We start from the raw sequence: 66,453 nt of genomic DNA, 5'->3' as shown, positions 1-66,453 counted from the left end.
CTATCTTTCTACAGAAACGTTCTGGACATGTCACTCCCCTCCTCAAAAATCACCAGTGGTTGCCTATCGACCTCCTTATCAAAGCAAAAACTCCTCACTATTGGCTTCAAAGCTCTCCATCACCTTGCTCCGTAATAATAATAATAATAATGATGGCATTTGTTACGGACTTACTATGCGCAAAGCGCTGTTTTAAGCGCTGGGGAGGTTACAAGGTGATCAGGTTGTCCCACGGGGGGGCTCACAGTTTTCATCCCCATTTTCCAGATGAGGTCACTGAGGCCCAGAGAAGTGAAGTGACTTGCCCAAAGTCACACAGCTGACAATTGGCGGAGCCGGGATTTGAACCCATGACCTCTGACTCCAAAGCCCGGGCTCTTTCCACTGAGCCATGCTGCTTCTCGTCTGTTCCCCGAGCCGGCCACTGGGCCTTCACGCCTCATTCATTCATTCAGTCGTATTTATTGAGCGCTTACTGTGTGCAGAGCACTGTACTAAGCGCTCGGGAAAGTACAGCAACAGAGAGAGACAATCCCTACCCGACGACGGGCTCGCAATCTAGAAGGGGGAGACTGATGACAAAACCAAACATTAACTCATCAACTACTGTGTGGATGGAATTGGTCTCTGGTTAATGGAGAGGTCCCCTCCATCTTACCTCACCTCCCTTCTCTCCTTCTACATCCCAGCCCACACACTCCGCCCCTCTGGTACTAACCTCACTGCCCCTCCTTCTCGCCTGTCCCGCCGTCAACCCACCTCCTACCTCTGGCCTGGAACGCCCTCCCTCCTCAAATCCGCCCAACAATCACACTTTCAGAGCCCTACTGAAAGCTCGCTTCCTCCAGGAGGCCTTCCCAGACTAAGCCCCCCTTTTCCTCAGTTCCCCCTCTCCTCCCCATTGCCCTGACTCCCTCCGTCTGCTCTACCCCCCTCCGCCCAACAGCACTTGTGTGTATATATACATATTTATAATTATAATTCAATTTATCTTTATTAATGATGCGTATATATCTATAATTCTGTTTATTTATAATGATGCTACTGATGCCTGTTTACTTGTTTTGATGTCTGCCTCCCCCCTTCTAGACTGTGAGCCCATTGTGGGTAGGGATTGTCTCTATTTGTCCTTCCCAAGCACTTAGTATAGTGCTCTGCACACAGAAAGCGCTCATTACATATGAATGAATGAATGAGAGCGTGAGCTCGTTGTGGGCAGGGAATGTGTCTGTCTGTTGTTAGATTTTCCTCTCCCAAGCACTTAGTACAGTGCTCTGCACACAGTAAGTGCTCAATAAATAGGATTGAATGAACAATCCTCTCTATTCCCCCATCTTACCTCCTTCCCTTCCCCACAGCACCTGTATATATATATGTTTGTACATATTTATTACTCTATTTATTTATTTACTTTAGTTGTACATATCTATTCTATTTATTTTATTTTGTTAGTATGTTTGGTTTTGTTCTCTGTCTCCCCCTTCTAGCCCGTGAGCCTGCTGTTGGGTAGGGACCATCTGTATATGTTGCCAATTTGTACTTCCCAAGCGCTTAGTACAGTGCTCTGCACATAGTAAGCGCTCAATAAATACGATTGATGATGATGATGATGATGATAGACAAGATGGAGGTTCATTCATTCATTCAGTCGTATTTATTGAGCGCTTACTGTGTGCAGAGCACTGTACTAAGCGCTTGGGAAGTACAAGTCGGTAGCATATATGGTATGACGAGTAGATGGGCAACCGAGGGGCGGAGTGTGCGGGCTGGGTGGAAGCGGATCCAGTGGAAAGAGCCCGGCTTTGGGAATCAGTAAGCTTGAGTCCTAGAGCGTTCTGCCCTCCGGGGCTGTGCCATCGGGGCTGATATTTTTTGACCAGAGAATTATGTTCGGGATCTGGCGAGGCGGACAGAACCACTGGAAATCCTGAAAACAGCTGGCTCACGGGGCAGCCGAGACCGAGACCGGGTCGTGATGCTTGAAGGCACCTCATCGGCCCCATGCGGAGGTCACTCTGGCCATAAATAGGCCTCGCCCCTGCCCGTCTTCTTGCCAGTGGCACCCTGGACTCCAGAGGCAACCGTGACCGGCAGGGAGGAGAGTGCGAATACCGCTTTTCCAGTCCCTAATGGTAGAATAGATCGCTTCCCCCCGGGCTCCCAGTCCCGAAGGCTCCCTCGTCCTCATAGGATGAGGCTGCTCCGGACTTCACAGGGACCCAACCCATTAGCCCAGTGTGGCCCCACTTCAGCTGTGAGAGGTCATACAGCAGACGAGTGGCGGGGCAGGATTAGAACCCAGGACCCCTGACTCCTAGGCCCTGCTCTTTCCGGCTTATTTAATGTCCTTCGCATTCAAAAGAGGCACCACTGGCTACAAGAGAAGCAGCGTGGCTCAGTGGAAAGAGCCCCAGCTTTGGAGTCAGAGGTCAAGGGTTCAAATCCCGGCTCCGCCAATTGTCAGCTGTGTGACTTTGGGCAAGTCACTTCACTTGCCCAAATGGGGATTAAAACTTTGAGCCCCCCGTGGGACAACCTGATCACCTTGTAACCTCCCCAGCGCTTAGAACAGTGCTTTGCACATAGTAAGAGCTTAATAAATGCCATCATTATTATTAGTGTAATTATCATTATTATTACAAGCACGTGTGTAACAGAAAAGGCCCACGGAGCCAGCCACTTTGGGCCCACAATTGCTGTGTTGTTATACTTCAAATTTTATAGCACCTGCTGCTGTTTTTTCTAATTGATGGATTGATTGATTGATCATGCTGATTGATTGTACCACAGAAGCTTGAGACACACTCCCTGCCCACAGGGAGCTTCCATTCTAACGGGGAGATGGAAATATTTGCAGGTTTGTGAAGCTCCTTTTTAATATCAAGGACTCTAAAAATATTGACTAAGACTTTACTCAGGACTGAGGCCCCTGGAAAGGGCCAGCTTGGGAGTCAGGGATGATGAGGGGTAAGAGGGGCAGGAAAGGGGGGCTTGGGGGAGGGCAGACAGAAAAGAGGGGCAGGGATTGTGGCTCTGGGGGAGATAGCGCGGGAGCAACGGGGCCTAATGGAGAGAGCACTGGGCCGGAAGTCTGAGGACCTCAGTTCTGATTCCCGCTCTGCTGATGGCTTGCTGTGTGACCTTGGGTGGGCCACTTAACTTCTCTAAGCCTCAGTTTTCTCCACTGTAAAATTTGGATTGTAAATAATGATGGTATTTGTCAAGCACTTACTATGTGCCAAGCACTGTTTAGACTACGAACCTCATGTAGGACAGGGACTGTGTTCAACCTGATTATCTCGTACCTACCCCAGTCCTTAGAACAGTGCTTGACACATAGTAAGCGCTGAACAAACACCATTCCAAAAAAAGAAATAGGGGCTCTGGGGGAAGGTGGGAGGGCTGACGGGGATTCCTAAGAAGAAGCCGCCCGGGGCTGGGGGGTTCTGTGTAATCTTGGGAATTTCCTCACCTGTGACTCAGAGGCAAGAAAACCAGCTTTTCCGCCCCACATCCCCTGGTTTCAGAGGCAGGAAACTCAACACCTGAAGGTTTTCCAGTGCCATTGGAATTGCCTAACTTCCGTCCTGGAAACTCCAAGCTCTGAGGGAGGGAGCACAATTCACCTCCGGCGGCGGGGCCCTGGCTCCAACTGTGTGGGAATCTTGGGCCTCTTCTAGGAGGCGTCTGAGGGGAGAGGAGACCTGGAAGGGAGCAGGGGATGGGAGGCAAGGAGGGAACGGGAGGGGAGAGCGAGGCTGGGAGGGGAGCGGGGGACATGGAGGGGAGTGGGGGTGATGGGAGGAGAACGGAGTGGGGGAAGGGAGGGGAGCAAGGAACAGGAAGGAGCTGCTGCGGTCACATTTCTGGGGCCCTGATGGTGGAGGTTTCATGGTGGGTGGTGAGGTCAGGGCAGAGCCCCGGGAGAAAAATCTACACTTCTTTTTTCAAACAACGTTTTTATTTCATCGCCCGGACAAACGGGCTTCTTCTATAATGATCTCCCCTGGGGAGCGGAGGTCTGCAAATGCCAAGCTGGCAGGATGAATCCAAAATCAGCACTATTCGAAACAAGCGGAGACAGGTTAGGGGGTGCGGGGGGAGTCTGAGGCTCTTCTGTTGGGGAACATTTTCACAGAAAATACCCACGAGCCCCAGAGGCGGGGTTGGGTGCGGTGGCGGGAGGTTCTCCCCGGCACCTCCATTCCCCCCTGCCCCGATCCTTTCCCCCAACCGCCTCCAGAATAAATATATTAGATATTAAATAAATAAATAAATAAATAGGTAATAAATAACATTATCAAATCATAAATAGCAGAGGTTGCCAGCGTGGGGAGGATGGGATGGTGTGAGGTGTGTTTGTGGGGAGTGGCGATCCTCCAAAAGATCCATAAATAAAACATCCAGGTGGGTGGGGAGAGGGGGTGTGAGTCCACCTCCCCTTAAATCTCAATCTGCGCCCGAAGTTCCCCTGTATCCCGGCCTTCAGTGGGGAGGGTCGGGGTCTTCGTGTGTTGGGGAGCGTCCTCTGGGCTCGTGTTCCGGATTCGTGTTTCAGTCCAAGCGGATGGTCTGGTGGTGGGGCGCCGTCTCCGGCCCTCGGAGGGTTTCTCCGGATGCCGTCCGGTCTGGGCTTCGAAGCCGGCCCAGACCCGTCCCTCCAGGCTTGGGCCGGGGGACGGTGGGGTGGGGGAGACGGAGAGGCCGGGGGGGTGGGTCCCTCCGACTGCCTCACAGGGCAATGATGCCAAAATATACTTGTCCTTCCATGGAAAAGTCCAGATATTCGGGGCTGTTGGTCTGGGAGCTGAGCCTGTCTCCCTGGTTCAGCCTGAAGATGCCCCCCTGGTAGATGGGCTCGTACCAGGTGCCCTTGGCCCCGCCCTGGCAGGGGGTCTTGATGGCCGAGAGGATGGAGACTTCGTGCTCGTAGGACTCGGAGAAGCGGGAGACGTTGTGAGTCAGGATGGGGGAGTCGTCGGGGTTGGCGGGGCAGCTGCTGTCCTTGAACAGGATCTGAGAGTAGACGAGGTAGAGGCCGGAGGCAGGAACCACCAGCTGGTTGTTGTTCAGGATCACACTGCCTTCCAGCAGGGCGTTGGCACGGCCGCCCACCCAGACCAGCTTCTTGTCTTCCTGGGAATTGGCTGATGGGGGAGAAGGAGGGGCAGAGAGGGGTGAGTTGGTGGATTCCTTCGGTCTCCCTGCTCCCCCGGACCGACGCTCGCCACCCCCCACAACGTCTGCCCTCAGCCATTTTTTCTGTCCCTCAGCTCCCGCCCCTGAGGGCTCTGTCCACCCCTCAGCCTGTCTTCCATGGGCTCTGCCCTCCCTGAACTCTGCCTCCCATTAGCTCTGACCTCCCCCGTCCTGTAATGATAATAATTGTGGTATTTGTTAAGCGCTTACTATGCACCAGGCACTGTATTAAACGCTGGGATGGATACAAGGAAACTGGGTTGGACACAATCTCTGTCCCACAAGGGGCTCACAGTCTTCATCCCCATTTTACAGATGAGGTCATTGAGGCCCAGAGAAATGAAGCGATTTGTCCAAGGTCCCACAACAGACAAGTGGCAGAGCCAGGATTAGAACCCGGGTCCTTCTCACTCCCAGGCCCGTATTCTATCCACTAGGCCGTGCCGCTTCTCATCTTGTCCCTCATGGGCCCTGTCCATCCTTCCATCCAGTCTCTTGCGGACCCAGCATCCTTCACATATTCAGTCCCCGGCCTGGTTCTTACCTACAACGTGGGCAGCGGGCTTCTCTGCTGAAGGCTGATAGGATTCTGAGAGAAGGAAAGAAGGGAAGTAGGTGAGACCCCCAGATCAGCCCAGGGCACCCGAGTCCCCAAGATCAGCTGGCCCAGCAGGGAGCCCCCCCCAGCGGTGCCCCCATGGCCACTCCTTGCCTCATCCCAACATCCCTGGCCCCGAGCTACCCTGAACTTAGGTACTTACTTAGCATCTGCGTGAGCGGGAGGAGGGGGCTGTCCTGCTGAGAGAGAAGGAGAGACACGGTCAGGGATGCGGGTTCACAGAGACAGATCCAGACACCCAGGAGCCCCTAACCCTCCCTGTTTCCCCCCTAAATCTAGCCCTATTCCCTGTCCCCTTCTGGCTTTAACCTCCACTCCTTCCTGCCGGTTGGTCTCCCTCGCTTTCCCTCCTCCTCCCTCATCCTCCTATCTCTTCCTGGGCCCATCCCCACCAATTCCCTCCCCCCATCTCCCTGGACCCAAACCGAGTGAGTGACTGAGTGAGTAAGAGAGAGAGAGAGAGTGTGTGTGTGTGTGTAAGCTAGAGAGAGAGAGAGAGAGAGAGAACTCCCTCACTTCTCAGTCCTGGGGTGGTGAGGCGAATCGGGGAGAGTGTGTGTGTGTGTGTGTGTGTGTGTGTGTGTGTGTGTGTGTGTGTGTGTGTGTGTCTGTGAGAGCTCCCTCACCCATGGGTCCAGGGGTTGTAGAGTCAATTAGGGTGTGTGGGGGGTATCTATTTGAGGTCCCTCACCTCTGTCCTGGGGTTGTAGGGTGAATAACGGGATGTGTGTGTGTCTGCGAGAGCTCCCTCACCTCTCAGTCCTGGAGGTGTGGGGTGATCGGGTTGTGTGTGAGTGTGTGTGTGTGCGTGTGTGTGTCTGCAAAAGCTCCCTTACCTCTCGGTCCTGAGGGCCAATGACCCCAAAATGAATCAGGCAGAAGAGCGTGGTGGCACCGGCCACGAGGAAGAAGGAAATGAGGCTGAGGCAGAGGCAGTGCCCGAACCTCCGGGCCCCAGCGGTCTTCCCCGCCGGCTCCCCGGCCAGTTCGATGTCCCTCAGCATGTTCTCCATGCTCATGGCTTGGGCGGTAGAGGGGTGGCGGACAGTCCCCCCGGCTGGGTCCGTGGAGGACGGCGGCGGTGGCGGGAGGGTCTGGTCGGCGCTGGGTCCCGTCCTGCAGGGAGCGGACAGGGTGTGGACCGGCTCCTCGGGGTTCCCGGAGGCTGGGCGGTGCTGAGTGGAGGGAGAGTTTGGTGGTGGTGGTCCTGGGATGATGGGTTGGGGCTGGTGGGGAGAGCAGTTTCTGAGTGCTGTTGGGGAGTTCCTGCTCTGACAGCTTCTGCTGCCTTTCTGGCTGAGCGAGGTGAATTTATACGCCTGGGGCCAGAGGAGGCGGAGGGCGGGTGGTGGGGACAAGGCTCTTGCACCCAGCCACGGAAAACTTCCCTGGTGGAGAAACCCATGACGTGCCCTTAGAGATGAGGAAGAGAGAGGAGGCTGCGGGTGCCTTCCTCTCTCGGTTTCTTGTGCCCATACGCTGAGAGCACGGGGAGCCGAGTGTGGGTTCAGGGATGGAAAATCAGGCTGCCCTGGACCTACCTCCGCATTTCCGGGGCTCCCCCGGCCACACAGCTCCAGGCCGCCTTCCCCGGGATCCGGGGATTCCTCCTCCCAGCTCTGTGGTATTTCCCATCCGTTCCCCTCCTGGACCCATGCTTTTTGGATCTCCTTCGGCCCGCCCACCCCCAAGGTCCTCTCATCCCTCTGGACCCAGGAGTTCTCTCGACCCCAGCCTCTTCCTCCGTCCTCCTTCTCCCACCGGCCTCCTCCCTGACTCATTAGCTCCATTTTCTCGTTTTCTTTTCTCCCGCTCTAGACTATGAGCCCACTGTTGGGTAGGGACTGTCTCTATATGTTGCCAACTTGTACCTCCCAAGCGCTTAGTATGGTGCTCTGCACACAGTAAGCGCTCAATAAATACGATTGAATGAATGAATGAATGAATGAATAGACTGTAAGTTCCCGGTGGGCAGGAGATGTATCTTCCAACAGTGTTGTATTGTCTCCTCCCAAGGGTTCAGTAAAGTGCTCTGCACGCAGTAAGCGCTCAATAAATGACATTGATTTTGTACATATCTATAATCTATGCTAATGTATGTCTCCTCCTGTAGACTGTCAGCTCCTTATAGGCAGGAAACATGTCTACCAACAGAAGCAGCATGGCTTAGTGGAAAGAACACGGGCTTGGGAGTCAGAGGTCATGGGTTCTAATCCCACCTCTGTCACTTGTCAGCTGGGTGACCTTGGGCAAGTCACTTCACTTCTCTGGGCCTCAGCTACCTCATCTGTAAAATGGGGATGAAGAAGACTGTTAACCCCACATGGGACAACCTGATTACCTTGTATCTACCCCAGCGCTTAGAACAGTGCTTGGCCCATAGTAAGCGCTTAACAAATATCAACATCATTATTATTATTACCAACGCTGCTGTATTGGACTTTCAGTACAGAGCTCTGCACGCAGTAATCGCTCGATACCATCGATGGATTGATTTTTGTGCATATTCATTCATTCATTCAATTGTATTTATTGAGCACTTACTGGGTGCCCTACTGAGAGCTCACCTCCTCCAGGAGGCCTTCCCAGACTGAGCCCCTTCCTTCCTCTCCCCCTCGTCCCCCTCTCCATCCCCCCATCTTACCTCCTTCCCTTCCCCACAGCACCTGTATATATGTATATATGTCTGTACATATTTATTACTCTATTTATCTATTTTACTTGTACATATCTATTCTATTTATTTTATTTTGTTATTATGTTTGGTTTTGTTCTCTGTCTCCCCCTTTTAGACTGTGAGCCCACTGTTGGGTAGGGACCGTCTCTATATGTTGCCAATTTTGTACTTCCCAAGCGCTTAGTACAGTGCTCTGCACACAGTAAGCGCTCAATAAATACGATTGATGATGATGATGATGATGTGCAGAGCACTGTATTAAGCGCTTGGGAAGTACAAGTTGGCAACATATAGAGACGGTCCCTACCCAACAGCGGGTTCACAGTCTAGAATGGGAGACAGACAACAAAACAAAACATATTAACAAAATAAAATAAATGGAATAAATATGTACAAATAAAATAAATAGAGTAATAAATACATACAAACATATATACATATATACAGGTGCTGTGGGGAGGGGAAGGAGGTAAGGCGGGGGGATGAGGAGGGGGAGAGGAAGGAGGGGACTCTCTCCCTGTAGACTCTGTGCTCCTTGTGGGTAGGGAAGGTGTCTACCAACTCTGTTGTATTGTACTCTCCCAAGTACTTAGTATAGTGCTCTGCTCACAGTAAGTGCTCAATAGATACCACCCTTTGATTGGTTGATTGTGGGAGAGGCGGGCACCGCTGAGTCTGATTTGGCTCCATCCACCCCAGTCTCAGACCTCAGGCTAGCTGGAAGCCAGGGACCGGGGCGCTGGGAAAGGGACGGATCTGGGAAGTCATGGGGGAAGGTTGGGAGCTTCAGCAGGGGAGGGCGCGTAGCCTTCTGTCCAGGACAGAGAATGTGCTTGAGAATGAAGGGGAGACAGGCCGTCTGGGTGCCGGGACTCCTGGCTTACTGGGAGGCGGGGGAGGCGGGTTCTAATCCTTAATCGGCCACTTGCCCGCTGTGTGCCTTTGGCCAAGTCAGTTAATAATAATTATAATAATAATAATGATGGCATCTGTTAAGTGCTTACTATGTGCCAAGCACCGTTCTAAGCACTGGAGGGGTACAAGGTAATCGGGTTGTCCCATGTGGGGCTCACACTTTTTGCTAACTACTCTGGGCCTCAGTTCCCTCATCTGTAAAATGGGGATTCAATACCTGTGCTCCCTTCCTACTTAAATTGCGAGCCCCATGTGGGACCTGACAGCCTTGTGTCTTTCCTGGAAGCAGTGTTGCCTAGTGGATAGAGCTTGGGCCTGAGAGTCAGAAGGACCTAGGTTCTACTCCTGGCTCTGCCACCTGTCTGGTGTGTGACCTTGGGCAAGTCGCTTCACTTCTCTTTGTCCCAGTTTCCTCATCTGGAAAACGGGGATTAAAGACTTGGCCCCATGTGGGACAGGGAGTGTGTCCAACCCGATCTCCTTGTATTTACCCCAGCACTTAGTACAATGCCTGGCCCATGGTAAGCACTTAACAAATACCGCAATTATTTTTATTATGATCAGGGCCGTAACGGAATCGGTGTGACCTTGGGCAACTCACTTCACTTCTCTTTGTCCCAGTTTCCTCATCTGGAAAACGGGGATTAAAGACTTGGCCCTATGTGGGACAGGGAGTGTGTCCAACCCGATCTCCTTGTATTTACCCCAGCGCTTAGTACAATGCCTGGCCCGTGGTAAGCACTTAACAAATATCACAATTATTTTTATTATGATCAGGGCCCTAACGGGATCGGTGTGACCTTGGGCTAGTCACGTGACTTCTCTGAGCCTCTTCTGAAACATGGGGATTAAGACTGTGAGCCCCATTTGGGACAAGGACTGTGTCTAACCTGATTACTTTTTGTCTGCCCCAGCACTTAGAACAGTGCCTGCCACATAGTAAGCACTTAACAAACACCACTGTTATTGGGTAGGCATGATCCTTGCCTTCAAGGAGCTTTCAGGCTAGAAGGGGACGAGGCCCTTGCTACCAAAAGTCCGGTGAGCAAACCCTTGTGTCCCAGGAAGAGAGAGGGAGGCAGCGGGCAGCTTTGGGGCAGCCCCCAGGACAAATGAAACCATTCTTGGGAATTCACAGGGACCCCAGGCTCCCTCCCCCACCCCCGGTCTCTGGTAGCTTCTCCTTTCACTTTAATCTCAGGATCTACTCATGGGTTTCACTCTCTCCCCCCCTCCCTGGATTCAAACAGGGCCGGACAAGCTGGGTTCTCTCCTCTTCCCTCTCCCCCCTGCCCCCGGCACCCCCCACCGCCCCAGCACCCCAGAGCCCCAGTGATACAGCCAGGGAGACGGACATCAGAGAGTAGAGATTTATTGAAGAGGATCCAAGGCACAGTTCCCACCCCGGTCCGAACCCCACCCTCCCCATCTCCTCCTCAAATCCCACCCCCCACCCCATCTCCCACCCCATTCCCATTCCTTCCGCTACCACCTGCCTCTGGAGCTCCCTTGACTGCGTGTCTGTCTCTCCTTCCCTTCTTCAACACCTCCATAAATAAATAAGTTAATCTTCCCCCATAAATAACTCCCCTGCACCCTGCCCCTCCTGAGTTCCTTCCTGCCGCTCTCCCACCTCCCTGCTCCGTGCCTCAGTCTCCCTCTCTACGAACGAGGGGACCGAGGATGCTCGAAACCATCTTTCTCCCAGGATTTCCTGAAATGCTCCGAGCCGTCCCGGCACCTGGGGCGTCTCCAGGAGGAGGAGTTCCCCCAAGGTTTCTAGAAACTGCCCTAGATTCCACAGGTGGAAACTCCCAGCGGGAAGGCGGGAGAGCCTCAAAACTGCAGCAGCAAGGGGAGGTGGCCGGGGGAGCCTTGAAACTGACTTTTCCTTTAAAAGAACAACAACAACAACAACAACAGATCTTTTTCTCTTTCCCCGCCTTTCCCCCCTCACACGGCAAAGGCGCCAAAGAATACACTGCCGGGGACCAGGAGCAGGTTGGAGACCCCCTCAGTGCGGGTGGAGAGCTGGTCCCCAGCCATCAGGGAAAATACGGCTCCCTGGTAGATGGATTTGATCCAAGGGCCCTTAGGCCCGGGGCACACGGACTTCTGGGCGCTGAGGAGGGGGACGTGGATGGGGTACTGGGTGGAGAACAGCAGGACCTCGTGGGAGAGGTAGTTGGGGGCCAGAGTCCCCTGCCCATCCTCTGTACACCCGGGGCCCGAGAACACCGTCTGGGTGTAGACGAAATACACCCCACTGGAAGGCACCAGCAGGGTGTTGTTTTGGAGCCGGAAGCCGTGGTGGAGGAACGCATGGTCCGAATTGTCCCTCCAGAGCAAGGAGCCTGGCCGGCTTGGGTCTCCTGGAGAAGAGAGGAGGAAGAGAGGAGGGTCCCGGGGGGTCCCGTCAGGGGAGATGGAGGCCACGGGCAGAACCCTTGGGGGAACTGGGGGTGGGTGGGATGCCTGGGTCTGGCGGGTTGCTTGGGTCCCAGGAGGGAGGCGGAGGTGGAGGTGGGGGGCGGGGGACTGGGGGGGTTGGTGGGGAGGCGGGGTACCAGGGAGGGGAGACCAGCCAATGGTTGGGGAGACAGTCAGGTGCCCGGTCCTTACCAATCAGGTGAGCGGCCGGTTTGGGAGCGTCCCTCAGGAGGCGTCGCCGGAGGTCCAGGTGAGCGGTCAGGTGGGGAGACCGGGGAACCCCAGGACCGCCGAGGTGCCCCTGAGAGGGTGGCAGGAGGGAGAGGGCCGAACCGAGTGGGCGGGGGTGGAAAGGAGGAGCGGCCAGAGCTTCCCCATCCCTGCCTCGCACCCCTCCCCAGACCTGGGTGCCCCCGGCCCCCTCACCTGGACCCCGAGCAGGAGGAGGCTGAGCCCTCCCAGGAGACAGAGGGCTCCAGCCAGGGAGGCCGGCTGTCTGGTCCTGCAGCGCAGTGGGGTCATGGGCAGGGCCTGGGAGAGGAGGAGAGGGAGGCATCGTTCGAAGTTCAGAAGGAAACCGGGGCAGAGAGGGAGGGAGGCTACAAGAGGCCTGGGTGCGACCCCCAAAGGTACAGACCCGGGGAGATGGCCGGAGCCCGAGGGAGGGAGGCCCTGGTGGGCGGGCTGGGGCCGGGGCCTCAGAGACCCCACCCGAGATCTCCAGAGACCTGCCCAGAGACAGAAGCGGAGACCCAGAGGTGCCACAGAAGCCACCAGAGGCAGGGGCGGGCGGAGGCCGAGAAGCAGAGGTGTCGCACGCACCGAGGGGCAGGGGCGGAAGGACTGAGGTGTGGACAGACGAGCACCCGGCGGGAGAGGAAGAGTGAGAGAGAGAGAGAGAGGCCGGGCGGCGGGCGGAGAGGCACCCGGAGAGGCACACGGGCTCGGGGTGGCACTTGGCACTGGAGAGGAGAGGCCGAGGGGGCAGGAGGCTCGGGTGGAGAGGGCCGCAGGGCGGGATCATTCGGCCCGGGGGGCCCCTACCTGCTGTGCGCTGGGCTTCCTGGGCCCGGACGTCTGAGTCCTTTATAGAGGAAGCAGCCGGGAGGGGCACGGGGGAAGCCCCTTGCAACTTAGAAGAAGACACTGGTGTTTCTGCCGAAAGCAGGAAAAGCTGAGGTGAGAGCATGAACCGCAGGTTTTTGTGGCTCCACTGCCTGGCTTCTGGGAAGGGATCCGGGCAAGGCACCTGGGTTCTGGGAGCAGGCCGGGGTCAGAGGTCAAGGGGGCGACGGCGCCTCTCGGAGATGGAGCTGAGATTGGAGGTCGGGCCGGGAGGCGGCTCTGGGAGGGGGAGAAGGAACTGGATGGAGGGTATGTCCCTGTTAATCCAGCCTTGCCTCCTGGGGACCACTCAGTCTCCCCAGCCCCCGAGACGTGCATTTTGCCCCCTCCCACCTCCCAGCTGGCTTTCCTCTAGGCTGGAGTTGCCTCTCACTCCCAGCCCCAACTCCCCTCCACTCCTTTCCCATCTCCCTTCCTCCTCCGCCTTCCAAGCTGTCCCCATTTACCATTATACCCCATGCAGAACATTTCTATGACATGCAGTGTCATGCCTATGTCTACGGAGAAACACATCCCTTCTCATTTTTGTGGCACGGAGCACGTGTGTGACATACCGTATACAGAAGCAGTGTGTCCTAGTGGATAAAGCACCGGTCTGGATGTCAGAAGAGGAACCGGGTTCTCAGCCTGGCTCCGCCACTTCTCTGCTGTGAGACCTTAGGCGAGTCACTTCACTTCTGTGGACCTCAACTGCCTCATCTGTAAAATGGGGATTACGACTGTGAGACCCATGGGGGACATGGGCCGTGTCCAACCTGATTGGCTCGTGTCTACCCCGGTGCTTAGAACAGTTCTAAGCACATAGTAAGCGCTGAACAAATATCATAAAAAAAATACACGTCACCTCCCAGAACTTTGCCTCTCATGGGGCATCTCCCAGGCAGTGGGTTACCTAGCATGCTTCACTCCCCCCAAGGTGGTCCACAAGGCAACTTTAAAGTACCTAATCAGCTTGCCTGTCTGTCTGTCTCACCCGCCTCACCCTCTAGCTCATTTTGGGCAGGGAAAGTGTCTACCGACTCTGTTGTATTGTACTCCCCGAAGCACACAGGACAGCGCTCTGCATACTTTAAGTACTTAATAAATGAAATTGATTGATTGATAGATAAGCCATCATTGCCTCAGGCTCCATGGTTTAGGACTTAGAAGAATTTTCCCAGGTAACAGCAGCAGCAGCGGACTAAAACAAGCCCACAGCATCCAAGGCACCAAACGAAGCCCTGGAGACCAACCCCAGAGAGCAAGAAAAACAGTCCCTACCTCCAGGTGCTGACAAATATTATTATTATTATATTTGTTGAGTACTTTCTATGTGTTAAGTACCATTCTAAGTTCTGCAGTAGATTTAAGTTAATCAGGATGGACCCAGTCGTGTCCCACAGGGAGCTCGCAGGCTAAGTAGGAGGGAGAACAGGTATTGAATGGTCATTTTACAGTTGGGGTTGCAGGTGCAGAGAAGTGACTTGCACAGGATCACGCAGCTGGTAAGGGGCAGAACAGGAATTAGAACCCAGGTCCTCTTGACTCCCAAGCCCTGGCTCTTTCTCTTAGGCCACGCTGCTCCATATAACACGTGCCTCCCTCCCTTGCTACTCCCCAGCTCCATCTCCCGAGCAACCTCCTGGTCCCGGCTCCTGGCTCTGAGGGGTGGGAGTGGGAAGGGAATTTCCCTCCCTGCACTGCTTCTTCCTCCCCTGGTGAGCATCACCTGCCTCCCTTCACTTCTCCCACTTCCTCATCCTATCATTTCTATCTGCCCTTTGGAGCTGGGCCACCCTGCTTTCCCTCTTCCCTGTGTCTCTCTCTGTGCCACTGGGGTCTCCGGGGACATGGGCAGAATGGGGGTGCCGTCTGGAAGCCCAGTCTTCACCCCCTTCCACCACTTCCTCCCCAACATAAGAGTTGTCCTCTGGATCAACCTCAGGGAGGGCTGAGGTGACAGACAATTACTCTCCCCACCTTCAAAGCCTTAATGAAAGCATATCTCCTCCGTGAGGCCTTCCCGGATTAAGCCCTCATTTCCTCTTTTCCCATTCCCTTCTGCCGTTGGTCACCCTGATTTGCTCCCTTTATTCATCCCCCTTCCCTCAGCCCCACAGTACTTATGTCCATATCTGTCATCTATATATTTATATTAATGTCTGTCTCCCCGTCTAGACTGTAAGCTCATTGTGGGCAAGGAATGTGTCTACCAACTCTGTTGTATTGTACTCCCCCAAGTGCTTAGTACAGTGCTCGGCACACAGTGAGCACTCTATAAATCAATCAATTGTATTTATTGAGTGCTCACTATGTGCAGAGCATTGCACTAAGTGCTCGGGAGAGCCAAATACAGCAGAATTAGCAGATACGTCCCCTGCCTGTAATGAGCTTACAGTCTAGAGGGGGAGACAGACATTAATATGAATAAGTGAGTAATATATAACATATAATTTAAAGATATGCACATAAGTGCTGTGGGGTTGGGGCAAATATCAAATGTCCAAAGGTCACAGATCGAAGTGCATAGATGATTGATTGATTGAGAAGGGGCCCGATGAGGGGAGAGGGGAGGTGGTGGGGGAAGAGGTGGGGGGGAGAGGGTCAGACAGTTGGACAGACCGTCAGGGGCAGGGCTGGCTGCCGACACCTCTCCGCTGGGGCTTGGCTCACTTTGGGTTTCGGTCCCAGTTTCACTAGGAGTGGAACCGGGCATTCTGAGTATACGGGGCTTCCTGGGGGAAGAGAAGAACCGTTGGTCCAGGCGGCATATCATCTCAGCCCCCTGGGGGGCTGGCGTGGCAGCCCACGGAGGGGATTCTTGGGACTCCCCAGTGCCTTGCTAGGGCGGGGAAGGGAGAAGCCCGTTCCCCTCGGTGGGGAGAGAGTCAGTGAGCTGTGGGGCTCAGCTCGCCCAACCCTAACCCTTTCTCCGACCACACGTCCCCATCGTGACACCTACCGAAACCCCAACGCTCATCTCTGACCCTGACTCTCACCCCTGGCCCCAACCCTCACCGCCCACCCTACCTTAACTCTGGAATGGGTGCAGAACTCGAACTGAATGGGACCTTAAACTCTAGAAGCCGCCCCTCTCGCCAACCTCTATCCCACCTTCATCCTGACCCCCTCCTCACCTCAAAATGGAACCTAAGCCTCCAGACCCCGGTGGTGCAGGTCCGAGCTGCTCCCCGGGCCCACTTCCCTAAACTGGGAGGCCGGTGACGGCAAGGCCGGACAACCGGATCCCGAGACGCCCATTGTGGGATGCCATTTTGTAGAAATTGACCCAAATCCGCTCAGCCTTCGAGTGTTTCTCTGGGGGATCCCCCACTGAGCACAGACACCCCCTCCCCAGTCCGGCTGAGCTGGGAAACTCGGTGGCTGGAGAAAAGGCGTCCAAACCCGTGTCCATGCCAGGTGGCTCGCTGAAAATGAAACTGTCTGGTTTAATGCTGGAATGTTGGCTTTTGGACGCTCCAACATAACGAAATCCCATCCCAATCCTGGCTTCTGCAGAGGCTCCGACGAGCCAACCAACCAATCAATCGATCGTATTAATTGAACACTCATTGTTGCAGAACATTGTATTGAGTGCTTGGGAGAGGACAATGCAACAGAGTTGGTAATAATAATAATAATAATGATGGCATTTATTAAGCATTTACTACGTGCAAAACACTGTTCTAAGTGCTGGGGAGGTGACAAGGTGATCAGGTTGTCCCTCGTGGGGCTCACTGTCTTAATCCCCATTTTACAGATGAGGTAACTGAGGCACAGAGAATAATAATAATAATAATGGCATTTGTTAAGCACTTACTATGTGCAAAGCACTGTTCTAAGCGCTGGGGGGATACAAGGTGATCAGGTTGTCCCGTGCGGGGCTCACAGTCATCATCCCCATTTTACTGATGAGGTAACTGAGGCTCTTAGAAGTGAAGTGACTTGCCCAAAGTCACACAGCTGACAATTAGCGGAGCTGGGATTTGAACCCATGACCTCTGACTCCAAAGCCCGGGCTCTTTCCTACTGAGCCACGCTGCTTCTCTTCTCTGGTAGACACGTTCCCGTGCCCACAGTGGGTTTACAGTCTAGAGGGGGAGACAGTTTAAGATAGATTACAGATACGGACCTGGGTGCTGTGGGGCTGAGGGGGCGGGTGAATAAAGGGAGCAAATCCAAGGGCCAGGGCGATGAAGAAGTGGGAGAAGAGGACATGAGAGCTTAGTTGGGGAAGGCTTCTTGGAGGAGATGGAGACAGAGATGAAAGAGACAGACACACACACGCACACACCTGTGCTAGGAGGCCACATGGCCCAGAAGGAAAGAGCCCGAGCCTGGGAATCAGGAGACCAGGGTTCTAGTCCCGGCTCTACCAATCGCCTGCTTTGTGACCTCGGGCAAGTCACTTCACTTTTCTGGGCCTCAGCGTCCTCATCCGTAAAATAAGAATAGACTCCCTGATCTCCCACCACCTCAGATGTGAGCCCTATATGAGACAGGGACTGTGTCCAATCCAGTGACCTTGCATCTCTCCAGGGGCTTAGCGCAAGGCTTGGCTCACAGTAAGCGTCTAATAAATACAGTCATTATCATCAAAGAGAGACCCAAAGAAAGACAGTCAGAGGCAGGGGAACCACAGGCCTCATTGCGGAGGCAGATAGAGACACCGAAAGTCCGACACAGCAGAAACAGATTCTCAAAAATAGAGAAAGAGGAAGGCAGCCCCCCCCCCCCCCCCCGACACCTCTATTGGGCCAGGTGGTCAGTGGCTACTTGGACAAGAGCCAAACTGGCCCCTGGGTTGGGAGGTGTCCTCTCCAGCTGCCTGGGAACCATCCGCATCTCGCTGATTGCGGTGTGTGTGTGTTGGGGGGGAGTTCCTGTCTCCCCCAGGGGCATGGAGCCACGAGGTACCAGTCTCCCCGGCCCCTTGGGGGCACTTTAGAGGAAGCCGAGGGGCCCCGAAAGGCTTAGTATTTTTATCCGTTTCGGAAGCGAGAGATACAGAACAGGAAAGTGTATGGTCAGAGAAAGTTACTTTCACAGCAGGGCTTGGGGGGTGGGGGGAAACCCCCTGGAGGCTGGGGGCCGGGGGCTGACTCCCCTGGGGGATGGGAGGGGGCACAGGGGGAGAGTCGGATGTTGAGGGGCAGGGCAGGAAGGGAGCAGAGGCTCTGAGGGCTGAACTGGTCCATGGGGATACTAGGAAAATTCAGGTGGGCTGGCCAAGAGACCCCAGGCCTGAACCCAAGGACCCGGAGACCAGCAAAGCCTAGTGGGTAGAGGCCGGTCCTGGAAATCAGAAGGACCTGGGTTCTAATCCCGGCTCCACCACTTGTCTGCTCGGTGACCTGGGGCAAGTCACTTCACTTCTCCGGCCCCTCTTCCGTACAATGGGGATTGAGACTGTGAGCCCCACGTGGGACAGGGAGTGTGTCCAAACCAATTTGCTTGTGTCCACCCCACCACTTAGCACCACACCCGGCACATAGTAAGCGCCCTGGTCTGAAAGGCTGGAGGAATCTGGGTTCTCATCCCAGTTCTGCCACTTGCCTGCTGTGTGACCAGGGACAAATGGCTTCACTTCTCTGTGCCTCCGTTTCCTCATCTGTAAAATGGGAATTCCTTACCTGTCCACCCTGAGTCCTGGGGGTGGACAGGGACTGTGTCTGACCAGCATATACTGTATCTCCCCCAACCCTTGGCCCATGGGAAGCACTTATCAAAACCCACAAGTGTGAATTTTAAGGACCTTTGAATCCAGGACCCAGACCGGCCCAGACTGGACCGCTTTTGTCCTCACACCTGCCGAGAAGGACTAATGAGCTTAGAGATCAGGAAACCCTCCTCCCCTGGGGGCAGTTGGGGTGGGGAAGCCTAGACCCCAGGCTTCCTGCCGCCCCCATAGCCACTAGGCCCTTTGCATGCAGCTTCCGAATCTCCCGACTGCGAAAGCGGACGTTTGAGTTCCGGCCGGCCTGGGGTCTCTTCTCCGCAAACGGCTTCACCTCAGCCGGGTGGTCCTGGGGGCTTTGGCCTCTGCCAGGGGGCTGGGGAGGCCTCTCCAAATCCCAGTGGTTTCCTCTCCTGAGGGTCACCACGTCACCCCCCGCCCCCTGGCCCCCACCACTCCCTCCCTGCAAACTCCCAAGGGTCCCTGAGCGCAGCTGGGGCCTAAAATCTTTGTCCCCCTGGCCACATCAGAGTGCAGACCTCCACTTAAATCAATCTGTGGTATTTACTGAGCACCTACTCTGGGCAAAGAGTCTCCTCGGTTACCAGGCTTCTAGCCTAGAAGAGACCCCTTCCTCCTGCGCCAGCTCAGAGAGGGCACCCTCACCAGCCTGTAGTCCCATCCCCCCCACGTCCACGCTCTTCCCTTACCACCCCCTCTCCCCCTGAACCTGGCCAGGGAATCCTTAATTTTTTTTTAATGGTATTTATTAAGCGCTTACTGTGTGCCAGGCACTATACTAAGCACTGGGGTAGATACAAGCTAACTGGGTTGGACACAGTCCCTGTCCCACATAGGGCTCACACTCTTAATCTCCACTTTACAGATGAGGGAACTGAGGCCCAGAGAAGTGAAGTGAGTTGCCCAAGGTCACCCAGCTGACAAGTGGAAGATCGGGATCAGAACCCTGGTCTTTCTTATTCCCAGGCCTGTGTGCTTTCCACTAGGCCTTGCGGCTTCTCTTAATCTAGGCTAGATCTCACTATCTACGATGCCATCTTGATTTCAAATAAATGGATCTCCCAGGGCGAGCCATATACCGCCAAGCACACAGTACATGGAGCCAGACAGTTACATGTGCGCTCGCTCTCTCCCCACTCCCCGGCCTTCCCCCCAGCCCCCCGAAACAATTAGGCGTTAGGGAGGGCCGCCTCCCTCGGGAGCCTGCCTTCCCGTAACCCCCTCCCCATTTCTGGGAAGCTAGAAGTAACGGTGGCACCAGGGAGAAGGGGGTGGGGGGTGTCGGCTGGGGAGGGTAGGCGGGATGGGAATCCCCTCCCCTCGCCCCACCACCTAGATCATTTCCCCTCCCCGTCCTCGTCTGTGGGCTCCCTTAGCCCCATTTCCCGGAAGAAGAGATGCTTATCTGAAAGGGAAAGTCTGAGGACTTTGTGAAGCAGTGTGGCCTAGAAGAAAGAGCCCCAGCGTGGGAGTCAGAGGACCCAAGTTCTAATCCCGGCTCTGCCACTTGCCTGTTGTGGGACCTTGGGGAAGTCACTTATTTCTCAGTGCTTCAGTTTCCTCATTTGTAAAATGGGGATCCAATGCTATTCCCTCCCTAGATGGCGAAGCCCCATGTGGGACAGGGACTGTGTCCAACCCTATCATCTCGAATCCACCTCAGTGCTTAGTGTAGTGCTTGAAAAGCAGTTGGCGTTTAATGAATACAATCATTTCTAGACTGTGAGCCCACTGTTGGGTAGGGACTGTCTCTATATGTTGCCAACTTGTACTTCCCAAGCGCTTAGTACAGTGCTGTGCACACAGTAAGCGCTCAATTAAATATGATTGATTGATTATTATAATTAGGACCCTCGGGCACTTGATTTCTGAGGGCTGGGGCTGTCGGCAGAGCCGATGGGAAGAGGTCTACATGTTTTGTTTCGTTGTCTGTCTCCCCCTTCTAGACTCTGAGCCCGTTGTTGGGTAGGGACCATCTCTATAGGTTGCCGACTTGTACTTTCCAAGCGCTTAGTACAGTGCTCTGCACACAGTAAGCGCTCAGTAAGTACGATTGAATGAATGAATGGAGAAGCAGCGTGGCTCAGTGGAAGGAGCCCGGGCTTTGGAGTCAGAGGTCACGGGTTCAAATCCCGGCTCCGCCAATTGACAGCTGTGTGACTTTGGGCAAGTCACTTCACTCCTCTGTGCCTCAGTTCCCTCATCTGTAAAATGGGGATTAAGACTGTGAGCCCCACATGGGACAACCTGATTACCTTGTTACCTCCCCAGTGCTTAGAACAGTGCTTTGCACATAGTAAGCGCTAAATAAATGCCATCATTATTACTATTATTATGAATGAATAAATGAATGAATGAGGTCAGTAGGGCTCCGTTCCTCCTTCATCAACTCTCATCCTACTGCCCCCTGCAACCATTCCATCCCTCCCACTTCATCCCAAAATGCCCTGTGTCCCCCCCCCCCCATCTTATTCCCCCAAATCTCCCCTGACCTGCTCAGCTTCTCCCACCCCTTCATCCTTCTCCCTCTAGACCAGAAGCTCCTTGTGGGCAGGGAACATACCTACCAACTCTGGACTCTCCCAAGCTCATAGTACAGTGCCCTGTGCACAGCAAGCACCCAATAAGTGCGACTGACAGAGATCTTCCTCCCTCCACCTTCAACACCCCCACACCCCGACGTCTCCCCTTTCCTAGAACCCTTTCCCCATCTCCCAATCAATCAATGGTATTTATTGAGTGCTTGCTATGTGCAGAGAGCTGTACTAAGCCCTTGGAAGAGATCGATAAAACAGAATTAGTAGACACGTCCCTTGCCCATAACGAGCTTACCATCTAGAGTGGGAAATAGCCGTTAACGTGAATGAATGAGTTGTAATATATGATTTAAAGCTGTGTTCATAACCCACTGGCCGAGCCGGCTCTCGCCCCATCTCCTCCCTCCTCCCACGCCTGGCCAACCTCGTTCATCGGATATGCGGATACGGCCGCCGCCTCCACTTCCTCTCCTCCAGCTCCCTCCGTGGCCCTAGAGCGCCCAGGTTCTTCCCCCTCTGCTCCACCAAGACCACCGCCTCCGAGCTCACCGATGGCCTCCTCCTTGCCCGATCCGATGGCCTGTACTCCATCCCGGCCCTCCTCGACTTCTCGGTTGCCTTCCACACCGTGGCCCACCCTCTTCTGGAAACGCTAGCTAATCTTGTTTTGTCAATCACAGTCCGTTCCTGTTCCCCTATCCATTCCCAGTTCCCTTCCTACCTCTCTGGCCAACACTTCTCAGTCTCTCCGACCCTCCCTCCACCTCCCGCTCAGAAACCGGATGTCCCCTTTTCCCAGTCCCCCTCCCTTGGGGAGCTGATCCACAGCCATGGCTTCAACTATCATCTCTCTGATCGGAAATTCCTTGAGGCCGGGGATCGGGTCTACCAACTCTATCGTACCGGACTCTCCCAAGCGCTTAGCACAGTGCTCTGCGTGAGGCAAGCGCTCGACACGTTTAATAATTAATTAGGGTGTTTGTTAAGTGCTTACTATGTGCCAAGCACCATTCTAAGCGCTGGAGTAGATACGGGTTAATCAGGTCAGGCACAGCCTCTGTCCCACATGGGGCTCCTGGCCCACGTAGGACTGTAAATACCATTATCACCATCAGTGGTATTTATTGAGCGCTTACTTTGTGCAGGGTACTGTACTAAGAGCTTGGGAGAATCCAAAATAACAATCGGCAGGCATGCTTCCTGCCCACAATGACTTTAGCATTGATTGATTGAGATGTGGCTGACTGCCAAATCCAACTTCTTAGCACTGAGTTCTTTCACCTGCAGTCTCCCATTTCCTCCCATCCCCAGGCTATCTAGCTCTACCTCACCGTGTCCAAAACAGAACTCATCTTCCCGCCCAAATCCTCTCCTCCACCAACTTTTGCATCACAGATGACGGTGTCCCCATCCTCCCCATGTCTCAAGCCGGTAACCTCGACATTTTGAGCAGCGTGACCTAGTGGAAGGAGCCTGGGCCTGGGAGTTAGAGGACCTAGCTTCTAATCCTGGCTCCGCCAATTACCTGTCATGTGACCTTGGGCAAGCCGCTTCAGTTCTCAGTGTCTTAGTTCCCTCATCTGCAGAATGGGGATTCGATACCCGCTCTCCCTCCTGCTTGAACTGTGAGCCTCCTGTGGGACTTGATCTTATATCTACCCCAGCGCTTAGTAAAGTGCTTGACACACAGTAAGCACTTAATAAATACCACAATTATTGTTATTATCCTTGACCTCTCGATTTCTTTTTCAACCTCCACATCCGGTCTTTGGCTAAATCCCACTAGATCTTCCAGAATCTGTCTCTTCCTCCCCATCCAAAGGACCATCATGCTAGTCCAGGCCCTTGTCATAGCTATTCCGTTTCGACGATAGCATCAGCCTCCTCGCTGACCTCCCTGCCTCTGGCCTTTCCCCCAGTCCAGTCATTGCTTCGCTCTGCTGCACGGTTCATTTCTCTTAAACACCGTTCTCCCCACTCCTCAAAAATCCCCCACGGTTGCTCAGACAGAACCTCCGGACCATCGGCTTTAAGTCAGTCAGCTCTCCCCATGTAACCTACCCACTCTCTTTTTCGACTACATCCCAGCTTCAACCTCAAAACCCTTCTGCCACCACACCTCACCACCACAAAAATGCCCAGGACACGTTTCCCTGCTCAAGAGAGTCCAGGAGTGGCCCATCCACCTCCACATCAAACAAAAACTCCTTGCCATTGGCTTTAAAGCACTCAATCCCCTTGCCCCCTTCTACTTCACCTCACTACGCTCCTACTACAACCCAGCCCTCACACCTCGCTTCTCTAATGCTAACCCTATCACTGTGCCTCGATCTCTCATCTTGCCGTCAACCCCTTGCCCACGTCCTGCCTCTGGCTTGGAATGCCCGCCCTCCACAAATGTGATAGACAATTACCCTTCCCATCCGCCCCACCAAGCTTTAATGAAGGCACATCTCCTCCAAGTGGCCTTCCCTAAGCCCTCCTTTCCTCTTCTCCCACTCCCTTCTGCGTCACCGACTCGTTCCCCTTATTCATCCCCGTCCCCACCCCCAACAGCACTGTCTGGATCTGTCATTTATTGATTTTCAATTCATGTCTGTGTCTCCATCTAGACTGTAAGCTCTTTACGGGCAGGGAATGGGTCTATTTATGGTCCTCTCCCAAGTTCTTCGTAGTGCTCTACACATGAAAAGTGCTCAATAAATGCAATTGAATGAAAGAATGAACCTTCCCCAGGAGACCTTCCCTGATTGACACCCCCCCCGCCACCCTATATCCTCCTGAACTGCTGTTTCAGCACTTTTATGCCCTCCTAAACACACCCCTTCCCCTGTGGCCATGCCAGAACACTGATGTATTTTTCTCCTCTCTTCCTTCCTCCGATGGGTCTTCCATTTTTTGGCATCCGCCGCCCCCCTGCTAGAATGTAAGCTCCCTGAGGGCAGGGGTTGTGCATACTACTGCTGTTCTCCCCCACACGCTTAGTACAGTGCTCCACGCAGCATAAGCGTCCGATACATACTATTGATTGTTAGGGAGTCGGGGGGGTCTTTGGCAGATGGGAACAGGGGGTTGGTGGTCTGGGCCTTGGAGAGGGGAATGGACTGGGTTGAGGGGGAACCTGAACCCTGAACCTTAAAGGGGATGGGTGGAAGCTGAACTGGAGCACGGGGCAGTAGAGGGAAGAACTGGCAGGGGGAGAAAGAGGGAAGGACCATCGTGGGGGAGAAAATGATGCTTTGGGGGCCGGAGCGTGGGTAGACGCTTTCTCAAGGGCCGCTGGCTAGGCCGGACTGACTCCGCCACCTCCTCTGCATTACATAATCTGGGCCCTTTCCTTCTGTCCCCACTGCTATTTTTAGCAAGCGAAATTCCACGCTCTCACAGGGCCGTTCTCGGCCTCCGCCCCCCCGCCCCCAACGCGTGTCCTCCATGCCTGCTGTGCCTCCCTCCTCCAACGCTGCCCCGGGCTCTCCAGAGTGACTCAGCATAGGGAAAGCCCTGAGGTGGGGTGAGGATGTGGTTAGGGTGGGGGAGACGGGGTGGGTGTGTGTTTGTGTGAGTGGTGGCGGAGGGGGGTTGACGGAGGGGCGCCAATGAGTGTTGGGGGACTCAGCTGCAGTTTCGATCCCTTTTTGTCTACCCGCACCACCTCCTTCATCCCAGCCACAGACCGCAGGGCCAGAGGAACCGGGGGCGTAGGGGCCTGGGGGACTGTGGGGAGCTCGCTGCCTCCGAGCTGGGATGACAGTGGTGGCGGGGGTCTCTCGGGTTCGAGGTGGCTTGAGGCCCGAGGAAGGCTGAGGCCCCGGGCTGGGGCAGCTGGGCAGTCGGTGGTGTGGCTCCACAGGGAGATGGGAGTGAGGCGAGGACCCGTGGGCTCCAGGTCTGAGGCCTTGAGGGGCTGCGGGCTCGGGCCGCTGTCACGGAAGAGGGAACCGCGGCGGAAAAGGCAGATCACACAGAGCCGTGAGGAAATCCCGTTCCTATTGGCAAATTCCTTCCCCTTTCCCTCCGGCCGGACATCCGCCCGCCCGCCCGCCCAATGATGGTCCAGTGGCCCGCTCACTCCCTCACTTGAGGCTTTCCGCCCGCCGGTTCAGGGCCTGGGACAGCGCCGTCACGGCCTCCAGGACCCGGGCCCGTTCGCGGGGGTCCAGTCGGCTCCCGAACCTCTGTAGGAAGCGGTCCGGGTGCCACAGGACCCGCTGAGCCCGCAGGAACTTTCGGAACGGCTCGGCTGGCTCAGTGGGGGGGCCCCCGGCCAGGAGGGCGGCCGCCATGGCCTCGGCGTCTCCCCCGCCGGGGCCGGGCCACGGGACGTCCTTGAAGCCCCAAAGCCGACGGCCGGGATCCCCCGCCCGTTCCTCGGCCCGTTCCCGTTCCTTCTCCCGCTCCCGCCGTGCCCGGCTCTCCTGTAGCTCCCGCTCCTTGGCCCGGGCCCGCTCCCGGTAGAGGCGCTGCTCCTCCCCTTCGTCCGGCCACCTCCGTCCATATGGCGTGGAGGGTGCCGGGTGCCGCGGACGCCGGGGTTCGTCCCGCTGGCGGCGGCGCTGGGCGTGTTCGCGTGCCAGCCGCTCGGTCCAGGCCGAGTACGTCTCAGGTTCCTCCTGGGGGTCGTCATCTGAGGGGGGAAGAGAAGTGGTCAGAAGGGCGTGAAATGGGGGTTCGAGGGAAGGAGCGGGACGATGGGATGGGAAGGCGGAGAGGAAAAATGGGGAGATGGAGAGGAGGCACAGGAGTTGATGAGGCACAGGTGTGCCCCGGCAGAGGCGGCCCACAGCAGGGCTTGCAGTGACAGAAGGGACGGGCAAGGAAGAAGAGGAGTGGGAAGGGATGACCCCACCCCGGTCCCTCACCTTCGAATCTCCCTAGGATTTCCTGCCATTCGTCCTGTAGCTCCTCGTACAGCTTCCATCTCCACTCAGCATCCTCGGCCTCTCCGGAGGGCTCCTCCTGGGGCGGGGGCGGCTCCGGGTGAGCCCCCCAGCCCAGCAGCTCTCCGGGAGTCTCCCCCGACTTGTTCCTCATCCCCATGGCAGCGGGACAGCGGCTCAGCAGGGGCAGGAAGAGGTCTTTGTAGGCTGCGGGAGAGGGAGTGGGGACGGCGGGGTCAGAGGTCGAGGGCCAACACCACAACTGCCGGGGCACCATCTTAGATTCAAGCGACGGCCACAACCTCAGTGTTGGAGTGGAGGGGAGGGGGATGGAGAACCCACTCCAGGCATTAACTAGACAGGAAGCTCGTTACGGGCAGGGAACGGGGCTGCTAATTCTACTGTACTGTCCTCTCCCGAGCACTTAGTGCAGTGCTCTGCACGTAGTAAGCACTCAGTCAATACCACTGGCTGACTGACCACAAGCCCCATAAGGTCGAGTCGATGCCAAAGGCGCCTAACCGTGGGACGGCGGCTTCCTTCCGGGCATCTGTCCTCCTGGTTCTGCCCGGCCCCCGGGGGTCCCCGATCTTCCCCTCCGATGCCTCACCGTCCGGGCCCTGGCGGGCGGCAGCGTGCAGGGCTGTGTCTCCATGCCGGTCCTGGCGGGCGGGGTCGGCTCCCCGGCGGAGCAGGAGGCGCAGGGCCGGGGGGTCCCGGCGGGCGCAGGCCCGATGGAGCGGCGGGGGCTGCCCGCTGTCAACGTCCAGCTCCGGGTGGCGGCGGAGGAGGGCCCGGGCTCGGCCCAGCCGCCCCGTGGACAGGTAGCGGCGGAAACGGTGTTCCCGGCGATGCCGGCGAGAGGAGGAGCCCATGGCGGACTCGGGCTGGGGAGCGGAGGAGAGAGAGAGAGACAGAGAGGTGGTCCAATGGGCAGAGGGGCTGTGGAAGCTGGATTGTCATCCCACCCACTTATGTCTGTCTGCGCTGGGGTGGGTGTGTCCATGGGGCTGGGGGTGAACAACGATGGCACGCCAAAAACCCAGACTCCAATGCAAACGTGATGACACGCACGTACGGTACGCCGGGTGACAGGATGTCACGTGGCCGCCACCTTGGGGAAGCCTGTCCAAAATGGCTGGAGGTCAGAGCGTTTCTCTGAGTGTGGAGCCACTGTACCTTCCTCCCTCCTACAGGTCCGTGTATCCTAGAACATCGCTTCTGAGCCATACAACTCGGGGGTGCGACGGTGGGGGCGGGTACTGGGCAGGAAATGAAAGCATAAAAGCATCTGGACAGGAAAAGGTCAGTTAAAAACTGGCCGAATGGCCACCCAATCTGTGGGTGTGTTGGAAAGCCACTCTTCCTTCCAATTGATGATGCTGTAATGATAATTGTGGTAAATTCTTACTATGAGCCAAACTCTGGACTGAGCACTTGGGTAGACCTAGGATAATCAGATTAGACACAGTTTCTATCCCACATGGGGCTCATATTCGGAGGGAAGGAAGAACAGGTAGTGAATCCCACTTTTACAGGTAAGGAGACAGAGGCCTGGAGAAATTAAGTGACCCGCACAAGGTCACACAGCAGACAGGTGGAGGAGCCGGGATCCCGAACACAGGTCTCTTGACACCCAAGTCCGGACTCTATTCCACTAGGCTGCCTTGTTTGAGGCAGTTGTAAATTGGTTTATAGGGGAAGCAGCAAAGCCTTATATGAGAAGCAGCATGGCTCAGTGGAAAGAGCCTGGGCTTTGGAGTCCGAGGTCATGGGTTCAAATCCCGGCTCCGCCACTTGTCAGCTGTGACTTTGGGCAAGTCACTTCACTTCTCTGGGCCTCAGTTCCCTCATCTGTAAAATGGGGATGAAGACTGTGAGCCCCACGTGGGACAACCTGATCACCTTGTATCTACCCCAGTGCTTACAACAGTGTTGGCACATAGCAAGCGCTTAACAAATACCAACATTATCATTATTATATGAACAGCGACTCTGTGCAACCTAATTATCCTACATCCACTATCTCAGCACTCAGTGCAGCGCTTGATCAGAGTAAGCGCTTAACAAGTACCGTAAAATTAAAAAAATTAGATTTGATTTAACACGGGATAATCAACTATTTGTCCCTGCGGATGTAAAACACAACTCACATCTCTGGGGGATGAGACTACGGGCTGGGGAATATTAGTCTTAAGAAAAATTGAGGTTTCTGAAGATGCGTAAAGGAATGTACAGCATTTGAGCGAAACTCTTTTTTTCCACTTCTTCGCGGGCCAGGAGGAAGAGGGAGAAGGGCGATGGTGTAAGCCTCAGCTCCAAACCCTCAAGAAGAAAAAAAAAAAATCTGGGTCAGGCCTCCCCCGCTCCCTGGGCCAAACGCCTCAGTTTGATGGCCTAGAAAAGAAGTCAGGGCGGAAGCAAGCCGGAAGTGGGCGACCTAAAAGGGCGGAAGTGACGTCACCCGTCGCGTGTTCGGAGCCGCCGTCGCTATGGTGGGGGCGGATGTGACGTCACGCGCGCGCTCGCGGTCCCTCGGCCGCTCTAGCCAGTGTGGCGGAAGAGCAGTGTAAGGGGAAAGCGTTCCCATAGAAACTGGCGCAAGAGAAAAGGGTTCCGCTGGAGAAACGCACGACTCATCATCATCAATCGTATTTATTGAGCGCTTACTGTGTGCAGAGCACTGTACTAAGCGCTTGGGAAGTATTTGGCAACATATAGAGACAGTCCCTACCCAATAGTGGGCTCACAGTCTAAAAGGGGGAGACAGAGAACAAAACCAAACATAGTAACAAAATAAAACAACGCCGCGGGGACGAAAACGGGGGGAAAAGCGACCAAAAATAGAAGCGCTGTCCGTCTCGTCCCCCCGCGACCTTCTTCTCTTTAATTACCGATCAACGAGTGGTATTATCAACCAGGGAAAAGGTGGTAATGGGGTTGGGACAGGAAAAGGATCCACAAAACAAGGAACCAATGGGGACAAGAAGGGACAGTTGATGGGAGCGGGAGGGGGAGGTCCCTAATGCATTCAATCGTATTTATTGAGCCGCTTACGGTGTGCAGAGCACTGTACTAACCGCTTGGGAAGGCCAAGTTGGCAACATACAGAGACGGTCCCTTCCCAACAGTGGGCTCACAGTCTAGAAGACTGATCCCCCAAGCACTGGAGAGGCCCGTGTTGGGCACCACGGAGCCGTCCAACCAAACCAACGATTGAATCAATCAATCAATCGTATTGAGCGCTTACTGTGTGCAGAGCACTGTACTAAGCGCTTGGAAAGTACAAGTTGGCAACATATAGAGACAGTCCCTACCCAACAGTGGGCTCACAGTCTAAAAGTCTAATTGATTGAATGAATCAATGATGGACCCCTCTAACCGCGGGCCTCCCCCAACCCCTCTCGCCTCGCGCAGACACAAACGCACTCACCTCCTCCCTCACCCCGCCTTTGGCTCCTCCTGATCCCAGGCCGGGATGGGGGTGAGAAAGCCGAGTTCGGTCCCGAGAAACGGGGATGGGGCCCCGGGATCCCTGCAGGGGAATGCGGGACGCTTGGGTCCCGGGAAGGGAGGCGGTCCTGGGCGAAACAGCTCTTCAGTCTCCGCTGCCCTCTAGTGGCCGCGGCTCGGCACTGCAGGCGCGGGGAATGGGAAGGGAAGCGGACCAAGCGCTTAGTACAGTGCTCTGCACCCAGTAAGCGCTCAATAAATACGATTGATTGATTGATTGATTGATCTCTTACTTAGGTCTCCACTGCCCCCTAGTGGCCTCAGGGCGGCATGGCAGGCCGAGGAATGGGACGGGAGACCAGGGTGACGCATCTCCTCAGTCACTGCCACCCCCTGGTGGTCGAAGATGGGTATCACAGGCGCAGAGAGTGCAAAAGGAGGCGATTCAGGGCGACGCATCTCCTCAGTCCCTATCGCCCCCTCGTGGCTGAATATGGGTATCACAGGCGCAGGGAGTGTGAAAAGGGGCGGTCCAGGGCGACGCATCACCAAATCCCGGCTCCACAAATTGTCAGCTGTGTGACTTTGGGCAAGTCACTTAACTTCTCTGGGCCTCAGTTACCTCATCTGTAAAATGGGGATTAAGACTGTGAGCCCCCTGAGGGACAACCTGATCCCCTTTGTAACTCCCCAGAGCTTAGAACAGTGCTTTGCACATAGTAAGCTCTTAATAAATGCCATTATTATTATTATTATCATTATCTCCTCGGTCCCTGTCGCCCCCTCCCTCCGCACATCCGCCAAGCTAGCTCTCTTCCTCCCTTCAAGGCCCTACTGAGAGCTCACCTCCTCCAGGAGGCCTTCCCAGACTGAGCCTGCTCCTTCCTCTCCCCCTCCTCCCCCTCCCCATCCCCCGCGCCTTACCTCCTTCCCCTCCCCACAACACCTGTATATATGTTTGTACGTATTTATTACTCTTGTTTGTACATGTTTATTCTATTTATTTTGTTAATATGTTTTGTTTTGTTCTCTGTCTCCCCCTTCTAGACTGTGAGCCCACTGTTGGGTAGGGACCGTCTCTCTGTGTTGCCAACTTGTACTTCCCAAGTGCTTAGTACAGTGCTCTGCACACGGTAAGCGCTCAATAAATACGATTGAAGGAATGAATGAATATTTTGTTGGTATTTGTTAAGCGTTTACTATGTGTAAAGCACTGTTCTAAGCGCTGGGGGGAATACAAGGAGATGAGGTTGTCCCACATGGGGCTCACAGTCTTAATCCCCATTTTCCAGATGAGGGAACTGAGGCCCAGAGAAGCGAAGTGACTTGCCCAAGGTCACACAGCAGACATGTGGGGGAGGTGGGATTCGAACCCGTGACCTCTGACTCCCAAGCCCGCGCTCTTTCCACTGAGCCACGCTATGAATCTGGGTGTCACAGGCGAAGGTAGTGGGAAAGGAGGCGGTCCAGGGCGACGCATCTCCTCGGTCCCTGTCTCCCCCTCGTGGCTGAATATGAGTATCACAGGCGCAGGGAGTGGGAAAGGAGGCGGTCCCAGGGTGACGCATCCCCTCGGTCCCTGTCGCCCCCTCGTGGCTGAATATGGGTATCACAGGCGCAGGCAGTGGGAAAGGAGGCGGTCCAGGGCGACGCATCTCCTCGGTCCCTGTCGCCCCCTGGTGGCTAAATATGGGTATCACAGGAGCAGGGAGTGGGAAAGGAGGCGGTCCAGGGCGACGCATCTCCTCGGTCCCTGTCGCCCCCTCGTGGCTAAATATGGGTATCACAGGCGCAGGGAGTGGGAAAGGAGGCGGTCCAGGGCGACGCATCTCCTCGGTCCCTGTCGCCCCCTCGTGGCTGAATATGGGTATTACAGGCGCAGGGAGTGGGCAAGGGGGAGCCGCTCAGCCTGGGAGAGCGGAGTGGGAGTAGGGGGAAAGGAGGAGGAGGAGGAGGTAGGACCAGCTGATCCCCTCGCAGCATCCATCGCAGCAGCATCCCCGACCCGCTGCAGAGAAGACGGGCGGAGAGGATGGCCAGCCAGTCGCAAGGCATCCAGCAACTGCTGCAGGCCGAGAAGCGGGCGGCCGAGAAGGTGGCTGATGCCCGCAAGCGTGAGTGATGGGAGCGCGGGCCTGGGGGAGGGGGAGATGCAGGAACGCCTGGGTCGCCCCCCGAGCCAAGTGGGGAAAGAGGAGGGTAGTGGGTGGGGGGGAACCCCGGGTGTCGGGAGACAGCCTCCGGCTGGATGCTGGAGGGCAAGATTGGGTGGGATCTCGCCGGCTGGGACCCTCCGACGTCAGGATGCCCCCCTTGTCCGCTCCCCATGTTCGTTCCCCATCCGCCCGGCAGGGAAGGCCCGGAGGCTGAAGCAGGCCAAGGAGGAGGCGCAGATGGAGGTGGAGCATTACCGCAGGGAGCGGGAGCAGGAGTTCCAGTCCAAGCAGCAAGCCGTGAGCATCCCCCGCCGGGCCCGAGGAGGAGGCCTGGAGGGCCACCGGGGGGAGGGGGGCGGCCTGGAGGGCTGGGCTGGTGGGCTGGAGGACTAGTGGCTGGGAAGGTAGCCGGGGGTGGGTGGGCGTTGGAGGGTGGAAAGAAGGGGAAGGTCCTTTGGGGGACCCCCGGGGGGAGGGGGGCCCTGTGATTCCTGCAGGGGTGGGCTCCAGGAGAGTGTGGCAGGGGTCTTTGCGGTGGTCCCAGCGTGGGTGTGCTTGGGAGCCTCGGCAGGGGGGTGAGCGGGGAGAGCCCCCCGCCCTGCTTTCTGTGGGGTCCCTGGAGGCCTGGGCCGCCTGAAGCGTTCAATAAATATGATTGATTGATTGGTCCACTGGACCAGTTGGAAGAGAGTGGGGGGCAAGGCCTTGCCACTCGCAGCATAGATCGGGGACCCGGGAGGGGGACGATGATTGTCCTGGGGAGTTCAGCAATAGCCGTGCAGTTCTCTGCGGATTCTCAGGGGTTGGGGGCTTCTGGAGAGGTGGTGGCTGGGTGGGGCTGTTGGAGAGGGTCTTTCGCTGTAGAATTCTTGGGCTGGTGTGGGTGAGTATGTGAGGTATGATGGGGGGGGTCGGTGATGTTATGGAGGGAGGTGAGATGGGCTACCCTGTATTGTCTCATTTAGCTTTACTAATGCTTGCTCTCTGTCTCTGTTTCTGTGTCTTTGTGTCTCTGTCTCTGCGTGTCTGTGTTTGTGACTTTGTCTCCGTGTGGGTTTGTCCGTACGTGTCTGTCTCTGTGTCTGTGACTGTGGGTTCGTGGGTCTGCGTCTGTGACTGTGTCTGTCAATTTGTGACTGTGGTCTGTGCCTCTGTGTCTGTCTCCATCTGTGTCTGTAACTGTGTAACTGTGTGTCTGTGTGTGTCTCTGTCACTGAATTTCTGACTACCTCCATCTGTGTCTGTGACCGTGTCTGTGTGTGTCTCTATCTCCTTGTCTCTTTGCCCGTGACTGTGTCTCTGTCTCTGCCTGTCTGTGTGTCTGTGACCACGGCTCCGTGTGTGTGTGCGGCCTGTCCGGGCTGGGGGCGCAGGCGATGGGGTCGCAGGGGAACGTGTCTGCGGAGGTGGAGCAGGGGACAAGGCGCCAGGTGCAGGACATGCAGAGCGCACAGCAGCGCAGCCGAGAGCGCGTCCTGGCTCGCCTCCTCACCCTCGTCTGCGACGTGAAGCCACAGATCCACCTCAACTACCGCATCACCGCCTAGACCACCGCCCTCCCACGCACACCGCCCCAGTCCCCGGCCCCCCACGGGGTCCCCACAGCTCCCGGACCCCCATCCGTTCGCCCATCCATCCATCCATCCGTCCATCCATTCATCCATCCATCCAACAATCAGTCAATTATTGAGCTCTCACAGTGGGCAGAGCACTGGGCTAGTCAGTCAGCCAACAAGTCAGTCGTATTTATTGAGCACAAACTGGGTGCAGAGCACTACACTAAGCGCTTGGGAGATGACAATAGAACAGTAGATACATACCCTGCCCACAACGAGCTTACGGTCTAGAGTGGGAGACGGACGTTCGGAGAAATACATAAATGATGGAGATGGACATAAGTGCTATGGGGCTGGGAGAGGGGATGAATAAATGGGGCAAGTCAGGGCGACACAGAAGGGAGAAGAAAGGAGGGTTTAGGCAGGACACTGGACTGAGCCCTTGGGAGAGGATGATACTACAGAATTGGTAGACGCAATATCTGCCTACAGTGAGCTTCCAGACTAGAGACCCCTTGACCCTAGAGCACTCCTTTGCCCACTGATCCCCTAGCTGCCCCTTTCCATCCTTTCCAATCCTCCAATAGCCAATCAATCAGTAAATTCAGTGCTATGTGCTGAGCTCTGGACTAAGCGCTTGGAAGAGGACGATTTAAGAGTTGGTAGACACCATCCCTGTCCACAATGAGCTTCCAGTCTAGGCAGGGGGACAGACATGTACATATCTATTCTATTTATTTTATTTTGTTAGTATGTTTGGTTTTGTTCTCTGTCTCCCCCTTTTAGACTGTGAGCCCACTGTTGGGTAGGGACTGTCTCTATATGTTGCCAATTTGTACTTCCCAAGCGCTTAGTACAGTGCTCTGCACATAGTAAGCGCTCAATAAATACGATTGATGATGATTACAGATGGGGGAGCAGTATGTGAACATAAAAGTGCCAGGAGGCCTGTGAGGGGGCGTATCAAACTGAGTTTAAAGGTATGTACATAAGAATTCAGGCGCTCAATACAGCTCTCTGCTCACTGTCTAAGGAGGAGGAGAAGAGACAGATATCCCTCCCACCCCCCGCCATTTTACAGATGAGGAGGCTGAGGTCCAAAGAGGTTAAATGACTTGCCCAAGGTCACACAAACAGACTAGAACTAGAATTAGAGTCCAGATCTCTCTCCTTCTAGTCCTCTGCTCTTTCCACTAGGTCATGCTGCCTTGCGTTTTGAAGGAGAGCGGGAGATTAAGTTTGGCGAAGAGGAGGAGTTGGGGAGGGGCATTGCAGCTTGTCTGGGAGGCCCGGGGAGGGGTCTATCATGTTGTCCCTGGCTTGGGTGAAAGGGAGGTTTATATGGAATACGGTGAGCAAGGTTGCTTGGCTGGAAGGGATGAGGGAATGAGGAGAGAGTGAGGAGGAAGTGGGCAGGGTAAATCCTAGCCTTCCTCTTTATGACTCTCACCCTCCCCAGATTCAACAATAATACCAGCCAGACCTGCTAAACTTCCTAACTGAACTTGGGTATCAATCAATCAGTAGTATTTATTGAGTGCCCATTGCGTGCAGAGCACTTGGGGGAGTCCAACAGAGTTGGTAGGTAGACACATTCCCTGCCCTCAAGGAGTTTACAGTCTCCCCCAATCCTATCTACCAACTCTGTTATATTGTCTCCTCCCAAGGACTTAATGCAGTGTTCTTGCTCATAGTAAGTCCTCTATAAATCTCATTGATTGATTGATCAGAACCAGAATTCAGATCTTCCTCCAGGGCCCAAGTGCCCCTGGGATCCTAAGGATTTCTTTGACTCCCTTTCCTTTCCCTGATTGCCCCCCCAACCTTGGGGTCCCCAGAGTCCCTCCAGTTATCAATCTAACCATTCTCATTAACTTGCAGTAGCCTCCTCCCCAATCCTTTCCCCCATCCCCTAAAGACCTCCTTCCCCTTCCCAGCTATTAATGCTGCCCCTTTCCCTTCTCCCCAAAATTGGTTTGGAAGAGCCTGCCCCACGACATGCCATGGGCCATGTAGATGATGGGGTGCTGTCGCCTCCTCCCAGGGTGAGCTTGGACCCCGTGTACCCCGCTTTCTCTTCCTTGTGTCCCATATTCTAGCCATCTGTGTCAAGACCCAATTCGTGTATCAATAAAATCAAAACTGATTAACCCAGATCCCGAAACTCCTTTTCTTGCCTCCAGGTCCCCACACCCCAAGGCCCTGACCCCCATAAATTACTCCCAATCCCGGGGTTCCCCAATCTCCCATGAGCTCCCAGAACTCCGGTAGGTAACTTCCCATCCTGCCTTCCCACTTTCTTCATCAGCATCATCCAAGGTATTTGTGGAGCGCTTTCTGTGTGCAGAGCACTGTATTAAGCACTTGGGAGAGGATGGTACAAGGGCATCGGTAGACACGTTCCCTGCCCACATCCAGCTTACAGTCTAGAGTTTGGAGTCTATGGACTGTCTTCCCTTGAATTCATGCAGCCCTTCTACATTTCTAGTATACTTTTGTGTTAATAATCTTATTTTATCCTTTCGGCAAGGCTGTTGGGAAACAGGCATTATTACTCCCATTTTACAGATGAGGAGACTGAGGCCCAGCGAGGCGAAGCACCATCTGTGGAGATCACACAGTTGGACGGTGACAGATTTGGTGCTAAAAACCAAGCCTCATGGCTCCCAGGCCCTCTGAATAATAATAATTATTATTATAATAATGATGATTGTGGTGTTTGTTAAGCACTTACTACGTTCCAGGCACTGAACCAAGCGTTAGGGTGGATAATTTATTTTATTTTATTTGTACATATTTATTTTATCTATTTTATTTTGTTAATATGTTTTGTTTTGTTGTCTGTCTCCCCCTTCTAGACTGTGAGCCCGCTGTTAGGTAGGGACGTCTCTATATGTTGCCAACTTGTACTTCCCAAGCACTTAGTACAGTGCTCTGCACACAGTAAGCCCTCAATAAATACGATTGAATGAATGAATGAATACAACCAAATCGGGTTGGACACAGTCCCCGTCCCCGAGGGGCTTAAAGCCTCAATTCCCATTTTACAGATGAGGTAACTAGGGCACAGATAAGTGAAGTGACTTGCTCAAAGTCACACAGAAGACAAGTGGCAGAATTGACATGAGAAGCAGCGTGGCTCAGTGGAAAGAGCCCGGGCTTTGGAGTCAGAGGTCATGGGTTCAAATCCTGGCTCTGCCAATTGTCAGCTGTGTGACTTTGGGCAAGTCACTTGACTTCTCTGGGCCTCAGTTACCTCCTCTGTAAACTGGGGATGAAGACTGTGAGCCCCCCGTGGGACAACCTGATCCCCTTGTAACCTCCCCAGCGCTTAGAACAGTGCTTTGCACATTGTAAGCGCTTAATAAATGCCATTATTATTAACCCAGGACCTCTGACTTTCAGGCTTGGGCTTGATAGATTTGATTGATTGTTTGAAGGAAGACAGCAAAATCTACTTAGAAAGAGCACTTGTCCTCAGCCTCTCCCAACTTCAGCCTATAATCCATCAACTCATCCAAAGCAGTGTACCTGGTGGAAAGAACCCAGGCCTAAATCAGAGGACCTAGGCTCTAAACCCGGCTTTGCCGCTTGCCTGTTTTGTGACCTTGGGCAATTCACTTCACTTCTCTGTGCCTCGGTTCCCTCATCTGAAAAATTAGTATTCATTTGTACATATTTATTACTCTATTTATCTATTTATTTTACTTGTACATATCTATTTATTTTATTTTGTTAGTATGTTTGGTTTTGTTCTCTGTCTCCCCCTTTTAGACTGTGAGCTCACTGTTGGGTAGGGACTGTCTCTATATGTTGCCAATTTGTACTTCCCAAGTGCTTAGTACAGTGCTCTGCACATAGTAAGCGCTCAATAAATACGATTGATGGTGATGATGATGATGAGTATTCAGTACCTGTTTGCCCTCCCACTTAGATTGTGAAGGCCAAGTGGGACTTGACTACCCCAGCACTTAGATCAGTACCTGGCACCTAGTAAGTGCTTAACAAATGACATTAAGAAAACAAAACAAAAAACTTAACTCCTCTGTCCACTTAACAAGTTCTATTGTTATTACTATTATCACCCCTTAAGAGCCTTCCTTCTCCCCTGATTTACCAGACAAGGTGATACTCAGGTGAGAACATGCTAACCCCACCCACATGAAATTCACCCCACCCTCAGCCCCACAGCATTTACGTGAATATCTATACATTAGATAATATAGAAACATACGCTACCTATTTATATTGATGTCTGTCTCCCCCTCTAGACTGTAAGCTCGTTGTGTGCAGGGAATGTATTTCTTTTGGATATTCATTAAGTGCTTACTATGTGCCAGGCAATGTACTAAGCGCTGGGATAGATGCAACCTAATCTATTTGGAGGTAGTCCGTGTCCCACGTGGGGCTCACAGTCTTAATGCCCATTTTACAGGTGAGGAAACTGAGGCCCAGAGACGTGAAGTGATTTGCGTCAAGAGAAGCAGCGTGGCTCAGTGGAAAGAGCCCGGGCTTTGGAGTCAGAGGTCATGGCTCTGCCAACTGTCAGCTGTGTGACTTTGGGCAAGTCACTTCACTTCTCTGTGCCTCAGTTCCCTCATCTGGAAAATGGGGATTAAGACTGTGAGCCCCCCATGGGACAACGTGATCACCTTGTCATAATAATAATAATAATGGTATTTGTTAAGCGCTTACTCTGTGCAAAGCACTGTTCTAAGCGCTGGGGGATACAAGGTGATCAGATTGTCCCACGGGGGGCTCACAGTCTTAATCCCCATTCTACAAATGAGGTAACTGAGGCTCAGAGAAGTTAAGTGACTTGCCCAAGGTCATACAGCAGACATGTGGTGGAGCAGGATTCGAACCCATGACCTCTGACTCCAAAGTCCATGCTCTTTCCACTGAGCCATGCTGCTTCTCTAACTTCTTGTAACTTCTTCCTGTAACTTTCCCAGCGCTTAGAACGGTGCTTTGCACATAGTAAGCGCTTAGTAAAATGTCATCATTATTATTATTACTATTATTTGCCTCAGGTCACACAGCAGACAAGTGGCAGAGCCGGGATTTTGAACCCAGGTCCCAGGCCCGGGCTCTATCCACTAGGACACGCTGCTTCTCTGCCAACTCTGTTGTAATGGACTCTCCTAAGAGCTTAATACTGAGCTGATTGATTGATCAGCTTGAGAAGCAGCGTGGCCCAGGGGAAAGAGCCCGGGCTTTGGAGTCAGAGGTCATGGGTTCAAACCCCGGCTCCACCAATTGTCAGCTGTGTGACTTTGGGCGAGTCACTTCACTTCTCTGTGCCTCAGTTACCTCATCTGTAAAATGGGGATTGAGACTGTGAGCCCCACGTGGGACCACCTGATCACCTTGTAACCTCCCCGGCGTTTAGAACAGTGCTTTGCACATAGTAAGCGCTTAATAAATGCCATCATCATTATTTATTTATTTATTTTACTTGTACATATTTATTTTATTTTGTTAATATGTTTTGTTGTCCGTCTCCCCTTTATTCTATTTATTTTATTTTGTTGATATGTTTGGTTTTGTTCTCTGTCTACCCCTTCTAGACTGTGAGCCCGTTGTTGGGTAAGGACCATCTCTAGATGTTGCCAACTTGGACTTCCCAAGCGCTTAGTACAGTGCTCTGCACACAGTAAGCGCTCAATAAATACGATTGAATGAATGAATGATCCAAGAGGGGAGGGGGGCCTGACTAGATGTCTGATTTTTTTTTAAAAAAAAGGCCTGAGCGGAAGAAAACTGAAAGTCCACCCAGAGTGGGTGAACAGGTGATGGCTCAAAAATAAGGGTGCCTTTGGGATCGCCCCGATTTTTAGCCGACGGCTTTGGTCCTGTCAGGCGATGGCCTACGGCAGCCCTGGAGCAAGTGGGGCGGTGGACCCCTTTGTTGGGTAGGGACCGTCTCTATATGTTGCCAACTTGTACTTTCTAAGCGCTCAGTACAGTGCTCTGCACACAGTAAGCGCTCAATAAATACTAATAGAGAAGCAGCGTGGCTCAGTGGAAAGGGCACGGGCTTTGAAGTCAGAGGTCATGGGTTCAAATCCCGGCTCTGCCAGTTGTCAGCTGTGTGACTTTGGGCAAGTCACTTCACTTCTCTGGGCCTCAGTGACCTCATCTGGAAAATGGGGATGAAGACTGTGAGCCCCACCCCGTGGGACAACCTGATCACCTTGCCACCTCCCCAGCGCTTAGGACAGTGCTTTGCACATAGTAAGCGCTTAATTAAGCCCCCTTTTAGACTGTGAGCCCACTGTTGGTTAGGGACTGTCTCTATACGTTGCCAACTTGTGCTTCCCAAGTGCTTAGTACAGTGCTCAGCACACAGTAAGCGCTCAATAAATACTAATAGAGAAGCAGCGTGACTCAGTGGAAAGGGCACGGGCTTTGAAGTCAGAGGTCATGGGTTCAAATCCCGGCTCCGCCACTTGTCAGCTGGGTGACTTGGAGCAAGTCACTTCACTTCTCTGGGCCTCAGGGGGATGAAGACTGTGCGCCCCACCCCCCGCGGGACAACCTGATCACCTTGTAACCTCCCCAGCGCTTAGGACAGTGCTTTGCACATAGTAAGCGCTTAATAAATACTATCATTATTATTATCATTATTAATAAATATGATTGATTGATCGTGGCCTGGCGCGCATGCGCGCCCGCCCCCTTCCGCCCGCGAATGAAGCGGACGGGGTGGGGAGGGCTGTTGCCTGGCGCGCATGCGCGCCCTCCCACTTCCGCCCGTGAATGAAGCCGACGGGGGGGGGGGGACCTGAGAACCGGAAGTGGAGGCCGCTTCCTTAGGCCTGCGCCACTACTGCCGCCGCCGCCGCCGCCGGACGCGCCTGTCCCGCGCAGGTGAGCCCCAACCGTCACCATCCACCGCCATCCGCCGTCCCCCGCGGCCATCGGCCCCCAGCGAGTAGCCATCCCCACCGAGGGCGGTGCGGCCCTGCCCGCCGGACCCTCCGGGGGCCGCTCTTTCCCCCCGCTTGCCCGCCCGGGCGGGAAGGGCCGTCGGGGCGTCGGGGAGGTGAGGACGGGGGGCGGGGGAGAAGGGCATCCAAAATGGCGGGATACGGCGCCATTGTGTCCGCGCCCGCCCCGATCCCCCGGAGCCGCCGTTTGGCCCCCGTTATTCATCTCCCTCCTCGGCCCTTCGAAGGCCTCAGCCCCCTTTGCGGCCGCCCCTGACCCTCGTCTTATTCCGACCGAGGATATTTATTGAGCGCCTCCACTGGACTGAGCCCCGGGGAGAGTCCGGTGCGGTAGAGTCATTATCAATCGTATTTATTGAGCGCTTACTAAGGTGCAGAGCACTGTACTAAGCGCTTGGGGAGTACAAATTGGCAACATATAGAGACAGTCCCTACCCAACAGTGGGCTCACAGTCTAAAAGGGGGAGACGGAGAACAAAACCAAACATACTAACAAAATAAAATAGAGTAAATCCTCACGGAGCTTACAGTCCAGGGGTGCTGGTACTGCATTCGTTGCTCGTTGGATTGGGGGGAGTTGACTTCTACCCCAACCCCCGCCCCCCCAAAAATTGTCTAAAGCTTGGGTATTTAGAAGACGAAACACCTCCCCGTTCATTGTCTAGCTTTTAGGGTGTTTCTTGGACTCTCAGAGCAGTGATCGGGAATGGGGAGGAAGATAAAGGGGGCTGGGGAAAGAGTTGGGGGGACGACACCCCAGATGATGTTTTTTTATCGAGCCAGAGCGCCCTGTGCGGAGATGACCTCGATCCATCACCCTTGACTGATGGTGGCCTTTGTGGGGGAGAGTGTATTGGACCCAGTCAGTCGATGGCGTTTATTGGACGCTTTCTGCCTGCAGAGCACTGTACTAAGCGCTTGGGAAGTACAAGTGGGCAACATATAGGCGTATGTACTACATATAGGCGCCTGTACTAGGCGTTTGGTAGCGTCCAGTCCGGGCAGGGTTGGTTGAGCCCTGCTTGCCCACCTAAGGTTTTGCGAGTGTGGAGGTGCTTGAATCAGGTCCTTAAAGACCTCAGCGATTCCTTCTTTGTATAGGAGAGCCGTCCCACCGTCTTCCAGCGAGGGTCTGTTCCACACTGGTGAGACATTTAACCCCCCCCACAACCTCTCTCCGGCTTAGGGTGCGTCTTTGTTTTCTAGACTATTGGGTTTCTGGCGCTTTAGTCTTACAACACTTTTGTCAACCAGTCTTCTCTCATCCTCCGAGTTTTGCCGAAACAAGGGAAAGGGTTTTGAGGGAGGGAGTGGAGCTGTTGGACGGTCGTTAGTAGTAGTAATAACAGTAGTTGTGGTCCTTGTTAAAGCGTTTAGTATGTGCCAAGCACCGTTCTCAGCAGAGGGGTGGATACAAGGTAATCAGGTTGGACACAGTCCTTGGCCCTCACAAGATTTGCAGTCTTGGTCCCCAGTTTATAAATGAGGTGACTTGAGGCACAGAGAGGTGAAGTGACTTGCCCAAGGTCACACAGCAGATATGTGGCAGAACCAGGATTAGAACCCACGATCTCTGAGTCCCGGGTCCATGCTCTTTCCACTAGACCATGCTTCTTCTCTAGTTGAAGTGCCACGTTACCGTAATCTCCCTGTGGGCAGGGATCTTGCCTTCCAGGCATGTTGTGCTCTCCTGAATACTGAGCCCAGTGTGTGGCCCACAGTAAGCACTCACTAAGTAGCAGGGAATGGTTCCGGCTTGGGCCCCAGAGCCCCGTTTCTCCCGCCTGTCTAGGTTTCCTCCCCGAGGCCAACGCCTTCCCACCGCCGCTTCCCCAGCCCCGCTTGGGTCCCGCTCGCTCCCCGGCCAACCTCGCTTGCCCGACCATGGCGGAAAACGACGTGGATAACGAGCTGCTGGACTACGAGGACGATGAGGTGGAGACAGCCGCCGGGGGGGATGGGGCGGAGGCCCCCGCCAAGAAGGACGTGAAGGGCTCCTACGTCTCCATCCACAGCTCTGGCTTCCGTGACTTCCTGCTCAAACCAGAGCTGCTCCGCGCCATCGTGGACTGCGGCTTCGAGCATCCCTCTGAAGGTGAGCAGCCGCCCCGCCGGCCTCGGGCAGGGCCCCGGAGGGGAGGGGAGCCTGGCTGGGCATGCCATAACTCCCCTCTCTTGCCCTGCAGTGCAACACGAGTGCATCCCTCAGGCCATCCTTGGCATGGACGTGCTGTGCCAGGCCAAGTCGGGCATGGGCAAGACGGCCGTGTTTGTGCTGGCCACCCTGCAGCAGCTGGAACCAGTCACCGGCCAGGTAAGGACCCGGAGAGGGTCCCAGCTGGGGAGCCTGTATATGGGGAGGCAGTCCCCGGCCACATGATGCAGTAGTTTGAGACGGGAGCGCCACGTGCCAAGACGACCTCCATCTATCACCCTTGACTGATGGCTGGGGGACCGGAGAGGGGCTGGGAGGGTGACACGGGCTCCAGTGTTGGGGGTTGTGGTTGAGCCCACCGTCTCTGCATCGTCCCCTGCCTCAGGTGTCCGTGCTGGTGATGTGTCACACCCGGGAGTTGGCCTTCCAGATCAGCAAAGAGTACGAGCGCTTCTCCAAGTACATGCCCAACGTCAAGGTGAGGGGCGGCGGGAGTCGGGAGGGGGAGGGATGGTGGTGTTGGCTGTGGGAGGAGGGCAGGGGGCAGCCCCGGGGTCACCAAAGGGAGGTTGCAGACGCTGGCAGGGTGCGTGAGGAGACTAGACCCACCCAGGTGGGGATCCGGAAGCGCTGGGCTTGGAATTCTCTCTGGGGCCGGAAAGAATTAACCAACAGACAGTTGGGTGTCTTTACGAGCCGTTATACTGTTGGTGACCTGATTGCCGGCTTTTGGCGTTTGGGCTCCCCAGGGCCTTCTGTCTGTCCTTCCTCTCTCCTGGCCATCCCCACCTCGTGTTTCTCCGATCTCTCTCGGGCTCTGGGGAAGGACCAGGCTGGGAAAACAGCAGGCACAACTGAGCCACTGGAGGCTTCCAAGGGAGTCCCAGGGTGGGTGGGTAATCCCCCCGCCCCCCATCTCAGATTGGGGACAGAGGAGCCCCGCCAGCCCTCAGAGGCTTGGGCCCTCATTCCTGGGGTGCATCACACGACGTATGTGCTGGCACCGCAGGTCCCAACAGCCCGGGGACGCAACTTGTCTGGCTCAGCCAGGGCCCTTGCTCCCTCTGACCAAATAATTAGTCAGGGTAGATTGGGGCAGAGTAGAAGCCTCTGGCCAAAACGTGGCTTTGTCAGTTAGCTGGGGAGTCCTATGACCAAAGGACTTCCCTTGAGGCATGCACTCATCCTCCCCACCCCCCCCACGATCTCCAGTATGGAGAATTGTTCTCCCACAAGGCCTCACTCCCTTCTCCTTCCAAGTGCCTTCTAAGCACATGAGCCCTGAGTGGAACAAGTGGGGAAGCAGAGAGATTTTAGCACAGTTTCTTCCACCAAGAGGCAGTTCGGGGGGCAGGGTGTGCCAATCTTGTTGACCCTTGGCCTACCCTGGCAGGTGGCGGTGTTCTTCGGGGGCCTGTCGATCAAGAAGGATGAGGAGGTGCTGAAGAAGAACTGTCCCCACATCGTGGTGGGCACCCCAGGTCGCATCCTGGCCCTGGCCCGCAACAAGAGCCTCAACCTGAAGCACATTAAACACTTCATCCTGGACGAGTGTGACAAGATGCTTGAACAGCTCGGTGAGCCAGCCTCTCAATTTGACCGGTGGCCCCCGGGGCAGTGGTGGAGAGGCCCGGGTTTGGGCTCTGGCCAGTCCCCCCCTGATCTCCTCCCCCGCCCCCTCGTATTTGCAGACATGCGTCGGGACGTCCAGGAGATTTTCCGCATGACCCCCCACGAGAAGCAGGTCATGATGTTCAGTGCCACCCTGAGCAAAGAAATCCGGCCCGTCTGCCGCAAGTTCATGCAAGATGTAAATACCCTTCCGCCTTCTCTTCCTGCGCCCCCTCCCTCCCCTGTCCACCTCATCCTCAGCCTCCTGTCGCCACTGCCCTCCTGCCCCCTGGCCCGACTCCCTCGGCCGGAGCCGGGGGGCTGGGGCCGGGGCCACCGCCACACCACCCACGCCAGGGACAGGGCCAGACAGACAAGGTCTGCGCGGGATGTAGGGAAAATCCGGAAGACTCGATCGGGTTAAATACGAGAGCGGGTAGAATGATTTAAAAAAACCCTCCCTGACCCCTTCTTGGGGGGGGGGGGCAGGAGACCCTGCCCCCGATCCCTCCTCCCCCCTCCGGCCCTGGGCGGCTCTGAGATCACCACCGGGGCCGCCCGACGGCCCCCCCAGCTCCCGCCCCCCTCTGTGCCCCCCACATCCCGGCAGGAGAGAGAGCGAGGGATAGAGCAGCGGCAGGGCCCTCACTGCAGTACACCATACCGGAAGAGCTGGCAGAGACGGGCCGCCCCCACCTTGGGGGAGGCATTGCTCAGCACACCTGCAGATGCCAGACCCTCTCCCTGTCCCCACCTCCCTCCCCACCCCCCCTTCCCCTACCCCCACAACCACCCGGACGCTCCGGAGACTCGAGCCCGGCGGGCGGGCGGCCGGCGAGCCAGCCAGCGCGGCGGACGGCGGACGGCAGATGGTGGCGGCAGTGGCAGCGAAGGCCACGGGGACCTCGCCCGGGAGCTGCGGATCAGCCTTTTGTTCCGTGTCCAAACCTAATACTACCACGTCCACCGCGAACCGGGGCCATGCGGCGCGGGGGGTTTTGCTGCGGTTTTTAGTTTTCTTTTTACCTTAACACCCCTGGGGGTCGGGGCGGGAGGGGGGCGTGGACAAGTGAGACCTTGGCTTCCTGCTGGAAGACCGGGAAGGGAAGGGAAGGGCCGGGGAGGACGGGCCTCTCGGCTCCTTTCTCTTCCCTTGCCCTGTCCTGTAACCTGAAGTGGGATCCGATTCCTCCCCTATTCCCCCACCTCCAAGACCCTGCAAGGAGATCTCCCCCTCCCTCCAGCTCCATAAGGGAGGACTAGCAGGGAGGCCCAGGGGCTGCTGGGAAAGTCCAACACATAATTAATTAAAGGTGTTTGAGTGCCTAGTGTGTGCAAAGCACTGTGCTAAGCACACACTTGGGAAAAGTACAATACAGTAGAGTCGGTAGATGTGATCCCTGCCCCCAAGGAACTGTCTCCAGAGGGAGGTAGATGTTAATATTTGTATTGGGTGGGGTGGGTGACTGAGATTAAGAGGTGCCACAGCCATAGTGTGCAGAAGGGAGGTTTGAATAAGAGCAGAAATGAGAGGTCAGTCAGTGAAGACCTCTTGGAGGAGATGGGGTTTTAGGAGGGTTTTGGTGCCAAGGGATTGGTAGTGGGATCGGTGAGATGGAGGTACAGTGAGTAGGTTGGCGTTAGGATTGGGTGTGTAGTGTAGCAAGATTAGGAAGGAGAGGGCGTAAAGCTGATGTCAACCACTGGAAGTTCTTGAGAGGGGAGATAAGGATTGATGGTTTTGTAGAAAACCGATTCGAGCAGCAGGTAGGTGCTTGGATCAAAGTGGTAGCAGTTTGGGTGGTGAGGAAAGGGCGGATTTTAATGACAAGGTAGGAACCGACATAATTTGGTGACAGTATGTGGTGAAAGAGATGAGGCATGGATATCACCAAGGCTGCAGGCTCATGAGACAGGGAGGGTGGTGGTGTTGTCTACAGTAATGGGAAAGGGGAGAACAGGGCTTGGTGGGGAAGATGAGTTCTGTTTTGGACATGTTCAGTTTGAGATGTTGGCAGGACATCCAAGTAGCAGTGACCTGAGGCAGGAGGAAATTTGAGGCTGCAGAGGAGAAAAATCAGGCTGGACATCTAGATTTGGGAGTAGTGGTGGTAGTTGAAGCCATGGGGGCGAATCAGTTCTCTAAGGGAGTAGCTGGAGAATAGAACTGAGCTGACTCAGAACTGAACCTCGAGGGACTCCCACAGTTAGGGGGTTGGAAGGCAGAGGAGGAGCCCGTGAAAGAGAATGAGGGGAACCAGGAGAGTCGGTGTCAGTCAGCTAAGCCAAGGTCAGCAGAAGATGGTGGTCCATGGAAGGACACCCGTCCCAATTCTGGGGCTCAGCTTTCCACATTCTGGAGTCTGAGCAGGAACTTCCTCCTAGGATGTTTTTCTCCTTTGAGGTGAATCTTTAATCCCCCCCTCCTCAATAAAGGTGGTCTAGATCATCTTCAGGAGAAATTTCCCTCCCTGCTCCCCGCTGGAGTGGTTTGGGGTGTGGGAGGGTGGTCACCATTTTCCCCCGACCCCATTTGTGTCAGGGTTCAACCCTCTGGCCAGGCTGATCTCCCCAATTTCTACTGCCGGCTAACTGCACCCCTCTCACTCTGTGTCCCACACAAACCCTTCCCAACCTTGGGTTATGAGATGCATCCCCTGGCTAATGTGCCAGAGTATTGGGGTGAACAGAGAGGGACACCATGTGGTGGAGTCCTGTGGCTCCTTCCTCTGCGGTGTCTTGGGGGGTGACTTTCTCCACTGCCCTCCCACGGGGTTTAACTGGCCCTGCGCCCTCTTGCTTCCCCCTGCTCGCCCACCCGCCCGCCCACCCTCCCCACAGCCCATGGAGATCTTTGTGGACGACGAGACGAAGCTGACCCTGCACGGGCTGCAGCAGTATTATGTCAAGCTGAAGGACAACGAGAAGAACCGCAAGCTCTTCGACCTTCTGGACGTCCTCGAGTTCAACCAGGTCAGGGAGCCAGAGGATGGGGGCGGTTCCGGGGAGAGGAGGGGAGTGGCTGGGGCCACGGGGCCCATGAGAGAACCTGCGTCCCCCCTTGCAGGTGGTGATCTTTGTGAAGTCAGTGCAGCGCTGCATCGCCCTGGCGCAACTCCTGGTGGAGCAGAACTTCCCCGCCATTGCCATTCACCGCGGCATGCCCCAGGAGGAGCGGTGAGCCCAGAGGGGACGGAGGGTGGGTGGTACGGGGGACCCCGCCGGCAGGGCCCACCCCTGCCTGCTGCTGACACCACCAGCTCCCCACCAGGCTCTCCCGGTATCAGCAGTTTAAGGATTTCCAGCGGCGGATCCTGGTGGCCACCAACCTCTTCGGCCGAGGGATGGACATCGAGCGGGTCAACATCGCCTTTAACTACGACATGCCTGAGGACTCGGACACCTACCTGCATCGGGTGAGAGGAGCCAACCCTGTTCCTCGGCCCCCTCCCAAGGGTTCCTCCCTCCCAGCTGTCACCCCAGTCCCCTCCGCACCCCCGCAAATTCCCTCCCCAGGAGCCCCCATCACTGACTCCTCCTCCCCCTAGGTGGCCCGGGCCGGCCGGTTCGGCACAAAAGGTCTGGCCATTACGTTCGTGTCGGACGAGAACGACGCCAAGATCCTCAATGACGTGCAGGATCGCTTCGAGGTCAACATCAGCGAGCTGCCTGACGAGATCGACATCTCCTCCTACAGTGAGAGCCGCCCCGCCCCCCCCCCCCCCCCCCTGCCCTGTGTCTCGTGTCCCGTGTCCCCAGCCTGCCTCTTTCCCCCAGATCCGGTAACTTCCCTGGGCTGGCTCTGTGACGCTGCTCGACTGATTCGGCCTCTGACCTAGTGTGTGTTTGTGTGTGTGTCTCTCTACAGTTGAACAGACCCGATAGAGATCTCTCCGACCCCCAGCCCGTGACCCCCAAGGAGCTGAGCCCTGGCATGGGGGTGGAGGAGACACTACGGCCACAGCTCCCGTACATCATTTCCCTCCCACCCCCAGGTTGCCCCGGCCCCCACATTGTGCTCGTCGCCCCCCTTTTTCTCTTCCACTGCCTCCCTTTCATGATTCATGTTGTCAGATTTTCTTTTTTTAACAAAAAACTAAAAACCCAAAAATAAGGGTCTGGCTTGTTGGGCTTTCCTCTTTATTTGGGGGGTGGGGCAGGAAGCCTTGAGAGGGAGCGGGGTTATAAGAGCAGGTCGGGGGAGTGGGAGCTGTGGAGGGAAGGAGGGGCAGCATTGTATCCCGCTTCTCCCACCGTGTCCCACAGCTTCCTCCCACAGGCCTGTCTGTCACCAGAGCCGTGCGGGAGAGCACGTGAACCCATCTCGGGCCCTGGGACAGATCTCCAGCTGCCCTATAGCCCCTCTCCCCGCCCCCGCCCAGGATGGGGCTGCGCTGGAGGGGCGTTGGGTGGGCGGCAGGGAGGAGAAGGGCTCTCCTGCCCCCACGTCAGATGGTGTCCCTCTCTCCTGGACCCTCTCGGTGACGCCTCATTTGCTCCTTGAGCTTCTGGACCTTGAGGACCAAGGCCTGAGCCTCCCAGGCTCCATCCTGGCCTTCCAGCAGAGCCTGGTACAGCTCCAGCTGCTGCTCCAACAGCTGCTCCACCTGCGCCAGCTCTGCCCCGCGACCGCCCGGGAACCCGCACTGCCGCTCCTCCTGCCTCTGCCGACACTGCCGCCGCCGCCGCCGGAGGAATTGGAGGGGTCAGCGGCGGCGGGAAACCGCTGAGGAATAATTAACTCGGGAACCAGTGGAAAAAACCCAGCTCAAGGACATCGTGACCCTCTCATGGGGGAGGAGGGGGGTGGGGGCCTTGCGGGGAGGGGAGATGCTGGGGCTGGGTTGGGGGACGGGGGTCCCTCCTGGGCGACGGGGACTCTTTGCCACCTCACCTTGGTTGAGTGGGTCTCTCCTGCGTGGGTGTCCTCTGGGGGTGGACGGTTGTCCTCTGAGAAGCCTCGGCCCATGGCCGGCGGGGCCCTAAGCAGGGGCAGGAGCCGGGAGCAACGAGAGAGCCAGGAGAGCGGTGGGCCCATGGTGGGAGCTGGAGGGAGTCGGGGGGGGTACGGGGGGGGGACCCGGCAGAGCTGTGTCCGATCCCGTTGCCTGCTGCCCGGATCTGGCCTCCACCAGTCCGATCTCACTCTGCTGCTCAGGTCTGCCCCGCCCCGCCCCGCCGCCCTCTGCCCACCCCCAGGGTCCCTGCTGGCTGGCTTCCCTTTTTCTGGCCCGCCTGGGCCCCAGCTGGTTGTGGCTGGGAGGAGTTTCTTGCCGAGCACTTAGCACAGTGCCTGACTGACAGAAAACTTAATGCGACGGTAGTTGCCGCCCCTCATGCCTTGTCCTCCCAGTCCTCCTTGCCCCCCTTCCAAAATCTAAATGTTGGTCCACCCTCCTTGCGGGCAGGACTATAAGCTCCTTGTGGGCAGGAACGTGTCTACCAACTTGTGGAATTGCCCTCTCAAGTGCTAAGTGTAGTGATCTGCACACTTTGTCTCCTATCTCCCTTCCCTGTCTCTAACGCACCCTCTACCTCCCTCCTCTATTGGTCTCCCATCTCTATCTCTGTCTACCCTCTCCCCCCGACCCCCACGACCAGTGTTTCTCCCTAAAGCTGAGGATCATGGAAGCAGCAGGGCCTTGGGGTGAGCTTTGGGCTTGCTATATTTCATCCTGAGAGGCAGAGAAGACCTGCTCCTGCATCAGTTAACCCCCATTCTATCAGGAGAGGGGACTAGCAGAGGCAGAATTGGTAGATCTGTTCCCCTCCCACAAGGAGCTTAGAGTCTAGAGCAGGAAGCAGAATATGAATAAATTATAGATATGGACATAAGTGCTGTGGGGCTGAGGGAGGGGTGAATAAAGGGTGCTAAACGTAGTTTAGAGGGAGAAGAAAGGGGCTCTTGCACTTGGATTTTCTCCCTCTATTCTCCCCTTGCTCAACCCCACACATTTGTTGTCATTTATTAACTACCTCGTTAAATCGAAGCACTTTTCCTATTCTGTCTTGATTACTGCACCAGTCTCCTTGCTGACCTCCCTACCTCCTGTCTCTTCCCACTTCGGTCCACACTTCACTCTGCTGCCCCAATCATTTTTCTACAAAAGCGTTCAATCCATGGTTCTCCACTCCCAAGTACCTCCAGTGGTTGCCCCTCCACCTCCGCATCAAACAGAAACTCCTCACCATCAACTTTAAACACCTCAATCCCCTTGCCCCCTCCTACTTCACCTCATTACTTTTCTACTACAACCCAGCTGGCACACTTCACTCGTCTAATGCCAACCTTCTCTCTGTACCTCGGTCTCTATCTCGCGGCTGACCTCTTGTCCGGGTCCTGTCACTGCCCTTGGAGGCCCTCCCTCTTCATATCTGACAGATGATTACTCTCCACTTTCAAGGACATATTGATGGCACATCTCCAAGAGGCCTTCCCTGACTAAGCCCTTGTCTTCTATTCTGTGTCGCTCTGATTTGCTCCCTTTATTCACCCCTTCACTCAGCCCTGCAGCACTCATGTGCTTATCTGCATCTTGTTTATATCAGGGTCTGTCCCCCCCATCTAGACTGAACTCATTGTGGGCAGGGAATGTGACTGCCCACTCAGTTACATTGTTATATTGTATCGGTGTAAGCGCTTAGTACATGGAAACAGCGCTCAATAAATACGATTGATTTACTGGAGGGGGAGAAGAGGAAATGAGGGTCTAGTTGGGAAGGCCTCTTGGAGATTTACTTTTAATAAGGATTTGAAGGTGAAGAGTATTGCCTCCACGTGTCCCCTTCCTCCATTTCTTGTCTCCCAGCCCGTCCCCTCTCCTCACTGGGCACCTGCTTGTTGCGGAATGCGTTAAGTGGTTAGTATGATGTTTTGTCCACAGTAAGTGCTCAATAAATACGATTGAATGTATGAGTGAACACCTTGCCACACTTCCCCCTGCGCAGAAGTTTCCCCAGTCTCTCCCGAGCTGCCGTTCTGTGGGGGCAGAAGGGCACCTTCAGCTCACTTTTTCTTCCCTCGCAGCGAATAGCAAAGGGCGGGCCCTGCTTCATTGGTATTTATCGAGTGCTTACAGTGTGCACAGCACTGAACTGAGTGCTTGGGAGAGGTCAGTACTACAGAGTTGGTAGATATATTTCCTGCCCACAAGGAGTTTACAGTCTAGAGGGGGAGATATTAAATTAGGGCTATGGGCATGTGTTGTGGGGCTGAGGCTGGGGGTACAGTAAGGGGGCAGATCCACGTGCAACGGTGACGCAGAAGAGAGAGGGAGTAGAGGAAATGACGTAGTCGGGGAAGGCCTCTTGGAGGAGATGGGACTTTTAATAAGGCTTTGAAGGTGGGGAGAGTGGTGGTCTGTCCAATATGGAGGGGGAGGGGGAGAAGGGTACAGCTCAAAGGTGACCAGGGAGGAGCAAAGAGTTAGCTGGGTTGAAGCTGGTGGAGAGATCGGGGATAGAAGTTGGGGCAGGGGAGGGCTTGAAGCCAGTGGTGAAGAGATTGTGTTCTTTGTGGAGGAAAGTGGGCAGTTACTGGCCATTTTTTCAGGAGTGGAAAGATAGCAAGTGTTACTTCAGGAAGGTCACCTGGGCAGCAGCGTATAGTATAAACTGAAGGGAGCAGGGTTAGACTGTAGACCTGATCAGGAGACAAATACAGTAGTTTAGCAATGATAGTGGTATTTGTTAAGCACAAATTATGTGCCAAGAATTGTTCTAAGCACTGGGGAAGAGATAAGATAATCAGGCTGGACACAGTCCCTCTCCATCAGGGACTGCCCAGTGAGAGGAGGAGAACGAGGAGAGGATAGTGTCAGTGAAGTTGAGGTTGGATAGTGTTTACAGAAGGGAGTGGTCCACGGTGCCAAAGGCTGCTGAGAGGTCAAGGAGGATTAAGATGGAGTAGAGGCTGTTGGATTTGGCAAGAAGATTACTGGTGGCCTTTGAGAGGGTGGTTCCTGTGGAGTGAAGGGAACAGAAGCCAGCTTGGAGGGGGTCAAGGAGAGAATTGGAGGAGAGGAATTTGAGACAGTGGGTGTAGACAGTTCGCTCAAGGAAACTGGAGAGGAGTGGTAGGAGGGAGATGGGGCGATAACTGGAGGGAGCCATGGGGTCAAGGGAGGGTTTTTTTAGGATAGGGGAGACGTGGGCACGTTTGAGAGCAGTGGGGAAGAAGCCATTGGAGAGCGAAGGGCTGAAAACGAGTCAGATGAAAGAAGGAGGGGAAAAGTGCCTTGATAAGATGTGACGGGATATGGGGCCTTATGTCCAGGTGGAGGGAGTTGATTTTGAGAGAAGGCAGAAGATTTCCTCTTGAATTACTGCTGGGAAAGATGGGAGAGTTAAAAAAGGGGCAGGAGGAGGGAGGGACTGGAGAGGAGCAGGGGAGATTTTAGGGAGATCACATCTGATGGTTTCAGTTTCCTCAATGGATTAGTTGGCCAGGTCACTAAGGGGCAATTGATGGGGAGGAGTGGGGGGCAGGGGGTTTGAGGAAGGATTTAAACACCTGGAACAACTGGTGAGGGCAATGGGCATGGGTATCAATATGGATGGAGAAATAATTTTGCTGGGCTGAGGAGGAGACAGAGTTAAAGCACGTGAAGATGAACTTGAAATGGATGAGGTAAGCCCAATACCTAGATTTCTGCCATCAGCACTCTGCAGCTCGGACACAGGAACGAAGGAAGCAGACTGGGGAGGTGATCCAAGTCTGTTAGATGGATCAAATTGAAGATTAGGGGAGCGAGTGAGTTGAGCTGTGATCCCACTGCTGGGTAGGGACCGTCTCTATATATCTCTATATGTTGCCAACTTGTACTTCCCAAGCACTTAGTACAGTGCTCTGCACACAGTAACTACTCAATAAATATGATTGATTGATTGATTGATTGATTGATTGAGTTCAGTAGGAAGGGTGGTGTTGAGGGTGTCAATTTGGTTGTCCAAGGAAGATAGTTTGGGTATGGAGACTAAATAGGGCATGATGACTTGAGAAAATTGTATAAGGTCAAAAGATTTGAGGTCTCTGGGGGAACAAGGACAGATTTGCAGGGAGGAGGTGTATGGGGGAGATGGCAGGTGAGGAGGTTGTGGTCAGATCAAGCAAAAACTCACTATTGGCTTCAAAGCTCTCCACCCCCATGCCCCCTCCTACCTCACCTCCCTTCTCTCCTTCTACATCCCAGCCCGCACTCTCTGCTTCTCTGGTGCTAACCTTCTCCCTCTGCTTCGTTCTCGCCGGTCCCACCGTCGACCCCTGGCCCACATCCTACCTCTGGCCTGGAATGCCCTCCCTCCTCAAATCCGCCACACTAGCACACTTCCCTTCAAAGCCCTAGTGAAAGCTCACCTCCTCCAGGAGGCCTTCCCAGACTAAGCCCCCCTTTTCCTCTGCTCCCCTCCCCATCTCCCCAACTCGCTCCCTTTGCTCAATCCCCCTTCCCACTTCACAGCACTTGTAAATATATGTACATACTTATAATTCTATTTATTAATGGTGTGTTTATGTAATTCTATTTACAATGACCCCACTGATGCCTGTTTACTTGTTTTGATATTTCTCTCCCCGCCTTCTAGACTGAGCCCATTGTGGGCAGGGATTGTCTCTATTTGTTGCTGAATTGTACTTCCCAAGTGCTTAGTAGAGTGCTCTGCACACAGTAAGCGCTTTAATAAATACGATTGAATGAATGAATATTCAGGTCCCTATGGATCAATGTGGGGATGGAAAAACAGAGAAAGAATGTGAGAAAGGGATAAAAATCTTTCAGAAAGTTGGAGGTGAGGCCTGAGAGAGGTGGTAGGTGATGGTTACTAGTACCAGGAGTGTGTGCAAACTAGGACCATTTTGGGGGCTTCCTCTCTGGACAAAGTGCTGATCCAGGATGCACAGCTACAGAGAACAGCCAGGCTGCCCTTTTCCCTAGGCCAGAAGCCAGTCCTGGTCTGGTGGGTTCAGGCTCTCTGCCTGGGGTCGATTGGCACCATTGGGGAAGAGTGGCCACAGAGAAAGACGGGACCTGCCTTGTCCTGGGGCAAATCAAACATCTCCTTCAGGGAATAGAAGGGAGAGCCCTCTGCTCGGGGGTCGGGGCAGGAAGAGCAGGGAAAGTGTGAAACCCCAGGGATCAGACAGGAACTGAGAGAGCTGGAGGGGGGTGATCCTGGGCATGGTGAGAGACAAGGGAAGCTGCACAGGTCGAGTCCCGCTCTTCCTCCCCAAAGGCCCAGGTTTCTGGGAGAGATCCCAGGGCCGATCACGGGCAGGATCATCAGCAGCCTCATCTCCCACAAGCCCTTCTCCCTGGGGCTGGGGTTGGCGGTCACAGGAGTCCTAGACCAGTTTCTGCTCCAGCGCTGTCGGACTGCAGGGAGGAGACAGTAGGGGGGAAGGGACAAGAGCGTGTGATGGGGTGGGAATGGGTCAAAGGAGGGACAAAGGAAAAGCCCAGGACCAATGGTTCTTCTACATCCCCCCCCCCCCCAAGCACCCCAACCCTGAGCCCTGGCTCCCCCACCCTACAGGAGCCCACCAGGGAACTACCAGCCTAGTTCCTTCATGAGAGGAGTAGCCCACTTTCCTCCTAGACCTCTCCCCTCACCCTCTTCTGGAGGGAGGGACGCAGTCCTGTGCCCCTCCCCAGATGGTGATCTCGTTCTCGCCTGTCCTGCCAAGTCGACCCCCGGCCCACGTCCTCCCCCTGGCCTGGAATGCCCTCCCTCCGCACATCTGCCAAGCTAGCTCTCGTCCTCCCTTCAAAGCCCTACTGAGAGCTCACCTCCTCCAGGAGGCCTTCCCACACTGAGCCCCCTCCTTCCTCTCCCCCTACTCGCCCTCCCCATCCCCCCGCCTTACCTCCTTCCCCTCCCCACAGCACCTGTATATATGTATATATGTTTGTACATATTTATTACTCCATTTTACTAGTACATATTTATTCTATTTATTTTATATGTTTATATGCCAAGCCCTTTCCCACATTCTCCCCTAGCCTAGAACTCCCTCCCCTCCCTAAATGCTAGACCACCACTCTCCCTACCTTCAAACATTAAGGTCAAATGTTCTCCAAAAGGACTTTCCTGATTAAGCCCATTTTTCTCCAGCTTGCCCTCCCTTCTGTGTCACCTGTGCACTTTGATTTGTGACTTCTGGGCATTTGATATTTGCCCCACCCCCAATCCCACGGCACTTATTTTTGAATTACAGATTAAAAATTACTTATTTCTATTAATGTCAGTCTCCCCCTCTAGGCTGCAAGTTCTTTACGGATAGGGAACACGCCTGCTAATTCTATTTAATTCTCCCAAGGGCTTAGTACAGTGGTCAACACATAGTAAGGGCTCATTAAATTCCACTGCTTGATTGATTGACACCCCCCACCCCAGAAGAGAGGGGGAAGGGATTGGTGTCCTGGTCCAGGCTGATCCCATTCCCACCCCACACTCACCCGTACGGGTTCCGTGCTGCTTCATTAAGCCTGCCAGGACCACAGGGAATTCTTTTTCCAGATCCTGAAGATACTTGGTCTCGCTGTCCCAGTCCTTGGCCCGGTTCGGGCCACTACCCTCCTCTGCCCACGGGCCCTGGGGTTCCATGGTGAAGTCATAGCGCAGATGGTGACACCCTGATAGACAGAAAGAGAGGCTCCGGGGTCACGGCTGGGGCCCCACCCCGAGATCGAGGGAGGAAGCTGAGGTTTCCCGTTTCTCTACAAGGCTGGGATTTCATGGATGGAGGGAACCACGGGGAGGGGGAGATAGGAGGAGGAGGAAGAAACACCTGGGAATCTGGGGCTCCCCCACCCCATTTCTAGGACTCCAGATAGACGACCCCCAGTTAAGTCCCCTCATCATCCCAGGCCCCGGCTCACGTGGCCTGTGTCATTTTCCTCAAGAGTCGGTCTCATCCCATCTCTCCCCTACTCTGACTCCAACATTCATTCATTCATTCAATCGCATTTAATAATAATGATAATAATAGCATTTATTAAGCGCTTACAATGTGCAAAGCACTGTTCTATGCGCTGGGGAGGTTACAAGGTAATCAGGTTGTCCCACGGGAGGTTCACAGTCTTTTACAGGTGAGGTAACTGAGGCCCAGAGACGTGAAGTGACTTACCCAAAGTCACACGGCTGGCAAGCGGCGGAGCCGGGATTAGAACCCATGACCCCTGACTCCAAAGCCCGGGTTTTTTTCCACGGAGCCACGTTGCTTCTCTCTGTCCTCCAGCCCCCGTCCAGACCCCCGTGGCAACCCCCGGCCGGCGCGTTGCTCCAAGTTTGGGGGCTCGGGGGCCAGGACAGGAGTTGAAGCTGACATCGGTACTTTCTACATGTCCTAACTTTCCTTTAGGTCCGGAGGTGTTGCCCAGCTCGGTTCGCAGGCTGCCCACCCGGGCACCGTGCCCACCCCGTCTCACAGGCGGTCCTGGAGCAGAGAGGCAGCGGTGGGAGGAGGAGGAGGAGAAGAAGGAGGAGGAGGAGGAGGTTCCCAGCATGGATCTGGGAACCGCCCGGCCCGCCACACTCGATGCCACCTTGCCACCCCGCAGCTCCTCTTCCAGTTCTGCAGCTCCTCCAGATGCCCAGTGACAGCCGTCGTTCACGCACAAGCAGGTGGGCACAGCTGGTCCAGCCTGCCACCCCGGATCTCTCCCAGAGTCTAAACCAGTGCCCGCCGCATGGAGGAACTTTAATCCAATGGGGAGGCAAAATTGAGAATTAGGGGAGGTGACGTTTCTCTCGTGACTCGGGGGTAGGGGGAGGAGGAGGAGGAGGAGAGGAGGAGAAGAGAAGGAGGAGGAGGAGGAGGAGGAGGAGGAGGAGGAGGAGGAGGAAGAGGAGGAGGAGGAGAAGAGGAAGAGGAGGAAGAGGAGGAGGAGGTCTCCTCTTCCCGCTGTCGCTGTGCCTGGCCCTGGCAAAATTGAGAATTAGGGGAGGTGAAGTTTCTCTCGTGACTCATTGTCATCAATTGTATTTATTGAGCGCTTACTGTGTGCAGAGCACTGTACTAAGAGCTTGGGAAGTACAAGTTGGCAACATATAGAAACAGTCCCTACCCAACAGTGGGCTCACAGTCTAAAGGGGGGAGACAGAGAACAAAACCAAACATACTAACAAAATAAAGTAAATAGAATAGATATGTACAAGTAAAATAAATAAATAAATAGAGTAACAAATACGTACAAACATATATACATATATACAGGTGCAGTGGGGAAGGGAAGGAGGTAAGATGGGGGGATGGAGAAGGAGGAGGAGATGGAGGAGGAGGAAGAAGAGGAGAAGAGGAGAAGAGAAGGAGAAGGAGGAGGAGGAGGAGGAGGAGGAGGAGGAGGAGGAGAAGAGAAGAGGGAGGAGGGAGAGGAGGAGGAGGAGGAGGAGGAGGAGGTCTCTTCCCGCTGTCGCTGTGCCTGGCCCTGGCCCGGGCCTCCCTCCCTCCCAAGGGAATCGGACTGCTGCCCCCTTTCCTGCCAGTCCCCAATTCATTCAATCGTATTTATTGAGCGCTTCATTCATTCATTCAATCGTATTTATTCATTCATTCAATCGTATTTACTGAGCCCTTACTGTGTGCAGAGCACTGGACTAAGCGCTTGGGAAGTCCAAGTTGGCAACATGTAGAGACAGTCTCTACCCAACAGCGCGGGCTCACAGTCTAGAAGGGGGAGACAGACAACAGAACAAAGCATATTAACAAAATAAAATAAATAGAATAAATATGTACAAATAAAATAAATAGAGTAATAAGTACGTACAAACATATATAATGTATTTGTGGTATTTGTTAAGCACTTACTATGTGTCAGGCACTCTGCTAAGCACCGGGGTAGATAGAAGAGAAGCAGTATGGCTTGGTGGAAAGAGCACAGGCTTGGGAGTCAGAGGATGTGGGTTCTAATTTCAGCTCTGCCATTTGTCTGCTGTTTGGCCTTGGGCAAACCACTTAACTTCTCTGTGCCTCAGTTAACCTCGTCTATCAAATGGGGATTAAGAATGTGAGCTCCACATGGAACAACTGGGCATTAATGAATAATAATAATAATAATAATAATAATGGTATTAAGTGCTTACCATGTGCTCAGCACTGTTCTAAACGCTGGGGTAATCAGATTGTCCCATGTGGGGCCCACAGTCTTCATCCCAGACTGAGCCCTCCCTCCCAGACTGAGCCCCCTCCTTCCTCTCCCCCTCCCCATCCCCCCACCCTACCTCCTTCCCCTCCCCACAGCACCTGTTTATATGTTTGTACAGATTTATTACTCTATTTTACTTGTACATATTTACTATTCTATTTATTTTATTTTGTTAATATGTTTAGTTTTGTTGTCTGTCTCCTCCTAGACTGTGAGCCTGCTATTGGGTAGGGACTGTCTCTATATGTTGCCAACTTGTACTTCCCAAGTGCTTAGTACAGTGCTCTGCACACAGTAAGCTCTCAGTAAATACGATTGAGTGAATGAACAACCTGAGTATCTATCCCAGCCCTTAGACAGTGCTTGGCACATATTTACCTTTTGTCTACCCCAGGTCTTAGAACAGTGCTTGGCACATAGTAAGTGCTTAACAAATATTATTATATTATTACATAATATAATTATACAAACTAATCAGGTTGGACGCAATTCCCGTCCCACATGGGGATCACAGTCTTAATCTCCATTTCGAGCATGAGGGAGCCAAGGTACAGGGAAGTTAGGTGACTTGACAAAGGTCACACAGCAGACAAGTGGCAGAGCTGGGATTAGAACCAGGTCCTCTGACACCGAGGCCCAGGCTCTTTACACTAAGTCATGCTTCCACAACAAGATTACAGTCTAGAAGGGGGAGACAGATGTTAATTTAAATAAATAAATGACAAATATGGACGTACGTGCTGTGGGGCTGAGGGTGGGGTGAATAAAGGGAGGAAATCCAAGTTTTAGGGCAATGCAGAAGGGAGAGGGAGTCAGGGGAAAAGGGCTTAATTGGGGAAGGCCTCTTGGAGGACCTGTGATCTTAATTCATTTGCATCTCTCAGCTTCTCTTCCCCGAGCTGAACAGTCACTCAGTGGAATTTTTTTGAGCGTTTACTGGGTACAGAGCACTGTACTAAACACTTGGGAGAGGACAGTAGAGTTGGCAGTGGTGATCCCTGCCCTCGAGGAGCTTACAGTCTAGCAGGGGCGACAGACGAAAAAATAAATTACAGGAAGGGAAGGTAACCAAATATCAGGATGTGACATAAGTGCTGTGTGGGTGGGATGAACATCTAAGTGGTTAGGGTATACAGACCCGAGGGTTTAAGTGACCCAGAAGGGAGGGAAAATAGGGTGGAAAGATGAGAGGTAGTCAGGGAAGGCTTTCTGGAGGAGATGTGATTTTAGTGACCTTTGGGCATTTGGTATTTGCCACACCCTCGGCCCCACAGCACTTATGTACATGCCTATAAAGTATATTTTATAAAGTATTTATTTGTATGATTGTCTGTCTCCCCCTCTAGATTGTAAACGCCTTGTGGGCAGGGGAACATGTCAGCTAACTCTCCCAAACGCTTAGTACAGTGCTCTGCACACAGCAAGCGCTCAATAAATACCATTGATCATGTTGATGATAGTAGGGCTTTAAAGTCTGCCAATTGTCAGCTTTGTGATTTTGGGCAAGTCACTTAATAATAATAATAATAATGGCATTTGTTAAGCACTTACTATGTGCAAAGCACTGTTCTAAGCACTGGGGGGATATAAGGTGATCAGATTGTCCCACGTAGGACTCACAGTCTTAATCCCCATTTTACAGATGAGGTAACTGAGGCTCAGAGAAGTTAAGTGACTTGCCCAAGGTCACACAGCAGACATGTGGCGGAGCTGGGATTCAAACCCATGAGCTCTGACTCCAAAGCCCGTGCTGTTTCCACTGAGCCATGCTGCTCCCCGTCACTTAACTTAGCCACTTAACTTCCCTGTGCCTCAGTTCCCTCATCTGTAAAATGGGGATTAAGACTGTGAGCCCCCTGTGGGACAACCTGATCACATAGTAAGAGCTTAATAAAGGCCATCATTATCCAGAGCTTAGAACAGTGCTTTGCACTTAGTAAGCACTTAACAAAGCCCACTGTTGGGTAGGGACTGTCTCTTTTTGTTGCCAATTTGTACTTCCCAAGCGCTTAGTACAGTGCTCTGCACATAGTAAGCGCTCAATAAATACGATTGATGATGATGATTATTATTATGGGGAGAGTGGTTGTCTGGCAGATGTGAAAGGGTGCTGCATCCCTCACACCGGACGGGGTCAGGGTCTCACATGCTGCAGGCCTCACTCGGCTGTGAGGTCCAGGAGGACGGCGGCCCCTCGGCGTTCTGGAGGTTTGGCTATGACGGAAAGGATTTCCTGACCTTTGAACCGAAGATGCTCAGCTGGACCGCGGCCGACCCCGGGGCCTGGGGCCTCAAGGAGAAGTGGGAGGCGGATCTGAAGCGAGGGGACCGGGACCGGGCCTTCTTGGAGGGGACCTGCACACACATGCTCCGGAAATACTTAGCATCCGGGGGGAAGACTCTGGAGAGGGCAGGTAAGCCTCGAATGCCCCAGACCTGGCCCTGACCCCCACCGATCTGGCCTTGGTCCACCTCCAGAACTGGCCCTCTTTCCCTGCCTTCACCCCTGGTCCCCTCCAGTCCCACCCGTGGCCTTTTGGACCCACCCTTGGCCTCCCAGGACCCACCCCTGGACCCACAGACTACCACTGAACCCCACCCCAGCCCTGCCCCTCACCCCTCTCCCTCCCCAGTGCCCCCAACGGTGCAGCTGACCAGCCACCTGGGCCCCGGCAGGGAGACCATTCATTCATTCAATCGTATTTATTGAGCACTTACAGTGTGCAGAGCACTGTACTAAGCGCTTGGGAAGTACAAGTTGGCAACATATAGAGATGGTCCCTACCCAACAACGGGCTCACAGTCTAGAAGGGGGAGACAGACAACAAAACAGAACATGGAGACAGGTGTCAGAATCGTCAGAACAAATAGAATTATAGCTATATGCACATCATTGACAAAATAAATAGAATAGTAAATATGTACAAGTAAAATAAATAGAGTAATCGATCTGCCCAAACATATATACAGGTGCTGTGGGGAGGGGAAGGAGGTAGGGCAGGGGGGAGGAGGAGAGGAAAAGGGGGCTCAGTCTGGGAAGGCTTCCTGGAGGAGGTGAGCTCTCAGTAGGGCTTTAAAAGAAGAAAGAGAGCTAGCTTGGTGGATGTGCGGAGGGAGGGCGTTCCAGGCCAAGGGGAGGACGTGGGCCGGGGGTCGACGGTGGAACAGGTGAGAATGAGGTACAGTGAGGAGGTTAGCGGAAGAGGAGTGGAGGGTGCAGGTTGGGCTATAGAAGGAGAGAAGGGAGGTGAGGTAGGAGAGGGCAAGGTGATGGAGAGCTTTAAAGCCAAGAGTGAGGAGTTTTTGCTTGATGCATAGGTTGACTGGCAGCCACTGGAGATTTTTGAGGAGGGGAGTAACACGCCCAGAGTGTTTCTGCACAAAGCTGATCCGGGCAGCAGCGTGAAGTATAGACTGAAGTGGGGAGAGACAGGAGGATGGGAGATCAGAGAGGAGGCTGATGCAGTAATCCAGTCGGGATAGAATGAGAGATTGAGCCAGCAAGGTGGCGGTTTGGATGGAGAGGAAACGGCAGATCTTGACGATGTTGCGGAGGTGAGACCGACAGGTTTTGGTGACAGATTGGATGTGAGGGGTGAACGAGAGAGCGGAGTCGAGGATGACACCAAGGTTGCAGGCTTGTGAGACGGGAAGGATGGTAGTGCCGTCTACAGTGACCATCCTGAAGTGCCGGGCTCTCGGCTTCTCCCCTCAGAACATCTCCCTTAACTGGCTGCGGGACGGAGAAAAGCTGCCCCAGAGGACCCTGGAGCCCAAGGCCGGCCTGCCCAGTGGGGACAGGACCTACTAGAGCTGTGGGGTTGGGCGGGTTCCCCCTGGAGTGGGGCAGATTCACCTGCCACTTGGGCCATCGGGCCTGGCCCAGCCCCTCACCCTGGCTTGGGGTGAGCAGTGGGTTCGGAATTGGGGTAGGGAGCCTGCAGAGCATGGCAGAGGGTGGCAGGGTAGAAGGGACAGGGTGGGGGGGCTGCAGGACCCAGAAGAGGGGGCTAAGGGAGTCAGCCCCAAAGGGATCAGCTCCCTCAGCTCTCAATCAATCAACCACTAATAATGATGATGACGATGATGGCATTCATTAAGTGTTTCCTATGTGCCGGGCCCGGGAACAAGATGGGACTCACAATCTGTCCATTTTTCACAATCTTACCCTCTCAGGAATCTATTTTAATGTCTGTCTCCTCTGGACTGTAAGCTCCTTGTGTCCAGAGCACTGTGCCAAGCGCTTGGGTAGCTACAGTACAATAACTGATCCATCAATGGTATTTATTGAGCACTTACTACATGCAGAGCACTGTCCTAAGTGCTTGGATGAGTACAGTACAACAGAATTGTTAGACAGGATCCCTGCCTCCAGGGAGATTGTAGCTGTGAGAACATGACAACACAACAGTCAAGTCAACCATGGGGCAGCCTCTTTGTGTACATACCTTGGCTGGATCTGTGGATTCCATATCGGCCTTTTCAGCCCACATACATTCATAGGTGAATTTTGCCATCTGACTGCTTCCTGTCTCTCCACACCCCAGTCCCTACTGTACTCTGCTCCTTGGATCATTTTTCTACAAAAACATTCAGTGCACATTTCTCCACTCCTCAAGACCCTCCAGTGGTTGCCCTACATCAAACGGAATCTCCTCACCATTGGCTTTAAGGCACTCAATCAGCTTGCCCCTCCCTACCTCACTTATACAACCCAGCCTGCACATTTCGCTCCTCTACCATCAACCTACTCACTATGCCTTGATTTTTTCTATCTTGCAGCTGACCCCTCACTCACATCCTCCTTCAGGCCTGGAACACCCTCCCCCTCCATATCTAACAGACCACCGCTTTCCCCATCTTCAAAGCCTTTATAAAATCCCATCTCCTCCAAGAGGCCTTCCTCGACTAAGCCTTCTTTTCCTCTACTCCCTCTCCCTTCTGTGTCACCCTTGGACATAGATTTGCACCCTTTATTCACACCCCCTCAGTCCCACTGCACTTATATAAATATCTGTAATTTAATTTATATTAATGTCTGTCTCCCCTTCTAGCCTGTAAGCTTCTTATGGGCAAGAAATGTGTCTACCAACTCTGTAGTATTGTACTCTTCCAAATGCTTAGTACAGTGTCCTGCACACAGTAACAGCTCAATTCATACTATTGATTGATGGGGCTTTTCTTCCAATTCCAAGGACAACTCTTTGTTTCTTTCATTGTCCTTGGTATTGGAGAGAGAGAGAGAGAGTGAGAGAGAGAGAGAGAGAGAGAGAGAGAGAGCATGTACAGTGCTCTCCTACACTAGGTTCTCAGTAAATAGTTTTGACTGATTAATATTAAGCACTTGGAGAGAGCAATTAAGAGAATGGTCCCTGCCTTCAAGGAGTTTACAGTGATAAACACAGGCCATGCAGCTGCTGATAGCAAGGAAAGGGGGGATAAATAAGATAAATAAATTCCTAGAGGTTAAGAAGATGCTTAAATACAGAGAAGCAGTGTGGCCTAGTGGAAAGAATCCAGGCCTGGGAGTCCAAGGACCTGGGTTCTAATCCTGACTCAGCCCCACTTCTCTGCTGTATAACCATGAGCAATTCACTTCTCTGTGCCGCAGTTTCTTCATCTGGAAAATGGGGGTTCAATCCCTATTCTCCCTCCTACTTAGATTGTGAGCCCAGTGTGGGACCTGATGTTCTTACATCTACCCCAGTTCTCGGTAAAGTGCTTGGCACATAGTAAGTGCTTAACGAATACTACAGTATTCGTAGAATACGAATAGAGAATAGAGAAGTAGCGTGGCTCAGTGGAAAGAGCACAGGCTTTGGAGTCAGAGGTCATGGGTTCAAATCCCACCTCTGCCACTTGTCACCTGTGTGACTTTGGGCAAGTCACTTAACTTCTTTGGGCCTCAGTTCCTTCATCTGTAAAATGGGGATTAAGACTGTGAGCCCCATGTGGGACAACCTGATCACCTTGTAACCTCCCCAGCGCTTAGAACAGTGCTTTGCACATAGTAAGCACTCAATAAATGTCATTATTATTACAGTGATGATGATTAAAGGATAGGTGAATTTTTTTTAAATGGTAATTGTTAAGTGCTTACTATATATCAAGCATTGTACTAAGCACTGGAGTAAATGCAAGCTAGTCAGGTTCAGGTTGTACCCAGTCCATGTCCCACATGGGGCTCACAGTCTTATCCTCATTTTACAGATGAGAGAACTGAGGCCGAGAGAAGTGAAGTAACTTGCCCGAGGTCACACAGCAGACAAGTGTCAGACTCAGAATTAGAACCCAGATCCTCCTGACACCCAGGCCCAGGCTCTGTTGGGTGGACAGGACTTGAAAGGGCAGGCAGAGCAGAGGGCAGAATACCCAGGGAAGCCCTCCTGGCAGAGGAGGCATTTCAAAGAGGGCAGGGCTGAAGGATCAGAGGGGGTGGGGGTTGCAGTCAGAGGCAGGGTGGGAGTGAAGGGTTGGAGACAGGAGAGTCTAGAACTCACGGCAAAGACCACGGCAGGTGGGGAGAGGGGGGTGCAGGGAGGGGGAGGTGAGGGGCAGGTCGGGGAGAGGGAGGAGATGGAGGTGAGAGAAGAGATGGGGTGAGGGAGGGAATGAGGGAGAGGGAGGAGATGGAGGTGAGAGAAGAGATGGGGTGAGGGAAGGAATGAGGGAGAGGGAGGAGATGGAGGTGAGAGGGGAGGGAGAAGAGGGAAGAGATGGGGAGAGGAAGAGGTGGGTGAGAGAGGGAATGAAGGAGAGGGGATGGGGCGGAGGAAAGAGATGGGGAAGAGGGAGAGGGAGGGATTGGGGGTGAGGGAGGAGAGGAGGAGGGTGAGCTAGGCAATGGGGGTAAGGCATTGAGGGACGGGGTATAACAGGGTGGTGGGGTGCAGGGAAGGTTTAGAGGAGGGAGAGGTCTTTGAGAGGGGGTGGGAAGGATGGGGGGAACCCCTCCCATCTGAGGCCCCCTCCCTCACAGCTGAGTGCCGTGGAGAGGCACCTGCTCTCTGGGGTCTTGTGACCGTCATGGGGAGTCTGGGGTGTCTCCCTGGGATGGGCCGATGAAATCAACAAGGAGACCTCAAGAGAGGAATAGGGTGTAGTGGGAGGGTTTGTGACCCTTCCCCTTCTCTCCCTACCCCTGGCCCCTGCATGTCTGTGCCTTCTTTTCCTATTGCAGAAAATAGAGGAGAGGTCTTCACAGCACCCATCCTAGGTGAGTGCAGGGGGAGGCAGGCAGGCAGGGGGATCAGGACAAGATTCCTCCCCTGTTGCCCCCCACTCCCCACCCCCGACTCTGTCTCCGACCCCCCCTTCCCCTCTCCCCAAGCCCTTCCCCTCAACAGGCCATAATCAGAGGGTAGACCTCCCTCCCCACTGCCCCTACTCTTTCTCCCACCACTCCTTCCCCTCTCCCTCACCTTTTCCCTTCAGTAGACCGTGATCAGAGGGTAGACCCTCCCGCTGCCCCCAACTCTTTCTCCAACCACCCCTTCTCCTCTCTCCCACCCACCCTCTCTTCTCAGCAGACTACGATCAGAGGGCAGGCTCTTCTGTATGAGGTGAGAGAGGGCTGAGCGGGGGACCCCACCAAGCCACAGAGACAGGGGTGGGGGGATAGAGCTGGGAGGGCAGTTGGGGGGGGATCAGGGGCCCCAGCTGCTGTTGAGTGGGGAGCGCCAACTTTCCATATAGGAGGCTGGGGATCTGACCGGGCAGAGAAGGAGGAGGAAGCTGGAAATGGAAATCTCTCCTTCCTTCCTTCCCTCCACCTCCTCCCTCATCCCATCCTTTCCCTCATCCCCCCACTCCCTCCCTCATCCTCCCCTTCTTCCCCTCTCATCCCCCCATCTTTGCACAGTGCTTTGCACATAGTAAGTGCTTAATAAATGTCATTATTATTATTACCTTTCCCCTCTCCCGGGTTCCCCCTTTCTTTCTTTTCTTCTGCACAGAAGATGATGGGGTTTGGCCAAAGCCAAGGGGACCCCCCTCGGCGCCCTGACCCCAGCCCCCTTCCTGCCTGCCCACCTCCTGGACCCCCTGGATTCTTACTCCTGGTCTCAGCAGCTGGACCCTGCCCTGTTTAAACCCCCCTGCCCCTCCCCAGAGCCCCCCTGCCTCCTCACCCAGACACCTCTGTCCCCACACCCTGGCCCGGAGGGTGTGTCCGCCCTCACTCCCACCTCCACCCCTCCTTCACCCCCCACCCCCACCGGGCTGTGTGTCCCCCTTCCCTAGAGACAGGCTGAGCTCAGAAAGCCTGCAGGGCTCAGGGGTCTGGGCTTTTGTTACCCCAGAAGCGAGCTGTGTGTCAGCAACTTTGCACTTTAATAAAGACCCCGGAATCGGGATGTCTGGGAATGGGCTTG

General features: G+C 54.4%; 7 protein-coding genes and 2 non-coding genes across 14 annotated transcripts; 5 read left to right on the top strand and 4 right to left on the bottom strand.

Annotated features, from left to right (window-relative positions):
• Positions 1-4,696: 4,696 nt before the first annotated feature.
• TNF (tumor necrosis factor) lies at positions 4,697-7,042 on the bottom strand. 2 transcript variants are annotated; one of them, XM_038768985.1, is made up of 4 exons: positions 6,655-7,042; positions 5,961-5,997; positions 5,744-5,788; positions 4,697-5,147 (listed from the first exon to the last, which is right to left on the bottom strand). In XM_038768985.1, the coding sequence occupies exons 1-4, from the start codon at positions 6,835-6,837 to the stop codon at positions 4,732-4,734; spliced, it is 681 nt and encodes a 226-aa protein (XP_038624913.1). In that variant the 5' UTR covers positions 6,838-7,042; the 3' UTR covers positions 4,697-4,731. The 2 variants fall into 2 exon arrangements, with proteins under 2 accessions (XP_038624913.1, XP_038624914.1); XM_038768986.1 differs by having other exon boundaries at positions 5,961-5,994.
• A 4,321-nt stretch (positions 7,043-11,363) lies between these two features.
• LTA (lymphotoxin alpha) lies at positions 11,364-13,454 on the bottom strand. The gene is made up of 5 exons (XM_038768203.1): positions 13,412-13,454; positions 12,781-12,995; positions 12,267-12,371; positions 12,033-12,141; positions 11,364-11,782 (listed from the first exon to the last, which is right to left on the bottom strand). The coding sequence occupies exons 1-5, from the start codon at positions 13,452-13,454 to the stop codon at positions 11,364-11,366; spliced, it is 891 nt and encodes a 296-aa protein (XP_038624131.1).
• Positions 13,455-25,165: 11,711 nt separating this feature from the next.
• Positions 25,166-29,646, bottom strand: NFKBIL1 (NFKB inhibitor like 1). Of its 2 annotated transcripts, XM_038768904.1 has the most exons (5): positions 29,490-29,562; positions 28,210-28,381; positions 26,667-26,943; positions 26,039-26,263; positions 25,166-25,803 (listed from the first exon to the last, which is right to left on the bottom strand). In XM_038768904.1, the coding sequence occupies exons 3-5, from the start codon at positions 26,929-26,931 to the stop codon at positions 25,253-25,255; spliced, it is 1,041 nt and encodes a 346-aa protein (XP_038624832.1). In that variant the 5' UTR covers positions 26,932-26,943; positions 28,210-28,381; positions 29,490-29,562; the 3' UTR covers positions 25,166-25,252. The 2 variants fall into 2 exon arrangements, with proteins under 2 accessions (XP_038624832.1, XP_038624833.1); XM_038768905.1 differs by lacking the exon at positions 28,210-28,381 and having other exon boundaries at positions 29,490-29,646.
• Positions 29,647-31,413: 1,767 nt separating this feature from the next.
• Positions 31,414-33,369, top strand: ATP6V1G2 (ATPase H+ transporting V1 subunit G2). The gene is made up of 3 exons (XM_038768906.1): positions 31,414-31,623; positions 31,862-31,962; positions 33,039-33,369. Exons 1-3 carry the CDS (start codon positions 31,542-31,544, stop codon positions 33,210-33,212), a joined length of 357 nt encoding a protein of 118 aa, XP_038624834.1. The 5' UTR covers positions 31,414-31,541; the 3' UTR covers positions 33,213-33,369.
• Positions 33,370-40,026: 6,657 nt separating this feature from the next.
• On the top strand, positions 40,027-48,059 carry DDX39B (DExD-box helicase 39B). 4 transcript variants are annotated; one of them, XM_038768570.1, is made up of 12 exons: positions 40,079-40,094; positions 41,276-41,319; positions 41,967-42,269; positions 42,361-42,488; positions 42,715-42,807; positions 43,723-43,906; positions 44,021-44,139; positions 46,782-46,913; positions 47,008-47,117; positions 47,212-47,356; positions 47,489-47,636; positions 47,809-48,059. In XM_038768570.1, exons 3-12 carry the CDS (start codon positions 42,059-42,061, stop codon positions 47,823-47,825), a joined length of 1,287 nt encoding a protein of 428 aa, XP_038624498.1. In that variant the 5' UTR covers positions 40,079-40,094; positions 41,276-41,319; positions 41,967-42,058; the 3' UTR covers positions 47,826-48,059. The 4 variants fall into 4 exon arrangements, with proteins under 4 accessions (XP_038624500.1, XP_038624498.1, XP_038624496.1 ...); XM_038768569.1 differs by lacking the exon at positions 40,079-40,094 and adding an exon at positions 40,180-40,269; XM_038768572.1 differs by lacking the exon at positions 41,276-41,319 and having other exon boundaries at positions 40,027-40,094.
• LOC119947416 lies at positions 40,930-41,005 on the top strand. Its single transcript, XR_005456490.1, has one exon. It is a non-coding gene; the product is annotated as a small nucleolar RNA SNORD83 (small nucleolar RNA).
• On the top strand, positions 42,546-42,622 carry LOC119947415. Its single transcript, XR_005456489.1, has one exon. It is a non-coding gene; the product is annotated as a small nucleolar RNA SNORD83 (small nucleolar RNA).
• Positions 48,052-49,070, bottom strand: MCCD1 (mitochondrial coiled-coil domain 1). Its single transcript, XM_038768573.1, has 2 exons — positions 48,835-49,070; positions 48,052-48,613 (listed from the first exon to the last, which is right to left on the bottom strand). The coding sequence occupies exons 1-2, from the start codon at positions 48,976-48,978 to the stop codon at positions 48,389-48,391; spliced, it is 369 nt and encodes a 122-aa protein (XP_038624501.1). The 5' UTR covers positions 48,979-49,070; the 3' UTR covers positions 48,052-48,388.
• Positions 49,071-60,227: 11,157 nt separating this feature from the next.
• LOC119946754 (hereditary hemochromatosis protein homolog) lies at positions 60,228-61,892 on the top strand. The gene is made up of 2 exons (XM_038768202.1): positions 60,228-60,495; positions 61,756-61,892. Exons 1-2 carry the CDS (start codon positions 60,228-60,230, stop codon positions 61,890-61,892), a joined length of 405 nt encoding a protein of 134 aa, XP_038624130.1.
• Positions 61,893-66,453: the final 4,561 nt, after the last annotated feature.

The sequence above is a fragment of the Tachyglossus aculeatus genome, chromosome Y4 (assembly GCF_015852505.1).
Source record: "Tachyglossus aculeatus isolate mTacAcu1 chromosome Y4, mTacAcu1.pri, whole genome shotgun sequence".
Taxonomy (NCBI): Eukaryota; Metazoa; Chordata; class Mammalia; order Monotremata; family Tachyglossidae; genus Tachyglossus; species Tachyglossus aculeatus.
The sequence above is the reverse complement of the archived record's forward strand: the minus strand, read 5'-3'. Positions and strand labels throughout refer to the sequence as shown.

Bases quoted from the DNA above. Each gene is read 5' to 3' on its own strand.
- ATP6V1G2 (XM_038768906.1), top strand. From the start codon at position 31,542: ATGGCCAGCCAGTCGCAAGGCATCCAGCAACTGCTGCAGGCCGAGAAG. The intron at 31,624-31,861 runs GTGAGTGATGGG...TCCGCCCGGCAG, and splicing joins GGTGGCTGATGCCCGCAAGC to GGAAGGCCCGGAGGCTGAAG. The intron at 31,963-33,038 runs GTGAGCATCCCC...CTGGGGGCGCAG, and splicing joins TCCAGTCCAAGCAGCAAGCC to GCGATGGGGTCGCAGGGGAA.
- DDX39B (XM_038768572.1), top strand. From the start codon at position 42,059: ATGGCGGAAAACGACGTGGATAACGAGCTGCTGGACTACGAGGACGAT. The intron at 43,907-44,020 runs GTGAGCCAGCCT...TCGTATTTGCAG, and splicing joins CAAGATGCTTGAACAGCTCG to ACATGCGTCGGGACGTCCAG. The intron at 46,914-47,007 runs GTCAGGGAGCCA...CCCCCCTTGCAG, and splicing joins ACGTCCTCGAGTTCAACCAG to GTGGTGATCTTTGTGAAGTC.
- LTA (XM_038768203.1), bottom strand. From the start codon at position 13,454: ATGACACTGCATGTCATAGAAATGTTCTGCATGGGGTATAATG. The intron at 12,372-12,780 runs GTGTGCCTCTCC...CTCCTCTCCCAG, and splicing joins CCAAGTGCCACCCCGAGCCC to GCCCTGCCCATGACCCCACT. The intron at 12,142-12,266 runs GTGAGGGGGCCG...CCACCCTCTCAG, and splicing joins TCCTCCTGCTCGGGGTCCAG to GGGCACCTCGGCGGTCCTGG.
- LOC119946754 (XM_038768202.1), top strand. From the start codon at position 60,228: ATGCTGCAGGCCTCACTCGGCTGTGAGGTCCAGGAGGACGGCGGCCCC. The intron at 60,496-61,755 runs GTAAGCCTCGAA...TGCCGTCTACAG, and splicing joins GAAGACTCTGGAGAGGGCAG to TGACCATCCTGAAGTGCCGG.
- TNF (XM_038768985.1), bottom strand. From the start codon at position 6,837: ATGAGCATGGAGAACATGCTGAGGGACATCGAACTGGCCGGGGAGCCG. The intron at 5,998-6,654 runs GTAAGGGAGCTT...CTTCTCTCTCAG, and splicing joins TTGGCCCTCAGGACCGAGAG to CAGGACAGCCCCCTCCTCCC. The intron at 5,148-5,743 runs GTAAGAACCAGG...CTCCCCCATCAG, and splicing joins GCCCGCTGCCCACGTTGTAG to CCAATTCCCAGGAAGACAAG.
- NFKBIL1 (XM_038768905.1), bottom strand. From the start codon at position 26,931: ATGGGCTCCTCCTCTCGCCGGCATCGCCGGGAACACCGTTTCCGCCGC. The intron at 26,264-26,666 runs GTGAGGCATCGG...CCTCTCCCGCAG, and splicing joins CGCCCGCCAGGGCCCGGACG to CCTACAAAGACCTCTTCCTG. The intron at 25,804-26,038 runs GTGAGGGACCGG...TTCCCCCCTCAG, and splicing joins AATCCTAGGGAGATTCGAAG to ATGACGACCCCCAGGAGGAA.
- MCCD1 (XM_038768573.1), bottom strand. From the start codon at position 48,978: ATGGGCCCACCGCTCTCCTGGCTCTCTCGTTGCTCCCGGCTCCTGCCC. The intron at 48,614-48,834 runs GTGAGGTGGCAA...CGGCGGCGGCAG, and splicing joins GAGAGACCCACTCAACCAAG to TGTCGGCAGAGGCAGGAGGA.